Source organism: Anolis carolinensis, chromosome 5, assembly GCF_035594765.1.
Source record: "Anolis carolinensis isolate JA03-04 chromosome 5, rAnoCar3.1.pri, whole genome shotgun sequence".
Lineage (NCBI taxonomy): Eukaryota > Metazoa > Chordata > Lepidosauria > Squamata > Dactyloidae > Anolis > Anolis carolinensis.
The window spans coordinates 130,447,597-130,519,685 of NC_085845.1; the positions used below are offsets into that span (position 1 = coordinate 130,447,597).

Below are 72,089 nucleotides of genomic sequence, written 5' to 3' on the forward strand. Positions count from 1 at the left end.
TCCTGAAGTGTATGTCTTCTTTAAGAAGCCCTCGGTGGCGCAGTGTGTTAAAGCACTGAGTTGCTGAACTTGCAGACTAAAAGGTCACAGGTTTGAATCCAGGGAGCGGAGTGCCCGCTGTTAGCTCCAGCTTCTGCCAACCTAGCAGTTCGAAAACATGTAAATGTGAGTAGATCCGGCGGGAAGGCAACGGCGCTCCATGCAGTCATGCCAGCTACATGACCTTGGAGGTGTCTACGGACAACGCCGGCTCTTCGGCTTAGAAATGGAGATGAGCACCAACCCCCAGAGTCGGACAGGGGAAACCTTTACCTATGTCTCCTTTGGTTTGCTGTTTCTTAGCTCTTTGTACTTAAAGCAGTGGGACGGGCTGCAGACCACGTGACTGGTTGAATAACTGTTTGGAATGCAGTTCCAAAGTATGACAGTTAAAGAACACAGTTGAGGCTTGAGTCTGTCTACAGAAGCCAGTGTTAGGAGTTAGAAGACAGTTGAGGCTTGAGTCCCTTGGAAGTAGGCTGCACAGAGCAATATAGTTTTGAAGAGACTGTTAAAGACTATAAGTTAAAGATACAAACTGAAATGTTTTAAAGTTTAACCTGACAAGAAATGTACCTGTATATTTGAATACATGAAGTTGTTAGTGAAACAAATACGTTATTTTAAAGAAGTCTACTTGAATCTTTGTCTGCTGAGAGCATTCAGTAGAAAAAAAAATATTCATGGAGCCTTTGGGCCAGAAATCCCAGCCAGCTTATCAGTTGTTAGTAGGTGAAGTCCAAAACACCTGGAGGCCCAAAGGTTGGGAACCACTGCAATAAACTAAAGGAACATTTCTGCAAGTCTGCTACCCAATAGGTTTTGATCTTAACAAGTCATAATCCAATAATCCAATAAGCAGCAGGTTTCTATGCCACTGAGATCCACTTTATTTTGTGTCAAAAGCATTGCACAAATAATGCCACATGCACAATGGAGGACTTTCTTATAGCAACACCAGAGGCACTTCAAGTGGCCAGGTATTGGTCAAAGGACATTTAGTATAATGTCAAGTTTTTAACGTTATGTTTTTAAATACATTACAACTGCATCCTCGGTTTGCTTCTGACATGATCAATAAATAAATAAAAGCATTGCATAAATAAAAAAGCATAAAACTGATAAAATAAAGGGAGCATAAGCAGCTAAATCATGTTAGACCAAAAAAATGGGCAACAGCGACCGCATTGTCTATAACAAGATGAGGCTCATAAGCATACAGTGGGTGGCTTTCACGGTGTTCAAACTTATTTCTCTCGCAATTGGCAGCAACTTCCCGTCTCACATTGGAGGAGGGAATGCCTGCTAGTTTATAGTCTATCACTGAGATCCGCTGAAGGGTCCTCCTTTTTCTGCCAGTTCCACGTTTAACCACGTGGAGCTTATTCACAGTTCAAGGGCATTTCCTTTTAAAAAAAATAAACTCAGAAGTTTTAATGCACTGGGAGTCTAATTTTTTGTAAATCTATGGCTCAGCGGCAGGGAATTCATTATCCCCCCTCCCCTTTCTCTACACGTGGGCTTCCTATTGGCTCAGAGCGTGGCGAGCTCCGATTGGACCACGTCCGAGCCTCCGAACGCGAGGCGCTTTCGGGATTGGCTGCGGCGCGCGCATGAGGATTCTGAATGGCCCCGGCGCGGAGCCGGCGTCCTGTCGCTGGGATTACCCGGCCGGAGGGCCGAGTGAGCCAGCCGCGGAGCCATGACCCTCGCCGTGCTTTACCTCGCCGCCTTCGCGCTGCCTGGGCTGGCCGTCGCCTCCGAGCAGCGGCTCCGACAGGCCTGCGAGACCTGCCGCGGCATCAGCGAGCGCTTTGGCAAGGTGAGGAGGGGGCGACCGGAGGAGGGTGGTCATCACTTTAGACATTTTGGACTTCAACTCCCAGAATTCCTGGAAGTTGTCTCAGCTGGCTGGGACTTCTGGGAATTGAAGTCCAGAAACCTGGTCGAGGAGCTAAAAGATGCCATCAGCCTATATGTTGGTTAGTTGATTTCCACCACAAAGACTCCTGGTTTGATGGATCTGAACAACACCTAACACAGAGACCCTTAAATATTCAACTTAAAATAATGAAGGGGGTTGGACTTAAACAACCCACCCCTTTTGAGCCCAGAGCTGAGGGGGGTGGAAGCAACACAGTGGGTTGGTTGTGGCTAGGTGAAGTGGCCCTCTGTCATGTGACAGGAAAGGGAAGGGGAGTGAAGCGGATTGGCTGTTGCTAGGTGACATGCGTATGTGTATACAGAATGGGGAAGGTCTGGTTCAACAGCAATAGTGTGAAAGATCTTGGAGTCCTCGTGGACAACAAGTTAAGCATGAGCCAACAATGTCATACGGCAGCTAAAGAAGCCAATGGGATTTTGGCCTGCATAAATAGGAGTCTTGGGCCCCTGATGGCACAGTGTGTTAAAGCACTGAGCTGCTGAACTTGTGGACCAAAAGGTCCCAGGTTCAAATCCCGGGAGCGGAATGAGCACCCGCTGTTAGCCCCAGCTCCTGCCAACCTAGCAGTTCGAAAACATGCAAATGTGAGTAGATCAATAGGTACTGCTCCGGCGGGAAGGTAACGGCGCTCCATGCAGTCATGCCGGCCACATGAACTTGGAAGTGTCTATGGACAACGCCGGCTCTTCGTCTTAGAAATGGAGATGAGCATCAACCCCCAGAGTCAGTCACGACTGGACTTAACCTTTACCTTTTACCTAAATAGGAGTCTAATGTCTAGATCCAGGGAAGTCATGCTACCCCTCTATTCTGCCTTGGTCAGACCACACCTGGAATACTGTGTCCAATTCTGGGCACCGCAATTGAAGGGGGATGTTGACAAGCTGGAACGTATTGAGAATTACTGCACCCACTCTCTGGAGAAATAACCTTTTGGAAATAAAGGGAAAGGAAAAATGATACCACATTAGTTTGGCAAATATGAATCTCTTATGAACATGTGGAGACCACCTTTTGAAAACCCCTAGTCTATAAAAAGCATGAACTTGTTAGAAGTCAGCTCTTTGAACAAGTGATATTCACAAGCATTCAGGTAACTCAGCTGTTTAACTAAAGAACATGTTTTTGGACTGCCAAGGATAAAGACATGCCACTACAAACATATATTTGGTTAGCAGAGGATGGTTGTTTCTTTGAAGTTGAAGTTGCAATTGTAATTGCAGTTGCCCAAAACATATACACTTCCTGAAAACCTTTTAGTTCAAAATATGCACTCAGAGATAAAAAAAACAAAGTCTTTGAAAAATAACATATCTTGTTTACCCATAAACATCTTGTATTAATTCACCATACAGCACATTTCCTATCAAAGTTCAGTTACGGATAGGATGTAGCTTCTCTCTGTGTTGAATACACAGGGTATCATTCTTAATCAGTAGTCCATAGTCTTTAAGTATAGTTGTACTTACTAAAGTCCATAAGCATACTTCTCTATTGAAGAATCTAATAGCAACATGCATCCACCTCCACTGAAGTGTAAAGCGAACTCCTTTGTGAAAGTCCAAAATCACAAGTCTATAACTTCTCATACATCCAAGCACATAGAATACAGGTTAGCAAAGAGAGCAAGCCCTATGAGGAGCGACTTAAAGAGCTGGGCATGTTTAGCCTGTAGAAAAGAAGGCTGAGAGGAGACATGATGGCCATGTATAAATATGTGAGGGGGAGTCATAGGGAGAAGAGAGCAGGTTTGTTTTCTGCTGCCCTGGAGACTGGGACGCAATGGAGCAACGGCTTCAAACTACAGGAAAGGAGATTCCACCTGAACATTAGGAAGAACTTTCTCACTGTGAGAGCTGTTCAGCAGTGGAACTCTCTGCCCCAAAGTGTGGTGGAGGCTCCTCCTTTGGAGGCTTTTAAACAGAGACTGATGGCCATCAGTCAGGGGTACATTGAATGCGAATTTCCTGCTTCTTGGCAGGGGGTTGAACTGGATGGTCCACAAGGTCTCTTCCAATTCTATGAAAGGAATAAAAGAAAAAGAATGGAAAGGAAGGAAGTGAAAATGTCAGAGAGAAAGAAAAAGGGAAGGAAGGAGAGAAAGAAAAAGGGAAAGGAAGAAGAGGAAAAAAGTGGGAATGGTATTAGTGGAGGGGAGGAAGGCTCAGGAAATAAAGAAAGAAAGAAAAGGGAAGAAGGTTTATGAGGAAGAAAAGAGAGGGAGAAGGTGGATGAGGGAAATGAAGGAATGAAAAGAAAGAGGCTACCCACTGTTGCCAGAGCATTGTGTGGAGATATTGTAAGGCAGGCCTTCTCAGAGCTGGAGAAGGGAGGAAGCAGGGAGCAGCCTCCCCTCTGACACCCAAGCAATGGCAGGTATATGCACTAGTAATAATAATGAATTGTATTGGTTTTCTTTCCTCTTCTCATGGCTTGAGATGGGGTATGATTTATTTAAAGTACACAACCAGAGCACAATAATATTACTATTCATATGTTAAAATACATAGAATAGAATTAAAACTACTGCCAGGTAGTCAGAGATGTTAGTCAAGCCATTCTGGAGTTTAATCTGAACTTCAGTTGAACTCTCCAAGGTGCTGAACTCTTCCCTTAAAATAGCAGTCAGCATGTTGGGGAAAGCTTTGGAAACGCTGTTTAAAGCCTGGAATAAAAATAACAACAATAACGACAACTTTATTCTTATACCCTGCCACCTTCTCTTCAAAGGGACTCGGGGCAGTTTACATACGGAGCAGAATGCCCACAAAATACTAATACAGTAGAGTCTCACTTATCCAAGCCCCGCTTATCCAAGCTTCTGGATAATCCAAGCCATTTTTGTAGTCAATGTTTTCAATATATTGTGATATTTTGGTGCTAAATTTGTAAATACAGTAATTACAACATAACATTACTGCGTATTGAACTACTTTTTCTGTCAAATTTGTTGTATAACATGAAGTTTTGGTGCTTAATTTGTAAAATCATAACCTAATTTGATGTTTAATAGGCTTTTGCTTAATCCCTCCTTATTATCCAAGATATTTGCTTATCCAAGCTTCTGCCAGCCTGTTTAGCTTGGATAAGTGAGACTCTACTGTACAAATACCACTATCAGTCAAAGCAAAAACAAAGTTAAAATAAGAATATAATAAAATATAACAATCCAGGTAAAACACAATTAAATAAAACATCAGAATATAAAACAGCAGCATAAAGCTCAATCAAAATAATATTCAACAAAACCAATTGCCAGTGGTACAATGGGCGTGACCAGGCTGTAAAAGGGCCATACATGAGATAGTGCAAATAGCATATCATAGGGCCGGGCATTGGATGAAGTCAGAGAACCAAATATTATTAGGGAACCTAGAGACTGAGCATTTATAACTAGGCGTTCTCAAATGCAAGCTGAAACACCCAGGTTTTCAAATCCCTGCAAAAGGAGGACATTGTGGGGACTTGCTAAATATCCCCTAGGAGGGAGTTCCAAAGTCAGGGGGCCACCACCGAGAAGGCCCTCTCCCTCGTCTCCACCAACCATATGTGTGCATACTTTAAAACTGGTTTTAAGAAACCAGAATCCCTGGCAACTAGCCATACTATCTGGGGTTTCTGGGAATTGAAGTCCCAAACACCTGGGCAACCAGCATTTGGGATCCACTCCTCTGAAGGCACTTGATCTCGTTTGAAATTAAGCAGGGGCAACCCTGGTTAGTATAGGTTGAGCACCCTTTATCCAGAAATTGAAAATCCTTCAAAAATGAAACTTCATCAGGGTGACTGAGCTAGTGACCCCTTTCTTTGTTTTCTGATGGCTCAAACTTTGTTTCATGCACAAAATTATATATATGAAACATAAATGTATTTTGTGTTCTGCAGGGTCTAACAGATACTGCAAAAAAGAACTTTGGAGGTGGCAATACAGCTTGGGAAGAAAAGACACTATCTAAATATGAGTCCAGGTATGGTATGTGTTTTCTCTCTCATTTCCTCACTGTCAGGGAGGTGATATTTTGGTCTAGCTGATTGTGTTATTTAATTAAAACTGAACAAAGCTGTATAGTTGGCCCTCTATATCCATGCATTCTGTCTCAGAGGATTTCACAGTTTGCAAGAGAAATAGAAGCATAAGTCAGGAGTCCATGAAATTTGATGCTTGCAATTTTCTTATTCAAGGAAGAACACAATAAATGTCTGCCCCAGCTTTGAAGCACATACTGTAGTTTTAAAATTTTGATAAAGTTCAGTGGGACAGGACTTAGAATATAGAATTCAAATCTTGAAAAAGTTAAGTAAACCCACTATTTTAAAGCGAGCACTTCGCTTTTCTGGAAGACAGATGGGAATGAGAAAGACTTCTGACATCTTAAGAATATACAAACAAACACATATGCCGAGTTTGCTTCCAAAAGGTACCAAATCCATCTGAACAAATTTTACAGGACTTCAAAAATAACATCCAGAAGATATGCATACATCTATATATATAAAAGAGTGATGGCATCACGGCAATTCACAAAACAACAAAAGTACAGGCCCCCCAACCTCAAAATTTGACAACACAACCCATCATCCACGCCTCAAGGTTGATACAACAAAAAGAAAAGAAAAATAAAGTCCTAATTAGAGGGAGAGCAATAATTTTTTTATCCAATTGCTGCCAGTTTAGAGGGCTAATCTCTGCCCACTTGGTTGCCTAGCAACCAAGGGACAGCCAGGTTTCAGTTAGGGGACAGGCAGATTTAGGCCTCACTTAGGCTTCTTCCACAGATTATCTAATTTGCACTGGATTATATGGCAGTGTAGACCCAAGGCCTTTCCACACAGCTATATAACCCATTTATAATCTTATATTATCTGCTTTGCACTGGATTATCTTGACTCCACACTACCATATAATCCACTTCAGTGTACATTTTATACAGCTGTGAAGAAGGGGCCTCAGATAATCCAGTTCTAAGCAGATAATATAAGATTAGAAATATACAGTAGAGTCTCACTTATCCAACGTAAACAGGCCGGCAGGATAAGTGAATATGTTGGATAATAAGAAAGGATTCAGGAAAAGCCAATTAAACATCAAATTAGGTAATCGTTATACAAATTAAGCACCAAAACATCATATTATACAACAAATTTGACAGAAAAAGTAGTTCCATGCGCAGTAATGCTATGTAGTATTTACAGTAGAGTCTCACTTATCCAACACTCGCTTATCCAACGTTCTGGATTATCCAACACATTTTTGTAGTCAATGCTTTCAATATATCGTGATATTTTGGTGCTAAATTCATAAATACAGTAATTACTATATAGCATTACTGTGTACTGAACTACGTTTTCTGACAAATTTGTTGTCTAACATGATGTTTTGGTGCTTAATTTGTAAAATCATAACTTAATTTGATGTTTAATAGGGTTATCCTTAATTCCTCATTATCCAACATATTCGCTTATCCAACGTTCTGCCGGCCCGTTTATGTTGGATAAGTGAGACTCTACTGTACTGTATTTACAAATTTACCACTAAAATATCACAATGAATTTAAAACACTGACTACAAAAGCATTGATTATGAAAAGGCAGACTGCGCTGGATAATCCAGAACATTGTATAAGCGAATGTTGGATAAGTGAGATTCTTCTTTAATATGAAATAATTACTGGGATAGAATAATGCAGAACAATATAATCTCTAAAACCAGGACAGTAAATAAACAGGGGAATTCCACACAGGAAACAATCAGGGCCAGCTAACACCTCCCAACAAAGTATTCCCATCATCAAAGTCTGGCAAATCCTGTTTTCTCAGGGCCACAGACAGTAGAAGCACATAAAATATCGCAAACAACATCACTCTGAAAACAAGAGAATTCCAGACAGGAAACAATCAGGGCCAGCTAACACCTCCCAACAAAAAATTCCCTCAGGGAGGAAACAGCCAGGCTTTAAAGCTGCAAGACATTACATCCTAATCATTTTTCCTAATTGCAGCATTCATACTTGCCTCCAACAAACAAAAAAAACCAATCAGAAATATTGTATATTCACAACCTTTAGGAAATAATATCCCCTGATGGCGCAGCGTGTTAAAGCGCTGAGCTGCTGAACTTCTGGACCGAAAGGCCACAGGTTTGAATTGGGGGAGCGGAGAGAGCCCCCACTGTTAGCTCCAGCTTCTGCCAACCCAGAAGTTCGAAAACATGCAAATGTGAGTGCATCAATAGGTACTGCTCCGGCGGGAAGGTAACGCCGCTCCATGTAGTCATCCCACATGACCTTGGAGGAGTCTACGGACAACGCCGGCTCTTCGGCTTAGAAATGGAGATGAGCACCAACCTCCAGAGTAAGACGACTGGACTTAATGTCAGGGGAAAACCTTTACCCTTGACCTTAACTACCACCAATTCCTCAATACTTTATTTCCCATACCACCAGACTTCGCCACAGCAACGCGTGGCCGGGCACAGCTAGTTTGCTATAAAGTCCTGTTCCAAAGTGATTTGATACATTTTGATCTGTGCATAATATTCTACTTGTAGCTAAATATAGGTGCTGCCACCTATATTTATTTTTCTGTTTATTTTCAATATGGTATATTTTGGAAATGAACTCCATTTATGTGGCATTAGTTTCTATGAACTCAAGCATACTACAAGATGTGATAGGTTGCACTTGGAAGTATATTCCAAGTTAAACTCATGAATATTCAGGTTACTTCAAGCTGCAGTGAGACACCTATTCCCTCTTCAAATTTAAACACACAAAACCTATTGATTTTCTAGATGTCTGAGCTTTCAGTTCTCAGAAGTGAAAGCCAGCATGGACAGTAGTCCAAAATATTTGGATGGCCATCAGCTCCAAAATCCTGGATTTAAAAATCAGACTTCATGTTGGTAGCTTATGTGATAGCAGTACCTGATAATAACTGTTATTTATTTTTTATTTGTAAAGAAGGCATCGTTTATTTTGTTGAGCTATAACTTGATTCTATTTCATCTTTTTCATGTAGTGAAATTCGTCTTGTAGAAATCATTGAGAACCTGTGTGATGGTAGTAATTTTGAATGCAACAACATGGTAGAGGAACATGAAGAGCATATAGAGACCTGGTGGTTCAAATGGTGAGCAAAAGAATGTGATAATACTATTTATTGTAGTGATTTCAATAATGGAATAGAGAGTTTTAAGGCAAAGGCAGAGTACAGTTTTAATTAAAAAGATAATTTAAAACATTCCATGTATAAAACAATTTCCTGACATATTGTTAGTTTTGTAAGGCACTGCTAATCTGACAGGCTTTAATCACAAAATTGTGAGTAATATAGACAAGATGAGGATTTTAAAAAATTACTGCTTGTCTCGAAAGTAGGGATGCCATAGGCTTTAACATTTATCCATTTTTAACTTGATTTTTTCCTCATTTATGATCTGCGAGACTGCTTGGATGCATGTGCTTGAGAACAGTAAACACGCATTAATAAGTATATCCATTTGAAAATGTGCAAACCAAAATATGCATGGATTTTTGTGAAGAGAATCAGACTAAATCTTGTAATCGGTATGTGAAATAAGGAAAGGAAGAAAATAGGAGTCAAGGAAGTGGGAGTCGGAGAAGTACAGAAAATTGAGACGGTTTCTAACAACCTTCTGCTTAGTTGAAGCCAATACCAGAGGAAAACCCTGCAGGAATATTGCTGTTCCAAATTATTTGTTTTCCCAAAAATATTTTATTTATTTATTTATTTACAGTATTTATATTCCGCCCTTCTCACCTCGAAGGGGACTCAGACGGATCACATTATATACATATAGGGCAAACATTCAATGCCCATATACACATAGAATCGAGACAGACAGAGACAGACGCAGAGGCAATTTAACCATCTCCCGAGGGGATGTTCGATTCTGGCCACAGGTGGGAGCAGCTGCTTCACCATCCACTGTGACGGCACTTCCTCATTCCAACGTCATAAATTAGTTAAATTTGCCTCCCCACTTTATAAGTGGTACCTTATTTCCTACTTGATAGATGCAACTATCTTTCAGGTTGCTAGGTCAGCAGAGAGCAGGGGCTATTTTTTATTTTTTAATTGATGGGTACTCACCCCGCCACGGGCTAGCCTCGAACTCATGACCTCATGTTCAGAGTGATTTATTGCATCAGGCTGCTCACCAGCCCGCGCCACAGCCCAGCTCCTCTAGAAGTACAAAGTATTAACCTGAAATGTCATGAATTAATTAAGATAAACACACAAAACAGTGTATTGAAACACCAAGTTAATTTACTAGTTGGAACATTTTTGCCATTCTTTGTTGTAGCTTTAAGAAAAAAATAAGGATGCTTGAAAATCCTATGAGTGGACATTTTCTTTTCTAGTGAACCTTACTTTAGTCCTGATGTATGTGGCTGTTAAAGGTACTGGCATGGGTATAATACATTCTGTAATGACCAAGACTATTTTGTAAGATTCATGATAATTTTTCACACTAAAGCTAAAGAAGGTGGATTATCAAAATAACAGCTCTGTCCACTCCACTTAGGATCAGATAGGCAAATTGGTTTCCCCTCATATAAATATTTAGCTGTACTCTTGCCACACCAGCTTTCCAGTTTAAATATACCTGAAAATTTTTCTTCTTATTCCGTTGTTTTTATGACACACACACTAAGTAATTTTGAATACAAACTAACTTATGTAGAGGTGTCAGGCAAGTAATCTATTTTCTATTATTACTTTTGAAGTTTGAAAGGTCAAAAAGGGATGAAAAATAGGTCAGCCCAAAGCGTATGTGTCTGAATCAGGAGCAGGGTTGTCTGTACTTACACACTGGATTTGAGGCCTATTGAGAACTTGGATGAGCAGTTGCCAGGAATTGCCAGATAGGACTAAGAGTGAATCTGCTCTGAAACCCTGAAAAATTGCTTCCGGTTAGAGTTAATAGTACCAATGTGTGGCAGCTTTTAATGTTCTTATTTCATATTCCAGAATACGGAGTTCAGCTTTCGTCATTGTGATATACCTTCCTGTTTGTATTTTAAAAATTTGATAAGAGATTTCCAATTATCTCTTACTTGGGAAAATAGGCAGTTTTATAAATGATATGGGGTACCTGCTTCTAAACCAGGCATGGGCAAACTTTGGCCCTCCAGTTGTGGACTACAACTCCCACAACACCCGGGGGGAGGCGAAGTTTGCCCATGCCTGTTCTAAACACAAAGGAAGTAGTAATGCAACTGCTTGTTATTCTTTGATATTAGTACTAGGCTTGTGCAATTTGGCTGGAAGGCAATCCATTTTGAGTATCCCAATTTTGTTGGGCATCCAGATCCGTTTTTGGGAGCCTCCCGAAAATTGGTTAATGGAAATAACTTTTCGCTAGGCAGCCGAAAGATCTGGAAAGATCTGTCCCATTGGCGGCAGTGGGGAACCTACAAGGCTCCCCTTTCCATTCCTTGGAGCTGATCCTTTCTTCCTTTCAAGGGAGTCTGGGTTTCAGCAACGGGGTTAAGGAAGCATGCTCCATGTGCTCCCAAATAGAAGGCAAGAAACCGTGCCCGGAAGCCATGTGGGCCGTTTCGGGTGAAAAAAACATGGCGGCTCAGCCTTTGCTGTTACACATGGTCAAACAAGCGGAATTGGCTGAAGGGAACCGGCCAACCTGAGTCTGTGCACAAACCTAATTAGTACCAATCATTGGTCTTTTTTTTACAATGTCAACAAGGGGGTTGTGAGGAAGTGTGCTAGAAAGGAAAAAATTTCATGAGCCAGTGTTGGAACATGGTAAGATAAAGCAATAAACTATTTAAAGGTTATGGAGTTTAACTGGGGAATTCTCACTGACAATTTGAATCAATATTCTCTAGAATTTCTACCGGGTTTTTTTCCCTTTTCAGGCAAAAATGTAATATTTAATATAACCCTGCAGACATAAGCAGTCACAGGGTCTATCTACAATGTAAAATTAATGTAGTGTGACACCGCTTAATTCAGACTGCATTACCTCAATGCTATGGAATCCTGGAATTTGTAGTTTGGTGAGGCAGCACCATTTTTTGGCAGAAAAAGCTGAAAACCTTATAAAACTGCAACTCCCAGGTTTCTATATCATTGGATTAAAGCAGTTTGAACCAAGCAATATCACATTGCATTAATTCTACAGTGTAGCTGCACCCCATACAGTAATCTTGTGTTTTGCTCATGAAATGTATTATTTTCTCCTGTTTATAGGAAGAAGAAGCACCCTGATTTGTTCAAGTGGCTTTGTATAGAAACCATTGAAGTCTGCTGTCCTGCTGGAACACATGGACCAGACTGTATTGGTAACTGAACAAAGTTTTTGAAAGAAGTATATATTCATACTAATATTACACATAACTTCTAATTCATATCTTTATTCAATAAAGACATAATTCTGCTTAAAAATAAAACATTTGCATCTAGAGCTGAGCTGGATTTAAAGGGAATTTGATAGATGATGCATTGAAAGACTTGTCTCAAATGGGTTTTTTTTCCAAGTACAATAATCACATTCAGTAAATCAGCAATATTGGTATAATCATTGGCCAGCGTTCAAGTAGGTACATAGAGATAGAGATATATTTAGTTCCAGTAGTAATGATTTCAGTGGAATATTCCAAAAATAGGTATGGGCTTCAGTAAAAGGAAATCAGGAATACATGAGCAGCAAGGGTTTCCAAGAAGACTAACAATGTAGCCATTTTAGAGATATAGAAATTTTGTCCTAAAAACAGCTGGAAAGAGTTATGGATTCAAAAAGGCTTTGCTGGGTTGTGGCCAGATGATTTACACTAATGGTGGGAATCGTGCAGACCTTGAGATGTTATTGGACTACCACTCCCATCACTCTTAGACCTCATAATACATGGTCAGGAATGCTGGAAGTTACAGTTCAACACCCTATGGAAGGACACACAAGTCCCATTCCTAGTTTATGGTGGATTTTGAATATAGCAAACATCTAAGTCGTTACAAATGGGAAGCGATAACTCTAAAAATGCTTCCCACACCTAAAACAATACAATAATGGTCAAAGATTCTCTAAAATGCTCCCTTCCAGCAGAAACATTATACATTGCACTGAAGTCTCTATGGTAACTACTACTTGTTGGATTACTCTTTAAATGCAGAAACTGATATTGTCATTATCCCCAAAGTGGCATATTAATAGTAACATTATTCCTTTGCACACTTCACTTCCAAGTTGTGCTTTTGGATTGTATTTGCGCAAACAATTAAAGCTGTGTTTTACATTGTTTAAGCTTGTCGTGGGGGATCCGAAAGACCTTGCCATGGAAATGGGCGCTGCGACGGAGATGGTACAAGAAGCGGAGATGGATCGTGCAGCTGTAAAAATGAATACACAGGAGAATTTTGTTTGGACTGCTCCGATGGCTACTACAACTCTTACAGAAATGATACACATTCTATTTGTACAGGTATAACTATGTGCTTGAAGTGTCACAAGGCACCTGAAGACACTCTGAATCAAATTTCTCCAAATACTTTTTTCTGGTACAGCTTTATGCATTTTTAATTGAAATTGATTGTAATGCGGCATCTGCCACTGGAAGAGAAAATGTCAGAGATCCCATTAGACCTGTGTCTCACGCATCTTATCAGACTGCACATTATGATTTCCATAACCTACTGTTACAGATATAACTCAGCCCAATTCTTTACTGACACTTGGTTCCCGCATTACAAAACCTAGCTTTCCATCCTCCCTAGAGCCCTCAAACCTACCCCAAAACTCTGAAGAGTTTTGCAGTTCTCTCATTCAGCTTTAGAGGTGATAAGTTACAGCGAGAAGGGAAAGTCAGCATTGGATCCAGCCCTCTCTAATTTGTATCCATCCAATTATTTTCTGACCTACGAAAATATCTGTGTCTGTTTTGTTGATTGCACTGAAGTGCGCAGAATTTTATTTACCTACAATCCCGGTAGTCTTTTCACGCTACACATCCATGATTGTTTCACTATTTTGATAGTGAAATGCTTTGCATAAATTTCAAAATCTATTTTAAATATTAAATTGAAAAGCATGCCATTTTGTAAAGCTGTGTAACAAAACTATTGACCTAATTATTTGCACTAGTAACTTTTTTAAAATAGGTTTATTTATGTAATACACATACTTGGTTTTTTGAAACCTACCTCATTCTGAAATGCAGGTCTCATAGCTAAATGGAAACTAGCTAAGCTTTAATGTGAAATTCTTGCTACAGATGATATAAATTTGAGCAGCAAGAGAATTGAATGTGTTTGTTATAATGCAATTCTGGAGCAGGCTTTTCTTACAGCTTTACGTATTTCTATCAATCTTTATTTGTTATAAACCAAGCCAGGAAACAGAGGAGGGAATATTAAATTTGGATTGACAATAAAGATTAAAACATCAATTTGCTCACCAAGTATATAGCAGCTGTGACATGCAGTAATTTTAGATAATATATTCACCAAAAACCTCTCAGGAAGAAAATAAACACATGTTTAAAAAATACAAAGTAAAAATGTCACTGAGCAAATAAAATTTCATCCCAGGAAATAAAGTGTAGAAAAATATATTGTTTAAAAAACTTAGTGAAACACAAAGCCTCAGTTAATGCTGAAAGAAAACGGAATCTTCTGGACATAATATTGCAGACCATTGACCTAAAACTTAGTGGTGGGGTTAGTTGGTGGAGCAGGAGAAAGGATGAAAAACCTGGAGAAAAAAGGAACATGGTCTTCTCAAGGTCTGTGTGTCTAATGTTGGGGTTGAAAGTGCATACTATGACCTAAAAACCAACAATAATACCATCCTTGTACCTGAGGGTTCAGGTACTAAAGATAAGTTAGAAGAGTACATCTTTCCCCTTTACACTCTGATGAATCTTTCTCCTCTTTCACACACACAAAGTATACATCAACATAAAGACCTATCAATCCCTAGGTCAAGCTAAATATAGCACTGTACAACACAGAAGAGAGAAATGTCCTTGCAGTGGGTGGGATAGAAAAGTGTTTTTATTTTTCTTCCTCACAATTATTTATTTATTTCCAATATTTCTACCCCGCCCTTCTCCCCGAGGGGACTCAGGGCGGCTCGAGGGGACTCACATTTTCCTGCAAGACTAATTTCTAATTTGAGACTTGAGCATGAATATTCCTATAAAGAAGTGAACTCCCTTTGTTCTGTTGTAGTAAATTTCTTTTGAAAAAAATCATACAAAAACGTTTGCCATATTTTGCTTTGTTTTAACAGCTTGCCACGATTCATGTAAAACATGCACGGGCGCAACTAATACAGATTGCAAAGAGTGTAAAGAAGGCTGGATTAGAAATGAAGATGCCTGTGTAGGTGAGTGAGTCAAGCTGTTGCAAAACTAGTAACACTGCTTCAGTTGGAATTAGGTCCTTAGAAGACTAAAGTGCATTAATTGTATATACTCTCTGTTGTTGAGTGTTTTCAAGTCACTTGTGGCAACCTTAAAGAAAACTTGCTGTCAGAGTTTTCTTGGCAAGATTTGTTGAGATGGAACTTTCAATTCCGAGAGAGCGACTTTCCCAAATACACCCAATGAGTTTCCATGGTTGACTAGCCCAGCTCTACAACCAGTACAGCTTGCTTGGGCTGGGGTGGGAGCTTGGGGTGAACAATTTAAACCATCAACAAGGATTGTGCATGTCCAGTGCTTGTGAAATGCTGGCTGACTGAGCAGAGGAAAAAAAGACTGAAAATTAGGGTATGGCAGAACACAGAATCTTGCAAAAGGGCATGGCTTGCTTGCACTCAGTCCTACAAGACATTGTTAGAAGTTCCATTTCTTCTTCTGTATCACTACCTTCACACAGTAGAATTGTTTTGCCACTATAATGAGAAAAGACAGATGTAGGTTTTCATGGCAAAGTAGAAATTTAATCCCTGGTCTCCTAGTCTAAAACCCAAATCATTATATCTGTGTTTTATATCAGTGCTCAAGCTGTAATCTGAAATTCACATACAGGAAAATCTCAGTGAAGAAAATGGACGTTTTTCCTTCTGTAACAGATAATTGTGTACCAGAGCTAGAAATAACAAGGATAGGTTTCTAGGAAAAAATAAAATCAATACAATTTAACAAGGCCCCCTCTCCACCCCCAATTTAACAATACAGGCAGTCCCCGGGTTGAAAATGTTTAAGCATTTAGATGCATACATAAAAATAAAAACGTTAAGCATCTGTCCAAGTTGCATTTAAAGTAGAACTCCATGCACATTTTATTATTTTAGTTTTGGTTAGTATGGAGTGAGTAGAGCCACTGTTTTCTTTTTTACTGCTGTCTGTATCCTCATTAGAAGAATTTCATCTCACTTCTTGCCCTTGAGATAACAAGTAAGGAAAGTTAATCTACCCTTAGGAAGGGAAATTCACTCATAGCAGAGTTCTCATAGGAAAAAGGTATCTCCACTTTAGCTGTATCACCAAAGCTAATTTGTTGTCCTCTTTTCACTCTCCATGTTCCTGGATAAGGGATATTGGAGGCAGCTGCTGTTTACTTTGCCTGTTGTAGCCAAACACACATAGCTTCAGTAGGATTACTGGAATAAAATCCTGCTTCTTGTCAACTAAAGCCTTTTTTATTTACTCTTTTATAGCAGACATGCTGCTGCAACCTGACACTGAAAATATGTGTTTCTCCAACCCTATAGCCGTATATTCCTATAGCCAGTTCTGCCAAAATAAAACTTCAGATAAGATAAAAGGCAAGAAGAAAAAGGTTGGGGTTGGGCAGATGTAAAAAGCATTTGAAACGAGAAGCTTCACTGTCAATGACTTGGGCTTCTTCTGCACTGCCATATAAAATTCAGATTATCTGCTTTGAACTGGATTATATGGCAGTGTAGAAGAGCCCTTAGTTGACTGAGATGTGCCTGCAAATGCACAACTGTGGATAGGATCATGATAAGACGTTTTACTGTTGCTATATTTCCCTGTTCTTTAAAGTTGGAGAACTTTCTAAAATGTTCCTGTGGCAGATGTGGGAATAGGAAATCAAGAGTCCTTCCTTCTATCAGATTTTTTCTTCCAATATTTCATTTCTAGACCTTACTGACATTGAATTTATGTTTACCTTTTCAGATGTGGATGAATGTGCTGTAGAGGACTCTCCTTGCAAGACTGACCAATATTGTTTAAACACGGATGGCTCATACTCATGCAAAGGTTTCTTTTCAATATATATATGTAATTTAAACAACTTGGGAGAATGTTTAATTTTTCTGTTGGCTAAAACAAATATTATCGCTGGTGTGTGAAAGGAGCTGACTTGCTTAACAAAAGTGCTTCCTGTTTAATTTCAAAAAATATTAGATAACATACAGGATATACCTGCTTCTCTGTTTTCCTGTTCTCATCGTTGTAAAAAAATGGAATATAACAAAAATATACAGTTAACAAGAAGAAAGAGAATTTTATTGCTGGAAAAGATGTGGAGCTAATGTTAGAAAAAGGCAGGCAAGTAGTAAATATTGACTGCACTGAGAAATGAAGAACAAAATAGAATAGGTTCCCAGCAAAGTCAGAAAAGGATCCCAAGTTCAGAGCAAAAGATATAAGTAGGTGAGAACTGAGGTTAGGGAAACAGGAGAATTTAAATGTGTCACATTTCTTATTATCTAAAGTTGTCTTATTAAATTACCAGACAGATTGGTGTTAATTTAGCACAGGGCTTCTTAAACTTTTTCTACTCGTGACCCCTTTTCTACTGAGAGATTTTTACATGACCCAAGATATATATAAAACAGGTTTAAAAATTAGACATTTACTGAAACCTAATCAGCATTTGCAGGCCTTGCTAAACAGATTATTTTCTCTTTTTATGGAGTACAGCTGAAGCATTTTCTGAAGAGTCCACTGTAAATGCGGCACATTGCTAACAGATTTGCGTAAATGGGTGGCATTCAGAAACTTTTCACTGTTTCCAATTTTTTTGTGTCCCCAATTTGAGCTAAGGGGACTCCATTTGGAGTTGGGACCCACAGTTTAAGAAGCACACTTTCATCCTGTAGTCTTCAGGCATTCAGCCACTTGCACAAGGCCAAATCTACTTGTCTGCAAGTGCAAATATGATTTGCAATAAGAAAATGACACCCTTGGATACTGACCTAAAATACAGAACTGCAGAGATTTGTGTATGAGCTATCCACAGTTCTGAATGTATTTTAGATAGGATTCAGCACTCATTTGACATGTATAATAAAAGGTGGAGTGGAGTTACTGACCCATTGACAAGGGAGTTTCTAGCCGCTTCTGGGTGTTTGAAAACAGCACCTGTGGCAATGCTTTATCTGCTGTTATTAATAACACTTACTGCTGCAACTTAATCTTTATTTGCATAGAAATATCTGTGAGTATCAGCATTTTACTTTAAGCAATCTTTAAGCGAATCTCTTCAGGCAAGTCTATCACGCTGATTTTTCAATTATGTACTGGCTGTCTTCATATGTATCGGTTGTATATTGCTGTTTAAACTGACATTTTAACTAAGTTATGTGTTTTTAACTGATTGTATTTTAATATCTTGTTCCTTGCCTCAATCCATGGGGAGAAATGGTTGAAAACTAAATATGATGTTTTGCGCATATATATATAAAATCAGCTAGCTTTGGATAGCATAGGGAAGGATAAACACCCTGTGGTTTTTGTTTAGCTGTCTGTGCCATTGTTCAAAAGATTTCAGCTCTCTTTCTGTCCCTGTGATAATTGGATTTTGAAACATTTTGCTTTTTGTGAGAACAAGGATTTGAGATAAATCTTCAGTGGAGACCCCTTTTCTCCATGGTAACTCTTTCAGGAGTGAATTTCCTTTCTGAGGGATAAATTTCTCTTAGATGTTGGTAACTTGGGATCTGCCTGTGTTTTGAAAATGATAGGCTGTCCTTTCCATTTTTAGCATGTGATCCAAGCTGTTTGGAGTGCACAGGAGAGGGGTCCAGCAGATGTAAAAGCTGCACATCCGGCTATGAAATGAAGGATGAAAAATGCACAGGTTAGGTATTAGATTTATGAAGTCAAATACAGATTTTTTTCTCAGTATCAAATGTTCTTTTGTTTTCTGGAACTAATTCTCAGTCTTTTCGCAAGGGTGTCTCAGCATTTAGTTTCAAGGATATTAATAGAATCTGTTTTTGTCCATTATGTTGAATTTGCAGATGTGGATGAGTGTGTGCTCTCTGAAAAATTGTGTGCAAGAGAAAACGAAGACTGTATCAACACACCAGGTGGTTACAAATGTGCCTGCGCAGAGGGCTTTCAAGACAGTGACGGTGTCTGCATCCCAACTGTAAAACATGGTGAGTCTCTTTCATAGCCACTTTTATGATGGTTGGAAAATAATTGATTAATACTCAATTAGCATAGTATACAGAGGTTCAGTATTTTTGTACTTTAAAAAAATCCTTCCCAACGTTGGTCTTCATGCTAATTCTTACCTTTAACGTATTTGCTTCTTGGGTTTTTTTGTGTGTGTATATGTCAAGAGCTTTGCTTCTGGTGTGAGAGAATTGACCGTCTGCAAGGATATTGCCCAGGCAACGCCCAGATGTTTGATGTTTTACCATCTTGTGGGAGGCTTCTCTCATGTACCCACATGGGGAGCTAGAGCTTCTTGTTGGACCTATGTGGTGTTTTAAGTCAGTGTGGTCCAACCTGTGGCCCACAAGCCGCATGCAGCCCACCAATTCATTTTTGTTGGCCCTTGCCCTTCTTACTGGAAACATATTTTAATTATCTTATTCAATGTTAATATTTTAATTATGTAATTCAATATTAATTATGTAATTTGTTTTCTTTCTGGAATGTTTCTGGCCCTCACATTCCTATACTAAAGTTTGATTGGTCCTCGGATAACTAAAGGTTGGACCACACTGTTTTAAGTAACTTACTTAGGCTGAATCTACACTGCCCAATATTCCTGGATCTGATCCCATATTATCTATTTATCCCAGATTATCTGGCAGTGTAGATGCATATAATCCAGTACAAATCAGATAATCTGGGATCAGATCCTGGGATATAGGGCAGTGTGGATACAGCCTTTGACATGAAGCTTGATGGATAACCTTAAGCAAGTCACTTTTTCAGTTTAAATTACTTTATAGGCTTATTGCTGAGCATAAGTGACAGTGGGCTATTGGTATCTGTTGGGGTTTGCTTCCAGGACACCTGTGGATAACAAAATCCATAGCTAATCAAGTCCCATTACATACAATGACATAGTGTGTCCCTTATATAAAATGGCAAAAAAAGGTTTGCTTTGGGGATATTTTTTATAAAAAATTCAAACCGTGGATCGTTGATTTTCTGTATACAGAATCCATGAATACAGAGGGCCAAGTTTCTATGTTTTTGTTATTCTTCCTGCGCCAAGCTCCTTGAAAGGATGGGATAAAATGTAAACTAAAATTAGTTTCAATTTTTTTCTTTTTTTACCTTGTAAAATATAATGTGAAAATCATTTGTGGTTGTTCTCTATACCCCCCCCCCAATATAGCCAACCCTCCATATCCACAGATTCCACCATCCATAGCTTGAAAGTAATCCTTCCCTCCATTGAAAATGCAAACCTTGAATTTGCCACTTTATATAAGGGAATTTGTTTTACTAAGCCTTTGCACACAATTAGATTTGAGTATCCACACACTTTAGTATCTCCACCAGGGCCCTGGATCCAAAGTCCAGCAAATACTGAGGGTCCACTCAGTCCACTTATTATCCCCAAGGCTAAAACTATGGTGTTAATATATTTGATAAAAGTTATATGGCAGCCTTCACCAGTCTGCCCCTTCCAGCTTGCTTGGGTTATAGCTCCATTATTCCTGACAGCATAGTCATGTTTAGTCTAATTCAAAAGTACCTGTTTGGGGGAAGCTCCTCTATAGTTTTAATGAAAATGGGATTGTCGTAATTTTTTGTGGGTTTTTTTAATGGCCAGGATCCAAACATTACATGATGTACTACGTGTACAAAGACATTTTTGCTCTCCTTCCCAGAGGACCTTTGCTTCCCCCTGAAAACTTTTTGCATGAAAACATGTGCATCTCTGGATCCTAGATGATATTAATAATGTAACTATGTACGTAGATGTTACATTAAGATGTGTTGTATTTTTTTTTTTTACAGAAGAGGAGACACCAGTCAATGTTTCTTCACGTAATGCACATGAGGACTTATGATCTACATTCCCAGACAAGAGAGACTGATCTCAAACGCCTAAATTATTGAACTGAACAACCACTACCTGAAATAATATGTAAATGGTATTAAATGAGGGCATGTTGCCGATATATTTCTCCTTGGAGGTGGACAATGAGTTGCCCTTACAGCTGCATTCCTTTTAAAAATGTAAACACTGCTACTTTTTATATTGCTGTTAAATTGTCCTAGTGCAAGTGACTAGAGGGAGAGAACAATCACAAGCATCTAGCACTCATAATTCCTCGTGAAACAATGGAAAAAATTAATCACCAGATCAAATATTCATAGACATGGATGATTTTTCTACGACTAAAACTTGGCTTTTCAATACTGGCAAAAAGGGTTCCTTTGAGGAGGGAAGGGAGTGATTGGAAAACACTTGTGTAACCTGAATGTCAAGTGTGGCATTCAATAAAGATTTATTTTGACTGCTCTGTGTTTTGTCTGTTTTGTGGCTGATTGGTTTGACTTTCATTGAATGGATGGCGGCTGAGGGTCTTTCTTTACCTCTGCTGTGAGTGTTTTAAGTTTTCGGCCCCTTGAGATAAGAAATCTAAGCCTGCCGTTCATTATAGTTTGCTGATTCAGCTTAGTAGTATTAGACTCTTAGCAGCTATGATATACTTTCATCCTGATGGATGTTACAGTACTTGAAGCCATGCTATAGCCATGAATATCCTGTCATCTAAGCCTGAGAACTGTATTATGTCGTTTTTGTAGAATGTGGTGCAGTTCAGAAGCTACATTGTAAAACCTACCATTAACTCACTAAGAGCAAGAACATATTCAGCAGAAAACTAGCAAAGGTTGGTGTAAGTGAGTGAGAGAGAAAATGAGCTGCCACTTCACCACTTACTTATTCTGCCAATGCAGCACTCTTAAGCCAATTATTTATAGTAAAGATAAGGTTTCTAATAGGTATTTAAGCTTTATTGGTTGAATACCAAAGGACTGCCAATTTTTGTTTTTAATGTATTCAACTACACAGTCGTTTTAAATAAAACTCCCTTGCTCTTGAGTGTTGCTGTCTTATCACTTCTCTCAAGTAAGGATACATATTCCACCACTTTTTCCACCACATAAATCTCTACTATGAAGACTTCCACAAATCTCGCTATTAACACCAATAGGGAGGTTTTTCTCTTATCCCCATATTTATATTTTAAAATATTTTCATATCCTTGAACAGAATCTGGTCAATGGCGCACAGAGTGTGGTTAACCCAAAATCTTACCAAACCATCCGAAAATTCCTACATGCTAAATTTACCAGACTTAACTTATTATGAAGCCGCTTGCATGAGCTGGCTCAAAGACTGGATATAATTCAAGAATAATTCAAGGGGCCGGGCTGTGGCGCAGCTGTCGAGCAGCTGCCTTAAATCACTCTGACCATGAGGTCATGAGTTCGAGGCCAGCCCGTGGCAGGGTGAGCACCCGTCAATTAAAAATAAAAAATAGCCCCTGCTCATTGCTGACCTAGCAACCCGAAAGATAGTTGCATCTATCAAGTAGGAGATAAGGTACCACTTATAAAGTGGGGAGGCAAGATTAACTAATTTACGACCTGGAATGAGGAAGTGCCGTCAGTGTGGATGATGAAGCAGCTGCTCCCCCCTGTGGCCAGAATCGAACATCCCCTCAGAAGAAGGTTAACTTGCCTCTGCGTGTGTCTCTCAGTCTCTGTTTGATGTGTTTATGGGCATTGAATGTTTGCCCTATGTGTGTTATAATGTGATCTGCCCTGAGTCCCCTTCGGGGTGAGAAGGGCGGAATATAAATACTGTAAATAAATAAATAATAAATAAGAATGCCAATTTACTTAACCTAGAAGGATATGGATTACGATTTGGGTGGCATGCCTACCTATGGTATGAAGGAGAGAGGCTAAATAAAGCTTTTAATGAACATATAATTAGAGGAAGCCTAATAGATATTTGGAATAGGTACAAGTTAGCTATGGAACTGAAAACACCTTTGTGGTTGAGACCATTAGAAACTATTGTGAGACTCTCCTTGAAGGATGATGTAAGAACTTACAGGGAATTAACAGAACTAATGGCCAATGGGCATTGAGAGGAAAAGATGAACTGGGTATCAAAGACTGGTTTCGTTATCACCAATTATGTGAAAAATTTAAAAAGACTGAAAAGGAGGGATTTGCTTTGAAAAAAATCAGAACTGGAAACTACTAGACAAAGAAAAAAAGGGTTTAATAGCCAGACTTTATAAATATATTCTAGGTTACAACCTGGAAGACAATCAAGTAAAAACCTCCATGATTTCATGGGCAAATGATCTAGAAAGAAACAGACTTTATAACTGGGAGAACCTGTGGAAAAAAGGCTTCAAATTTACAGTAGCGGCCTCAATAAGAGACAATTTATATACAATGTTTTATGGATGTTATACAACCCCAGCTCTCCTAGCCAAAATAGACAAATCACAATCAAGATGTTGGAGGTGTAAAATACAGAAAGGGACCTTTTTTCATGTATGGTGGTCTTGTGAATTGGTGCAGGTCTATTGGGAAAAAAATCATGAAACAAAATGATCCACAACAAAGTAAAAAAAAAAAAATCCAGGAATGTGCCTATTAGGGTTATTTGGTGATGAACTAGTGCAGCCGGAAAGAGAAATCTTCCTGTACAGTTTTGCAGCTGCATGCATAACAATTGCCAGTGACTGGAAAGGTGAAAAAACTTTAAGCATTAAAAATTGGAAGGATAAATTGAGGGATTATGCACAGATGGCCAAGATTTCTAGCAATCTGAAACATGAAAGTTATGAAGTTTTTGAAAGAAATTGGAAGCTTTAGCATATCTGACAGGGGAATCTAAGAAATAAAAACAAGGGGAAATTATTGATCCAGAAGCACAGAGGATTAAACAAAATTATGCATAAACTACATTGTTCAGTTTCGGGAGTCAAGGTAGTGGGTCACACTGGGGGTGGGTTGAGGGGTAATTGTATTGTGGGTGGCGGGTTGTCTGTGTATGTGTATGTGTATATGTTTGTAATGCGTATTGTGGGTGTTTTATAATTTTAAAAATAAAAATATATATTTTTAAAAAATCCTACATGCTCCAAGGAGCTGTGTTATAAAACAAGTTGTAGAAATCAGGGTGTGATGCTCATGTAAAATTATTCTCTTAATGATTTTCCCAATATTAAATAATAATTATGGACAGGTTTTGAAAAGGAGCAAGTCATCTGAGTGTGTCTTCCCTGCACTATGTCAACAGAATGCCCTGGTGCACACTTTTCTATTGGATTATTAGAGAAGGAAATTATTCCTGTTTTTCTTGACAGTATTTGGTACTTTATGGTGTTAATACCTCCATAGAGACAGATATTCCAAAGGTGCCAGATCTTGTCTGATCATGGAACCTAAGCAGAATCAGCCCAGCTAAGCATGGATGGAAGAACGCCAACAAATATTTGGGTTTGTATGCAGTATTTCAGAAGAAGGAACTGGCAAAACCATATCTGAGCATTCCTTGTCTAAGAAATTCATGGTGTCATATTTTTTTCCATAGGCGGTTTCAGTGCACATTCATGCACACATATAACCCCCACTATTACATGTTCTCGTTTGGCAAAGCCACTTTAGTAATAAGCTGGAGAAAATGTTATTGAAGACTTTCATGGCCCGAATCACTTGGTTGCAGTGAGTTTTCCAGGCTCTATGGTCATGTTTCAGAAGCATTCTCTCCTGATGTTTCTCCCACTTCTATCCTCGGAGATTGTGAATATTAACACTTGCCTCCAACAGACAAGACTTCTTTCTCCCACCCTGGACTTTCCACAGATATATAAACCTCCAATATACTTCACAACCTCTGAGGATGCCTGGCATAGATGTGGGCGAAACATCAGGAGAGAATGCTTCTGGAATATGTCCATACAGCCCGGAAAACTCACAGCAACCCAAGCTGGAGAAAACTAAGTTCCCCTTTCCTTTTGTTTTAACAGACTGTGGGTGCAAACACCAGAAGCGGTTTCATATTCAGCCACAAGAGGATGCTCTTGATAAGAGAATAACTTTTGGGGAAAATATTGAATTACAAAAGCAAATCTGGCAATGGAAGCCACTACTGCCAAAACCAAGGAGAAACAAATAGTACTGTATTAGCTTTTATTAGTGATGGAGAAATCTGTTAGAAAATACTCTTCAGTTGTTGGGCCTTTTCATTACAAGATGCTATTTGGGAGTTGATTACCTTGAGAACTAAACATTACTATTACATGTGCTTCCTGTATTTTCCTGCCAATTAATGGGGGTATAGTAGGGTACATCATGACAGTTGCAGTTTTACAAGGTCTTTGTTTAGCCTGGTATCTTATCAAACTACAGCTCCCATAATTCCATAGCACACCGGAAGTGACTCAGGTTGCTCCTGACACACACACACACAAATTCTACAATGTAGAGAGACACTTGTAGAAGCCAAGTTAAGATGTAACTCTATGTCCCTATGTATCTAAAAATGGATTACCAGTATAGGTCTATGCCTAGACCTAATATTTAGTTCCCACATGTCTGACGATATCTTGCTTGTGTAAGCTTTTTTTCCCCTTGACAGTAACTGTTTATTTATTTATTTATTTATTTACAGTATTTATATTCCGCCCTTCTCACCCCGAAGGGGACTCAGGGCAGAGCACATTATACACACATAGGGCAAACATTCAATGCCCATAAACACATCAAACAGAGACCGAGACAGACAGACGCAGAGGCAATTTAACCTTCTCCTGAGGGGATGTTCGATTCTGGCCACAGGGGGGAGCAGCTGCTTCATCATCCACTCTGACGGCACTTCCTCATTCCAAGTCGTAAATTAGTTAAACTTGCCTCCCCACTTTTATAAGTGGTACTTTATTTCCTACTTGATAGATGCAACTATCTTTCGGGTTGCTAGGTCAGCAACGAGCAGGGGCTATTTTTTATTTTTAATTGACAGGTGCTCACCCCGCCACGGTCTGGCCTCGAACTCATGACCTCAGGGTCAGCGTGATTTATTGTAGCAGGCTGCTGAACAGCCTGCGCCACAGCCCGGCCCCTTTTCAACAAACTGGCCCCTGTTTTAACTGTTTCAACAAACTTCTCTATAAACATATTCTGCAATTAGAAATGCAAATACTACCCAGGCTAGGTTTGTGCTGAGACTAATAGAGTGGGAGATAAAGTGACTTAATTTAGTTTCATTCTAGCATTGTAGCATTTTTCTTGTAATCTTTTTGTAATCCTATTCTGTAACTGGGAGAGAGGGGAAGGAATTACCTAAAATGGTCATTTCTGCATTAAGGCCATTATGTTCCTTCCCCAAAGATCAATAGATTTTGAAAATAAATTCCTGGACACTCCCACTTTTTTAGAGAATTGATGTGGACTGCAATGACTCCTTGAAAGTTAAAATTGGTCCCTGGACTTCTGGAACTTGCTCATCCTTGTCTTATACTGAACAATAACTGGAAAAGCAGAGCATTCTGTTTCTACAATAAACCTAATTCTTCACAACTGTGCCCCTGAAAGAAAAACCAAGAAATATTGGGGTGCATCTACACTGCAGAATTAATGCAGTTTGACATCACTTTAACTACCATTGCTCAATGTTATTGTTGCACCCCTAGACTGCAGAGACACCACAAAACCAAACTGGAGCCCCAGACTATAAGCAATGAAAGTTGTTGTCAGACCCCTGGCAGCTGGGCACCAAGAACCATACACGGAGGCCAATCTCTATCTAATATCTTTATTAAGGAAATATATAAAAGCAATAAAAACAAGTGAAGATTATAGTTCAGAAGCAGACCTTTCAAATGAGGTCAAATATAGTCCAAAAATGTATTGTCCAATAAATGATTTTAGAGTTCAAAGTTCTTTATCCAATACCGAAACACACACTATTGCCAAGCAATAGTGTGGGGAAATGTCAGAGTCTTAGAAGTCCAAGGAAGCTTGACAACAAGGCTGGAAATAGACTTGGTTCTTCGACAAGGTCCGTGACTAGAAACAAGGCAAACAGTGAGTCTTGGAACAAGCTCCGTGGATAACAGCAAAGCAAGGCAGTACTTGAATTCTTGATCCGGGAAGCAAGGAACTGGGGTTACGAAGTCCACACACGATCTCACTCCTGAAGCAGCTCTGTTGACTCCGCAAAGAATCTCCCGCGTCAAACACCTATATTGGTTCTCGTTTTCCCGCCAACAATCTCTTTCCCTAGAGAACGAGAAGCGAAACCCAACTCTGTCCAGATGCAAGACTCCTTAGAATTTCCCAAGGGAAGCAGGCCTAATCAGCCTGTTGTTTGGCAGCGATCCGTAAACTCCTGCGATTTGCTTCTCTGACTCCTCTGTCACTAGAGTAAGATTCCCTCCTGGGAAACGGAGGCGAGGAATGCCCAAGGTCTGTTTTACTGAATTCTTGAGGACAAACATCAACATCCGGCAGGTGAAAGGACTCCGGTTCTTGTTGAACTGGCAAAAACCCCATGTTTTCATCTTCATCTGCCACGATAGCACTAGGAACAGGACTACAAGGCCCATGAGGCATCACAGTTGTTTATTTAAGAATATATGTAAGCAATAGCAAATCAAAGTTCAAAGTCAATGAAACAAGGTTTTAGTCCACCAGGTACAAGATACTTGAGAATCTTGAAGCAAGGGTCCATGAAAATCAAACACAAGAATAAACTTCAACAAGGTATCAAAATTAGTCCAAGGAACAGTATCAAAACAGGAACAAAGAACAGGATCTTTGACTAGAACAAGGAATCCAATGCTTTCAGGAACAATGACTTGATGATCCAAAATCCCTAGGAGCAAGAACAAGAACTGGAACAAAACTCAAGATACAAGGCTACAGGAAAGTCCACAGTAACATAAAACAAGATTCCATGAAGCATGAAACAAGAGTCCATGAAACAGGAACAACACTCTCGTTGAGCAAAGTTACCACCTCAGAAATCTCTCTCAGAAGCAGCTCATCTTAAAGCTAGAATCAAGGCCTCTTTCCATGGGAAGTTTGCTCAAAACCCTTTCTCATTAGCAACTGTCTACTCCTTCTCAAAACCTCCCTTTCTTGTCTCTGTTGACATATTGCTCTCTTTCTGTCAACCTTATTACTCTTATCACAACTGGAATGCCCATCTACCAAGGGATAACTCGACCTTGACTCTCCCAAGGAATGGGGTTCAAGCTGCCTACTTGAAACCATTGTATGCCTGCTCCCAGAATCCTCAGGAACAGCAAACTCATCTAACTCTGGCTGTCCAGTAGGCTTGCTCAAATAATTCGTTTTCCCCGTTTACCGTTATTGATTCGTTTTTTTCCATTGTTTTGAAGCAATATCGAACCTTGGTTGTCCACACGTCTGGATATCGCAGTTTCGAATCGCGAGAGGCCGTTTTTTCTTATTTCTTCGTTTTTTTCGAAAAGAAAAAAAAGCTTTTGCAAAGCACCCAAACTCCTTTCCTTTTGCCCCTCAGCCAATGGGAGGCTCAGCCAATGGGAGGGGGCGAGGGGGAAGGAGGCCGAGGAGGAGGAGGAAGACGGAGGGGGGAAATGGCCGCCGCCGCCGCCTCGCCTCAGCTCAGTGCATTAATTAATTGGGCCTTAATGAGCCCCCTTCCAAGCCAAACCCACCAGAGAAACACCCTCAATGCAAACCTTGCAACGTCCTTCTCTCCTTCTTGGACACAAAGGCAAAGGGAGGAGGCACTTCGGGTTCCCAAGCGACCTGAAAAGAGCCATAGAGAAAGGGAGAGCCAGTGCGCATGCTCCACCCTCCAAGGCACACAAGGGGGAGTTCGCATGGGAGCCGGAAGTGTTGGGGCCTCCGTCCCTCCCTTGCTTTTCCTCTTTGGTCTCCCTATCTTGAACACAGAACACGCATGAAAAAAAACACACCATAATTTCACAATATATAGTTTAAATAACAACAGGAAGAGGAAGGAAGAGGCCCGGGATGCGAGGGGGTGTGGGCCAGGCCCGTCCTCGGCTGCTCCCAGGGGCCCAGATTCGCACCCTCCCTCCCCCCAATACAGGTCTCCATTCCATACTACGCTACATGAACTTGAATGGATACTGTGGTTGTGTTGTCGAAAGCTTTCATGGCCGGGATCACACTGTTGTGGTATGTATTCCGGGCTCTATGGCCATGTGCCAGAAGCATTCTCTCCTGACGTTTCACCCACATCTGTGGCAGACATAGAGGTTTTGACGTCTGTGCGAAGCTAGGCAAGTGGGGTTTATATATCTGTGGAAGGTCCAGGGTGGGAGAAAGAACTCTTGTCTGTGGGAGGCAAGTGTGAATGTTGCAATTGGTCACCTTGATTAGCATTGAATAGCCTTGCAGCTTCAAAGCCTGGCTGCTTCCTACCTGGGGGAATCCTTTGTTGGGAGGTATTAGCTGGCCCTGATTGTTTCCTGTCTGGAATTCCCATTTTCTGGGTGTTTCTGGGAAGGTAATGGCACTCCATGTAGTCATGCCGGCCACATGACCTTGGAGGTGTCTATGGACAACACTGGCTCTTGGGCTTAGAAATGGAGATGAGCACCAACCCCCAGAGTCAGACATGACTGAACTTAACGTCAAGGGATACCTTTACCTTTACCTACACACACACACACACACACACACACACACAAGCAGGGACTATATATATATATATACACAATATATATCACACACACACCAATTTAACAAAGTTTCAGCCACAAAAACAAAGTTTCTGAAGTAGAACAATGACTTTCACAGTAAAGACAACCCAATTTAACAGGAAATAAGACTTTCAAACCAGGAACAGATTACTGCAATTATTAAAAAAAGGTTTATTATAAAAGCTATGAAAATTTGCCAAAAATCAGAGGATAAGGGAAACGTTCCACATTTTGGTGAGCTATCAGTGTTAAATGTGTTCTACCACTGTACCAAGTTTGAAGAAGATCACTCAAAAAATGAGGGCGGGAGAGCCCCCTAAGTCCCCCCCCCTTCGGGCTGTTTTTGGGCCACCGCGCATGCGCGTCCGCCATTAACGAATTAATTTAGAAAATAACGAATTTTCATTAATTTCGAAAAATTTTGGGGGCCAAATTCGTTATTAGCAACAAAAACGAAAAAACTGCCCCCTCTAGTATTGAAACGAGTTTAGAATCAAATTTTTCATGGATCGATCAAGCCTACTGTCCAGGAACAGCAGCCTTATCTGGCTGCATGGGAATCCTAGGCCCCAACCCAGATTCATCTGACAGATCAGGTGCAGGTAGAATCACAGGCTGAACAGGCCCAACCCAAGGCTCACCTGACAGCTCAGGTGCAGGCTGGGCTACAACAGTTATGGGACCCTTTTAGAATAAAAGACTGAAAACCTTGTAAAACTACAGCTCCCATGATTCCATAGCATTAATCCATGGCAGTGCCTGTAATGGAAATGTTGCAACATGTGTGTATCTATATCTTTCCCAACTTCCCAATGTCTTGGAATGAATCTCTCACCATCATTGGAGTTGTATCCTAGAACATCTGAAGGGCATCAGGAGAAGAAAAGCCAGTCTGTGTCTTCTTGACCAGGGCTATCTCTATCATTGGATAGAATGAAGAATGGCTAGCACTGAATGCTATGCACCTTGACTTGATATGGGCAGTGCCTTTCACTACTTTGTATGATGAAAGGAAACATCTTGGATATGTCCTGTTCTTTACAATCAAGTCAACAAAGGCGTATCTAGAACAGTGGTTCTCAACCTGTGGGCCGTGGCCCAGCAGTGGGCCATGAGAATGAAAATCTGGTCCACAAACCTCCTTCCTCTTTATTTATTTATTTTATTTATTTTATTTCTGCTTCTTTCCACAGAACTGACCATTGCATTTGGGTAGACCACATCAGCTCTAGATTATTAATATGGTTTTCTGTGGGCAAGCAGATGGTGACTATTGGATGGCATATGTTCTGTATCAGAAATTAGAGCTGATGTGGTCTTTCCAATGTAATTTTCTTAATCAGCACCCCAAATAACCAAACCGAATCTAAAATTGACCAAAAACTGATTTGTAACCCTTTTGGTACTAATGTTGAAGAGTGGTCCCTGGTCAAAGTGGGCCCTGGTCAAAAAAAGGTTGGGAACCACTGATCTACAGTATGTATGCTCATTTATTTGGTTTTATTATAACTGTAAGTTTTCTCAATTTTAAAAAAAAATTAGGTGCCTAACAACTGGAAAAATTGTACGTGCTTTGTTGCCTTCTTGAAAGTTGTGAGTCTTGGGCTACATAGCTAAGTCTCTAAAACCAGTCAACTATAAATAAGACCTTAATCTATTGGGAAATTTTTTAAGGATGTAGGAATTATTAGTAATGTCTCTTGCAGTCCCTTCAGCTTTGGAGAGCGGTATGACTTCAACATCCTAGTATGGACAAATGGAGAAAAAAACAGATTTTGTTGATTCTTGTAATAATTGCCTGGGCAGCTTTTATAGAAAATCACACCAAAACAAAATTTTTATAATAGGGTAAAACCTAATTCTAAAACAAACTGATGTTCAAACATAATTTTCAGTCCCTCATAGAAAGTCCTAATAAAACGCCAAATGTACTAGCTCTAATTTTAATGAACACTTTTAATGAAATTTTAGTTTATTAGCTGGAGATGGAGGGAGGTTATTTAATAGGCCTTAGTGGCTAGGGTGAGAGTTCCTTCTGTCTGAGCAATTTAAATCTCATATCAGACTTCTCTCGTTCAAAAGAAAAAGCATTGCCATGAGGGATGCCCAATGATATGAATCAAGTTCACCACTATTAAATATGTGCCCTCCAAAGGGGAAAAGTACACACGCATCAGGATGCAAAAAGAGCAAAGAATGAGCATATATTTTTTTACAAACGGATCTGCATTGCGGTTTCTTCCAGTGAGAGAAGAGCAAATCAAATATTTCCTATCCTCCTCCACCCTCCCAAATGGCAATATTATTGTCAAGCTGAGTTAAATGTTAAGATAAGCACTAAAAGAAAAACGTCCAGTGGTGGTTATCTATTTGAAGAATGGTGAGATCCAACAAATCAGGAGAGGGGCAAACTCCATTCCCCAATTCCGCAGCATTTCTCATTTTACCCTAGAATTGGTTCCAGAAACCCGAGAAGCTCACAGAAATGATTTTCAGGAGCTGCAGGGGGTTAAAGATAGAACTCGCATGGTGCTGGACTAAGACATAAGTTGGGTGTTCAAATTCATGGAAATCCAATGGGTGACCTTAGGCAACTCACACTCTGAACCACAGAGGACTGTGCCCACCTCCAAACAAATCTTGCCAAGAAAACCTCATGATAGGGTCCTCTTAGGGCCGCTATAACTAGGAAGTGACTTGAAGGCACACAACAAAACGAGGTTGGAGAAAGGGGGAAGACAGGTCCTTTATGTGATTTTGGAATATTGGATTTACCCATAATGAGATCTAAAAACTTGTTCAGCATCATCCCTGCCTTAGATTTTTTTTCTTTTACTGTGAAATTTTGACACTCAGCTTTAGTCCTAGCAATGAATTTCCGAGCACAACCTGATGAAGGCGATTCCATGCAAAATCAATCTACTTCTATCCGCTGACATTTTGTCCTGTTTTTTCAAGTTCGTTGAAATGTACAGGTTTATAGTGACTCTAAGGCAGACCTATCATGAGATTTACTTGGCCAGTTTTTTTTTCCAGGAGTGGTTTGCTTCTCAGATTGAGAAAGAAAATATGACTTTTCAAGATCCTTCAGTGGGTTTCCACCACTGAGCAGAAATTCAAATTCTGATCTCCTGGAATCCGACTTTCAAAACCACTACATCACACAAGTGCTCTGCTACTGATCCTACAGTAACTTTAATTGTGATGTGAAGACAGTAGACCAATATTTCAAAACACACACACATGTACAAGCTAATTCTGTAAATTGCACACTAAGGTTTCCCAGATGACAATATTCCAAATCTATTATTACACTTTGCTATTCTCTGAAGGCCTGATCCCAGTACCAGGTTTTTACTTTCCTTCTAAATGTTAGGAGGGAGGGGACTGATCTAATGTCACTGGGAAGGGAGTTCTACAGCCGAGGGGCCACCACTGAGAAGGCCCGTCTCTCATCCCCACCAGTCGCACTTACTAAATGGGCAGAATTGAGAGCAGGGCCTCCCCAGATGATCTTAATCTTCGAGATGGTTCATAAGGGAAGATATATTCAGACAGGTAAGCTTTAAACTTTACCATTTATTTATGCTTCTGAAATATTAACTGTGAATTTTAACTTATTCCTCTTCCTTGTCATGTTTTAGTATTTTATGCTGTTGAATCCAGTGAAAGAAGAAGAGTGGAATGCTAATCATACCAAAAGGCTTTTTCAGATTATTCATGAAACACTGGTAGCTGTTCTCAAGGGATAGGAGAGTCAAATGATGCTTTTTACAATGGTGCATGATAGAGTACAGAATGGAGAAAATATCAGAAGTCAGCCGGACTACCTTATATGCAAATGAATGCCCCTTTTGCTCCCAAAAGGATTTGTTTCACTGAAGCTAACTTTGTCAGCAGACCTGAAGAAGTTAATGCTTAAAAAAACAGTTGGTTCGTTATTCATTCCGGGGTCCAACATTACAGTCATTATTTGGTAAAATAGAAGCCCTCAGTGGTGCAGTGGGTTAAACCTTTGTGCCGGCAGAACTGATGACTAGAAGTTGCTGACCAGAAGGTTGACGGTTCAAATCCAACTCAGGGAGAGCATGGATGAGCTCCCTCTATCAGCTCCAGCTCCATGCGGGGACATGAGAGAAGTCTCCTACAAGGATGGTAAAAACATCAAAACATCTGGGCGTTCCCTGGGCAATGTCTTTCCAGATGGCCAATTCTCTCACACCAGAAGCGACTTGCAGTTTCTCAAGTCGCTCCTGACACACAAAAATACCCCTGGTAAAATAATTATGCTCTCTGATTCCTCCAAAGTAACTGAAACACTCACTTTTAATTATTTTTAAAAGTAAATTTGATGGCTTCTGATACTAATTCCATGTGCCTCTCATCCACCTCCTCGTTGCTTCAAACCCCACAATACAGCATGAGACAAAGTACATGAAGCATGCCATTTTTCACCTTAGTAACTATGAAAGTAATGTAAGAGCTATTAATAAGCTGCAAAAAGGTATGATGCTGTTTTGAGAAAAGCAGAAAATTCTGGGATTTCATGCTTCTTTAGAGTTCTCTCTTTGTTTAGTCTAGTGGTTTCCAACATTTTTTTTTTTTTTAACCAGGGCCCACTTTGATCAGAGCCCACTTTGACTAGGGACCACTCTCCAACATTAGTACCAAAAGGGTTACGAATCAGGTTTTGTTCAACTTTAGATTCAGTTTGGTTATTTGGGGTGCTGATTCAGAAAATTGCATTGGATAGACTGCATCAGCTCTAGTTTCTGATACAGAATATATGCCATCCACTAGTTGCCATCTGCTTGCTCACAGAAAACCATATTTAATCATCTAGAACTGATGTGGTCTATTCAATGCAATGGTTAACTTTATGGAAAGGAGCGGAAATAAAATAATAAAGAGGAAGAAGGTTCGTGGACCAGATTTTCATTCTCACGGTCCACTGCTGAGCCGTGGCTCACAGGTTGAGAACCACCATTTCAGTCAGAGAAGGTGATAATTAATTTCTTTTATATGAATTAGTACTAAATGTTACTTTGATCAAGAAAGGAGCCATCCCGTTCTCTGAGCAGGCCAGTGAAAAGAATTTTTGAATGTCTGGGCAGGAAAATGGCAGAATGGATCTCCTCATAATGACCCCTGACTCACCCATGGGTCAAATCAAAATTAATAATTTTGGCCCCAAAACCTGCCCATGACTTATATATGAGGTTAACATATATGCAAGTATATACAGCAAGAAAAGACACTAACAAAAAGCATAGTACAGTTTCCATCATCCCTCACCATCAGCTATGCTGTCTAAGGAAAATGGGAGCTACAATCCAGCAACATTTGTTGCAAGGCTATTTTCTCTTTGCTTTTATAAACATTCTCTGGGTTTAAGAATCAGGAGTTTATTTTCCTTGGCCTTAATCATGAAGTTATTTGATCAAGTTGGCCAAACCGGGAATCCCTTTAATCTTCCAATAACATGTTTCCCTCTGTGTTTTTCAGTCTGTGAATGCTTGTACTTCTTGAAAGATCAAACCAGCTCCCAACTCCAATCTATGATCGTTCAAATATAACTAACAGTTGCAACAGGTAGTAAAGAACTTTGTAACATCTACCATGTGAATTAAATTTTATGGGGGAATACTGTAGGGCAAGTAGTCCATATCTAATAATAATAATAATAATAATAATAATAATAATAATAATAATAATAATAATAATAATAATAGCAGCATGTGGGATGGCAAATCTTTCTCTTGTTCATGATGTTGTGACACAATAGACTTGCCATTAAATGGAAATACAGCGTGACATGCCATGACAAAACTACAAGTACATTTCAGGACACATTACGGTGGGGTCAGATGTATTTGATGTTCTCCCTTTGATCTTGGGGACAATCAATGCACTTTAAGCTCAGGTCCTGGCTACACATCTCGGGTAAACAAAACCTATTCCTAGACCTTTTGATCTGCTGAAATGACTAATTCATGCACAATTCTGCACCACATTGGCACTCAGAATAAAAATGCTCTTCTGGTTTTATTTCTTTGGGATTTTTTTTGGGAGGGGGGGGGGAGGTGGCATTATTTGGCATTTGCTGCCAATAAGTAAATCAGGAACTTGTCTTGAGTTGGAGCTGAAAGTCATGACCAAGTGTCTTAAAAGCTTTGTAGGGATTTCTATACAAATGTTTCTGTACAAAAGTTACATGAATAACTAAAGGAAAATAGGAAAGATGTTGACCAAACTCTCAACAGGACAAAGGTGCATAATATTATTTGGAAATCATCCTTTTTTTGGATATAAATAAAGACCTTTTGGGGGATGGGGAGGACAGACTATAACTCCCAGAATCCCTGAACCACATTGGCCAAGAGTTATAACCATGTTGACAGTAGGATTTAGGGATTAATAGTTAAGGGGAGGCACTTTGCAGGCTCTGGCAATATCAAATAATAGAATTTGGAGTGCAGCATGAAAGTAACAGCCACTAAAACTGAGTTGTAGTTAATCAAAAAAAAATCCAATCCAGAAGCCTCAGCCAGTACAGGATTTGGGAAGATGAAGTTCCAAATACGCAGAAGGTCACATGTTGAGAGCCACTCTAACCTGACGGAGGACAGCGTCTGAGGCCAACTAAAGATTATACTTATGGATTATACTTGTAGTCCACACTCCCCTTACGTCTTGAATCAAGTCCCCACGGGGAGATGGTGGCGGGGCATAAATAAAGTTTTATTATTATTATATTATATTACTGCAATGTGCTTTTTATGGGGTTGCCTTTGAAGACTTTTCAAAAGCTTCAAGTAGTCCAATGGACATCAGCCAGGTTGCTCACTGGAGCGGTGTGCAGGGAGCATACAATGGCCCTGTTACGTCAGCTCCATTGGCTGCCAGTCCGCTACCAAGCAGAATTCAAAGTGCTGGCTTTGGTCTATAAATCCCCAAACGGTACCGGTCCAGGTTACCTGTCCAAATGCATCTCCCTTTATGATATAACTAGAATACTAAGATATGTGGAGGAGGTCCTGCTCTCAGTCCCACCACCTTCGCAGGTGCAATTGGTGGGGACGAGAGACAGGGCCTTCTCTGTGATGGCACATTGACTATGGAACTTCATCCCAGTGAGATCAGATCTGCCTCATCTCTCCAGACCTTTAGGAAACAACTTAAGACTGATTGTTCAAGCAGGCATTCAATGAATGACAGAAATCTAGAAATATGGAAGTAGCTAAAGATACTCCCAAATCGATACAAGATCTAAAGGTTTTATGTTGGGACTGTGATTCCACAACAGTCATAGTTTTACAGTTTTAATAGTTTTAAATCTATTGTTATATGTTGTTGATATGATACGTGATGTTTTATAAATGCAAGGCATTGAATTTTGCCATTGATTATGTTGTGATGGAGCCTCCGGTGGCACAGTGTGTTAAGGCGCTGAGCTGCTGAACTTGCAGCCCGAAAGGTCCCAGGTTCAAATCCGGGGCGTGGAGTGAGTGCCCGCTGTTAGCTCCAGCTTCTGCCAACCTAGCAGTTCGAAAACATGCAAATGTGAGTAGATCAATATGTATCGCTCCGGCGGGAAGGTAACGGCGTTCCATGTAGTCATGCTGGCCACATGACCTTGGAGGTGTCTACAGACAACGCCGGCTCTTCGGCTTAGAAATGGAGATGAGCACCAACCCCCAGAGTCGGACACGACTGGACTTAATGTCAGGGGAAACCTTTACCTTTACCTATGTTGTGAACTGTTTCAAGTACCCCCATGGGTAGGAAAAGTGGAAGAGTCCTAGATTGGCATGTGACATCTGTAAAATGGGATGAGGGGATATGACCCTCTCCCAATAGCCCTAGAAACCAAAATGAGGCTGGATCCACACTGCCCTATAATCCAGTTTCAGAATGTCAATTAATTGCATTGATATAGGGCAGCGTAGACAGATATAATCAACATTCTAAAAGTGAAACATAGGACAGTGTAAATCCAGCCTGAGGCTGTCATACTTTGGCCATGTTGTTGTTGTTTATTCATTCAATCGCTTCCGACTCATGGAAGTGGACCAGCCCACGCCAGACCTTCCTGTTGGCCATCAGTACCCCCAGCTCCTTCAAGGTTTTCTCACCCCAGTATTCTTGCCATGAAAACTAAATGGATCAGTACAACTTTTGCCATTTCATGAGAAAACATAACTTACTAGAAAAGACAATAATGCTTGGTAAGGTAGAAGACAGTAGGAAAAGAGGAAAACCATGTTCGAGATGGATAGACTCAATCAAAAAAGCCATGGTCCTGGTTTTGCAAGACCTGATAGGATGATTTGGAGGTCTTTCATTAATAAAAAAAAGTAAAGGTAAAGGTTTCCCCTGACGTTAAGTCCAATCGTAACCGACTCTGGGGGTTGGTGCTCATCTCTAAGCCGAAGAGCCGGCATTGTCCGTAGACACCTCCAAGGTCATGTGGCCAGCATGACTGCATGGAGCGCCGTTACCTTCCCGCCGGAGCAGTACCTATTGATCTACTCACACTTGCATGTTTTCAAACTGCTAGGTTGGCAGGAGCTGGGGCTAACAGCGGGGGCTCATTCCGCTCCTGGGATTTGAACCTGGGACCGTTTGGTCCGCAAGTTCAGCAGCTCAGCACTTTAACATACAGTGCCACCAGGGGCCCATTGATTTATGGTGAACTTTCATTGATAGTTCACCATAAATCAAAACTGACCTGAAGGCAGCTAGCAACAACACCTCCTGCAATGTTTTTTGGATTTCAACTCCCGTCAGTTGTCACCTACCTAAGGAAAGTTGGGATTTGCAGTCCAACACCTTCTGGAGGACCACACATTGCCCCTTTCCTGACATAAAATATTCAGCAGTTAAATAGTACACCTGCTTGAATTTTCCTTTCTCTTTCCTTTCCCTTCCCTTTTCAGTTGCAAACTGGCATTACATCACAGAGTGAGGAGACTCATAAAGACAGATTAGTGTTTGTCCCTATTACAAGCAGGTTTTAAGAGGGCAAACAATTGAATATTGTCTGCAAGTCATGCCTGTTTGTAACCTGCTCTTCATAGCCCTTATCTGGATGGAGTGTTATTACAGTAACCGCTGGCCCCTTGGTTAATGTCTCTCTCTGCATTCTTTGAGTGTTTCTTACAAGTTCAAAGCAGTTTTGGAATTCCAAGGAGAGGAGTTATTCATAGCACACTTCTGTCATCATTCACAAGGGATTACTTAAAATAAACTCAGCAGCCAGACTTCTACAACTCATCGCTAGAGCAATTTGGGTTCTTTTGAAGGATGGCAGATTCACGATGGCTGTTCTAGTCTTTAGCTGGGAAATGACCTATGGATCATGGCTCATGTGTGTAGGCAGGATGTAGTGTGGCACTAATATCGTCAGGGCTGGGCAAAGGCAGTCATTTGGGGAGATGTGCTGATTTCCACAATATTTTGGAGGGCTAGCTATACCTCCCAAATGAGGTATATTTAACCTTTGGAAACCTTAAGAAGCAAAAAACAACAACAACACACACCCATATCAAAGGATCATGGGGCAATTGCCCTATGTTTGAAGCCATCCTTGGGCTGATTTGGGGGCCACATGCATTTTGTGTATGGAATTTAGCCCAACCCTTGTTTATATCCAGGACTGGCATAGTCTATCCTTGCTATCATTATGGGAAAAAGAAAACATCAGCAAAAACTAGGTCTTTAAAAAGACCTTATGATTTTCAACCTTGCCTTTTATTTTGATAGTGAATAGTTTGACTTCACAGTAATGGCGCTCCATGCAGTGATGCCAGCCACATGACCTTGGAGGTGTCTACAGACAATGCCGGCTCTTCTGCTTAGAAATGGAGATGAGCACCAACCCCCAGGGTCAGACATGACTAGAATTAATGTCAGGAGAAAACCTTTACCTTTACCTAGTTTGACCTATCTCATGAAGCCATTGTGATGAGAACATTTATCTTCTCTAGTTTGATTTGATAAAGAACCTGTTGTTATGTTTTTTTTTTTACAATGCAAATGTAATGGCTTGAATGGCCATATTCCTAATGTGAGTCATGGGGACCTTTTACCAATGATAGTATCATGGCTCCAATTTAAATGACATGTAATACTGGGATTTGTAGTTTTCTAAAGGGAGAGGAAAACATCGGGATATTTTCTTCTCAACAGCATTGAACAACATATTATGGTACTGTTAAGCTTTGTTGTATAATTGTGGGCAACTTGGAGCCCCTGGTGGTACAACAGTTTATACTGCTGAGCTGCTGAACTTGCTGACTGAATGGTCGGCAGTTCTAATCCGGGGTGCAGGGTGAGCTCCTGCTGTTAGCCCCAGCTTCTTCCAACCTTCTTCTTCATTTGTTTAGTCATTTTCGACTCTTCATGACCTCATGGACCAGTCTACGCCAGAGGTCCCTGTCGGCCGTCGCCTCCCCCAGTTCCTTCAAGTTCAAGCTAGTCACTTCAAGGATGCCGTCCATCCATCTTGCCCATGGTCGACCTCTCTTTCGTTCAAAAACATGCAAATGTGAGTAGATCAATAGGTACTGCTCTGGCAGGAATGAAACAGTGCTCCATACAGTCATGCTGGTCACATGACCTTGGAGGTGTCTATGGACAACACTGGCTCTTCGATTTAGAAATGGAAATTAGCACCAACTTGATGTCAGGGGAAAAACTTTACCTTTACCTATATTACAATAATTTTAACATATAGAATGCAGAATTTTTAAAGAGAATGTACATAAAATAATTTTAATATAAAATAACATTCAAAAACAGAAGCAATAGAACTGTTGGATGGCACATCACAAGGATAAAATTTAACAAGAAAGTGAAAATAATTCTACCAGAGGTTTTTAGAAACCCTGTGTAGCAGCAGAAAACAAGCTTGCTCCCTCCTCCCTATGACTTACCCTCACATATTTATACATGGCCCGAACCCAGAACTGGGAGGACGATCCCAGTAATCATCGGGAGAGGGATATATGAGAATGATAGCATGCTGGTCTCTAAAAAGAGACAAAGTCAGTGACAGATTCGGCCTTCATCTGTCCTACGTGATATTCCCAGTGTGATAACAGTGGTCCTAGGTCAAGTGCCAGAGTGAGGTCGAGTCCATTGGAAACTCGTTCTCTTTCCAACTTGCGTTCCATCCCTAGGCATACGCCGAGAAGGTGCTACCAACGCCCCTCCTGTCCCTGCTACTATTCAATGCTAGGTCTATTGTCAACAAAACTGCTACCCTTTCTGACTTTATTCTTGATCAAGCAGCGGACCTGGTTTGTATTACAGAGACCTGGATCCATGAGGGTGATAACATTCCCTCACATGAACTGACACCTCCAGGCTTCCAGATATTTCAACAGCCACGGAGTGGTGGTCGGGGTGGAGGGGTAGCAATACTCTCCCGTGATTATTTTAACATCAAAGCTATTCCAACTCCAAAGATAGCCGGTATCGAGTGTGTTGGTGTGGTCCTGGCTAGCAGGGAATCCCTAGCCATTCTTGTAGTTTACCGCACGCCTGGGTCTCCGGGAGAGAGTCTGCTGAATTTATTAGATCTTGTGGCGGACTGGGTCCTGAAGTTCCCCAGACTTATTGTTCTGGGTGACTTTAATGTACATGTCGAGGCACTGCCATCTTCATCTGTGACTAAGGACCTAGTACCAACCTTTGAAGCTCTGGGGCTCTCACTACTCAAGATCCGCCCTACTCATTGGGCCGGCCACACTCTGGACCTGATTTTTAATATCGGAGTACGAACATCTCTATCCGTGGTAATTGATGTTCCCTGGTCTGATCACGCTGTCCTGAAGGCCTGGATTGAGATTCCATCTCCTCCTCCCCATCCTGCCACACCAATCTTTGCTCGGTCTACGAGACTCATGGAACCTGCTAGGTTCTTGAATGCCCTTAAGGGCCTGGGAACTGTGTGCGTCACTCTCAATGAGCTAGTCAACACCTGGAATGTCAATTTGTTGGCTGCCTTGGATGAGATTGCCCCCAGACGCCTCCTTCGCCCTCACCGGAATCGCTCCCCCTGGTACACTAATGAGCTACGGACGATGAAGCAAGCACGAAAGCGGCTGGAACATCGGTGGCGACGGAAACCCGACGAGGTGTCACTGTCCGCTTTCAAGGCTTTTCGCAGGTCCTATGAATCAGCCGTCAAGGATGCTAAAAAATCTTACAATTCCTCCTTAATAGCCTCTGCTAGATCGCGCCCAGCTCAAGTGTTCAAAATCGTTCATGCTTTGACCAGTCCGGCTCCCTTAGTCCAAAACCCAGTCACCACAGCTCTTACAGCAGAGGCATTCCAGAAGTTTTTCACTGATAAAATCACCGTGCTTCAGCAGGAACTGCCCCCTACAGTTGATACCTTAAGTGAGCTTGAGACTTTGTGGCCGCTTGGTGGGACTATCTTTGACCGATTTACTCCGCTTGACAAGGAAGATGTCACTAGAATCCTAGCTGTTGCAAAACCAACCACCTGTTCCCTTGATCCGTGTCCCTCCTGGCTGGTGAAGAGCTGCCTGGAAGGTCTACTTGATCCGTTGAGTAATATAATCAATGGCTCTCTTGAACAGGGGGTCTTCCCGGACAACCTAAAAGAGGCAAGGGTTCGTTCCTTGCTAAAGAAGCCTAGCTTGGATCCCATGACCCTTGCCAACTATCATCCTGTCTCTAACCTCCCATTCTTAGGTAAGATGATAGAGCGGGCTGTACTGGGACAATTGCAACAATTTTTTGATGATACAGCCGGCCTGGACCCTTTCCAGTCAGGCTTCCGCCCTGGCCATGGGACAGATTCAGTCCTGGTTGCCATTACAGATGAACTTCGTCACCAGTCTGATAGCGGCGGATCAGCGCTACTGGTACTTCTCGACCTTACTGCAGCGTTTGACACCGTTGACTATGATCTAATGATTCACTGTCTCGCCATGTCCGGAGTTCGCGGTCAGGCCCTCAATTGGTTCAACTCATTTCTGCAAAACCGGAGCCAATGCGTGGAGTATATGGATCAAGTCTCTGACAGATCTCCCCTCCTATGTGGGGTACCCCAAGGTGCAATTCTCTCCCCTCTTCTCTTCAACATCTACGTTAGACCCCTTGCTAGTTTGGTTCGGAGTTTCGGCCTAGACTGCTATCACTATGCGGATGACACCCAACTCCTTCTGCGCTTGGAGCCTGGAGCAACGTCAATACCAGACAATTTCACCTTATGTCTGGAGGCTCTGTCGAACTGGCTACGTGCTAGTAGACTGAAGGTGAACCCGGCGAAGATTGAGATTCTCTGGCATGGCTGCTCGACTGGTCTAACCCACTTGCTACCCACCTTCGATGGTGCTGCCCTATCTCCTTCGCCTACCGTTAAGAGCCTGGGTGTCGTTTTAGATTCGCAGCTGACAATGGAAGCTCAAGTCGCTGCTGCCAGCAAACAGGCCTTTTTCCACCTACGACAAGCGAGGCAACTGGCACCCTATATATCTGATGAGGCGCTGGCAACAGTCATCCATGCCACGGTCACGTCTAGGCTGGACTATTGCAACGCCCTGTATGTTGGCCTTCCGATGTCCACGACCCGAAAGCTCCGTATTGTTCAGAATGCGGCAGCCAGGCTACTCACAAGAACACCCATGAAATGCCACATAGCACCAGTGCTGCAGCATCTGCATTGGCTTCCAAGTGATTACCGTGGTCTATATAAGATGCTAGTTCTGACCTTTAAAACTCTTTACGGCCAGGGCCCATCGTACCTTAGGGACCGTCTCTCCTGCTCCCATCATCGGAGGTCGCAACGACCATCCCAATGAGACTTACTTTATGTACCGGGTCTTAGAGAAGTGCACTTGGAAAGGACCAGACGCAGAGCTTTTTCTATTTCTGCCCCTGCCTTATGGAATGCCTTGCCGCCCTATATGAGAGTCATGCGTGAGTTAGGGCCTTTTACCCTAGCACTCAAGACCTGGCTCTTTACTAGATCTTTTAATCTATGTTAATTTTATCAATATTTGTATGTATGTATTTTTATCCTTTACAATTTTATCTTGTAAATCGCCTAGAGCATTGTGGATGGAGGGCGATTAATAAGTAATTAAATGATGATGATGATGATGATGATGATGTCTCCTCTCATCCTTCCCTTCTGCAGGCTAAACACGCCCAGTTCTTTAAGCTGCTCCTCATAGGGCTTGTTCTCCAGACTCTAGTCACACTCCTCTGGACACATTCCAGCTTGCCAACATCTCTCTTAAATTGGGGTGCTCAGAACTGGACAAAGTATTCCAAGTGTGGTCTGACCAAGTAATTTGGGTTTCTTATGCTAGATTTGCTCTAACACCCATTCACTTGACTTTTTAGCTATCCATGCTATCTGTAGAATCCTTTTCCAACACTACATTTCAAAGGAGTTGATTTTCTTTCCATTAGTTTTCTTCACTGTCCAGTTTTCACAACCGTGCATAGAAATCATACCAACTAGTGGCAGACATATGGAAGATGCTTGTTCATTTGTTTCTCTCATTCTTGCTCCATGAGTCCTCTGGTACAGTAGAGCCTCACTTATCCAACATAAACGGGCCGGCAGAACGTAGGATAAGCGAAAATGTTGGATAACAAGGAGGGATTAAGGAAAAGCCTATTAAACATCAAATTAGGTTATGATTTTACAAATTAATCACCCAAACATCATGGTATACAATAAATTTGACAGAAATACAAAATAATCTATGTAGTACTTACTGTATTTACGAATTTAGCACCAAAATATCACAATTTATTGAAAACAGCGACTACAAAAATGTGTTGGATAATCTAGAACGTTGGATAAGAGAGTGTTGGATAAGTGAGACTCTACTGTATCTATAATAATAAAAGACATTGTATCTGTCTGGCTAAATCATCCACAGTAACAGGACTCAGGAACCTACACACCTGAAACTTGGAATACATAATATGGAGTGTATATGCCACCTATTTGTTTTAAAAAGGAATTTTGATTTAAATGTGTATTTGTGCTTGAAACATGACCTACCAGCATCTCTCACTAGGAGGCAGATCTCCATAACCAATGCATAGTTTTGCATTCAATTTATTTTTAATATGAGGGTAGGCACAAAGATTGCTGCAGACTCAGACTGCAGCCAGGAAATCAGAAGATGTTTGCTTTTTGAGAGGAGAGCAATGACCACTCTCGACAAAATAGTGAAGAATAGAGACATCACATTGCCAACGAAGGTCTGTATAGTTAAAGCAATGATATTCCCTGTAGTAACGTATGGTTGTGAGAGCTGGACCATAAGGAAGTCTGAGTGAAGGAAGATAGACGCTATTGAACTGTGGTGTTGGAGGAAAATTCTGAAAGTGCCTTGGACCGCAAGAAGATGAAACCAGCCCATACTCCAGGAAATAATGCCTGACTGCTCACGGGAGAGAAGGATATTAGAGGCAAAGTAGAAGTACTTTGGCCACAAAAAGGGGAGACAGGAAAGCTTGGAGAAGAGAATGATGCTGGGGAAAATGGAAGGAAAAAGGAAGAGAGGCCGACCAAGGGCAAGATGGATGGACGGTATCCTTGAAGTTACTGGCATGAACTTGAAGGAACTGGGGGTGGTGACGGCTGACAGGGAGTTCTGGCGTGGACTGGTCCATGAGGTCACAAAGAGTCAGAAATGACTGAACAAATAAACAACAACAAGAAGTCTAAGATACAGAATTTAGATTCCCCTTCTCCTTCCTTCCTAACCACATGGAGAGGGTAGATTCCTTCCCTAGTAAAGCTATACCATGGCATTGGGTATGCCTATGGGTTTTAGCAGCTGTGGCTTCACTCAGATCCGATAAGCAGAATGCGGCCACTTCTAACAGATGTGTGTGTTTTTGCTTGAAGACTTCAGTGTTTCAAACCAAGAGTTTTTCTAACCCATGCAAAGCCAGCTACTTTCTCTAGTCTAATATAAATTATTGGAATACAAGGTTGGCAAATACCATAGTATTAATTATACAGCTATCTCTGGGAAAAAAATAAGCATCAACCAAACAAATGGCTACATTTATTACCTTGTAATTAAGTTGAACATTTTTACTGAACATTTGTATAAGGATCTGTCATTAAGCCATTAGATAAATCAAAGGGTTCTGAGAGAAGCGTAGATGAAACTTTTACTCTGAAAGAGAGTCCCTAGACTTAGCAAGGCTAAAATGGGTTGTTAATTCGTTTCTGCAGATAAATAACTAAGGTTTGAAGGCAGTGTGTGTAAACACGCTCTTTCTCCTGCTATAGAAATTAAAATTTTAGTAGGTGATAATTAAAGTTGCATGGCATTTCAAAATCTCTCCAGCTTCCAGGGCATATAACCAGAGCTGGCCCTAGGTATTTTTCAAGTGTAGTCGAACAGAATTTTGGCACCCCCCCCCAAACAAATCACTGAAAAATAAAAGCGTTGGATAAGTGAAAATGTTGGATAATAAGGAGGGATTAAGGAAAAGCCTATTAAACATCAAATTTCATTAAGATTTTACAAATTAAGCACCAAAACATCATGTTTGACAACAAATCAACAGAAAAAGCAGTCTCGACTGCACCCCCGTATGTTTTGTGCCCAAAGCGACCGCTTAATTTGCCTCTTTGGACCGACTCTGCATATAACTAAGGTAGGGCTACCTGAGGGGCATTCTAGATTTGTATGAATTCATGACTGCTGCATTGCTATAAACACCTCAGGAGAGCATTTGCTCAAAATTAACTCTATTTTTTTTACTGTAATGTATTCTCCCTTGGAATTTGTTGTATTCTTCTGCATACTTTCTTCACTAAGAACCTTCTGGACTCCTTTACTTCTTCTTTTTCTATAGTATCTCTTCTTTCTTGTTCTCTCTCTCTTTCTTCCCACAATTTATTTTCCCTACTTCCATGACCCATAGCAAAGAATTTGGCAGCCTGTGTCTCAATAACTGCATGCAGTCGCCCCAAGGCCATTTTTTCACTTTCCCCTAATTTCTCCTCAAACCACAGAAACACAAAAAATAACAACTCAGAAAGTAATGCAGGACAATAGAAGGGTTGATACTATCCTTTCCTCATATATTTATTTCACAGTGAATACCTGAAGAACTTTACTTCGAAATGAATCACAATCAACCCATGGACCTTATGTGTTGAAGATCTTCATGGAGGCAAATAGATTGTACAATAAATGGTGGAACAGGGAGAGTTGCATTCTATTGGGGAAATTTTTCTGGTATACAATATTTGATTGCATAATAGTTGCACTTTTCCCCTTTTTTCTTCAAAAAAAAAAGGGTACAACTATTACACGGTGGTGACTATTATGTGGTGAAAAGATGCCATGCACCTGCAACCCTTGGAGCTACAGTGGTGTCGAATGAGTGAGGCGTGTTGGTGAGTGAGTCTTTGGTGCTGTAGCTCCAAAGGTAAGCACTAGGTATGTCCAAAAAATCATTTTGAATCTTATATCAGATTTAGATCAGATTGTTCTCGCTTTTTGAGATACATTCCGAGACGTTGTCTCATGGCACAACTGGCAATGTAATTTGAACCATCGTTGGCCCATTCTCTAATTGTCTCTTAATGTTTCGTTAATTTTTTTCCCCCAAATTTTTTAAATATATTTTTTAAAATATTTTTTTAAATTTTTTTTTTGTTTCTGCAACCTACCTTGAATGGGAGCTTAGTGCAGCCTAACATGGCTGCCGCTCCCTGGTCAATCAGAAGCTTCCACAATGGACGCAAAGGTGGGGGCTAGGGTCCTCTGCATCCACGTGGAAGATTGTCATAAAAGCCTGTTGTGTAGCCCGGGCGAGCCATTCTGGGCTGGGTTTTATGTGGAGACGGTGGTGGTCTGTAAATGGAGAGCAAGCAAGCCTCGTGTCTTGAGGGAAAGAGAGGGTGAAGGGTCTGGCTGTTCCCACAGGTTTGGAGAAAGGGTTAGGGTTTTGTTGCTGGTTCCTTCTCTTGTGAGTGTGTTAATTTTGGGTAGCACTCAGCTATTTAGAGCTGTGAATTCCAGGGTTATTTTTCCATATTATTAAAAAAATTATCTAGCTTTCAATTTCATTAAGAATAGTTCTTGCTGGATCAAAGCATACCTTTGCAGAATCAGTAGTCTATTTCATTAAGAAGGCATTGCCTTTCAGGCTTGTGGGATCACATAGCCAGAGACACCATTGATTTCCAGAGTTCTTGCTTACAAATATAGCAAGGGAATTTATATTTTCAAAGTTTTTGGCACTCCTTGCCAGGGCATTGCTTGGTGTGGTCACTGGTCAATTTCTAATTGAAGGCAAGGCATTGCCTTTCAGGCTTGTGGGATCACATAGCCAGAGACACCATTGATTTCCAGAGTTCTTGCTTACAAATATAGCAAGGGAATTTATAGTTTTTAAAGTATCTTTGCACTCTTTTCCAGGGCATTGCTTGGCGTGGTCAGTGGTCCAGTGTATTATAAAAAGTTATGAACATTAGCCAAAAATCATAGGAGACAGGAAACACTCTGCAATTTGTTGAGCAAAGAGTGTTGAATGTGTTCCCCCACTGTACCAAATTTGATGAGGATAGCTCAAGAAATGAGGGCAGGAGAGCCCTGTAAAAGTCCCCCCCGAGTTCCTTTTTTTTTGGCAATTGCGCATGCACCATTTTAGAAAGATTTAGAATCATTACGAATTTTCGGAAATATCTGAAATTTTTGGGTGAAAAATTTGGAAATACTTTCTATATCAAAGCGCCAGCACTCCCCACTTTAGAAACGAGAATTGAAACATTTTTTTCATCGATCGGACATGCCTAGTAAGCACCCTTCATTTCCTCACCCAGGCAGGTGCATAGTCACAAAGAGTGTGACTATCATGCGAGGAACATCAAATATATCAAAATCAGGACACCCCCCCCCCCCAAAAAAGAGGGGTGCAACTATTATGCGAATGCAACTATTATGTGATGAAATACTGTATATACATATTTGTACGAGGGTTATCTGGAAAGTAAGGTTACAAGGCACGTAGCTCTTGTAGGGAATTTTCATGGGGGAAGTAGGTATCACTGTCCTGTAACGGGAAGCCAGCGGAAGCGAACGAGCAGTGCCAGTCATCAGTAGCTTATCGACTGGTATTGTGGTGAAGGTTAGAGTTGAAAGCCCTCATTCTGTTTCCCACCAATGGGTACCATATCCATTCTCCTTCAGCCAAAAAGGCAAGAAAAATCATGGCATCAATGTTTTGGGACAGAAAAGGGGTTCTGCTTGTTGATTTTTGGAAAGAGGTGAAACAATCAATGCTGCAAGATGTTGTGAGACCATGAAGAAACTTCACAGAGCCATCCAAAACAAACATTATGGGATGCTGACGGCGGGAGTCTGTCTCCTTCATGACAATGTATGTCCGCCAGGCCTGTAGCGAGGGGGGGGGGGGTTAGGGGTTCAACCCCCCCCCCCCCCCGAAATTTTTCAGGTTATAAAAAAACCTGGTTTACTCATGAATTTTAACTGGTTAACCAAGTCCCCATGCTAAGTCTATGAGACACAAAACATTAAGAGTCCCTCCAGGCACTATTTCAAGCAGATATTTACAGGTTTGTAGCGGGGAGGGGTGTGTGCTAGGGGTTAACCCCCCCCCCCCCGAAATTTTCAAAACCCCTCCCGAAATTTTTTTCTAGCTACGGCCCTGATGTCCGCAGATCCCTTGTGCAGTACAAGAGTTGTTGATCTCATTTGGTTGGGATGTTTTAAGCCACCTCTCTCACAGCCCTGATCTCGCACCCAGTGACTATAATCTGTTCACTAAATTGAAGGAACACCTGGGTGGAATAAACTTTTCCAACAATGCCGAGGTAAATATCAAAGTGATGAACTGGCTGAAAAAGGCAGTGGGAGACTTCTATGACACAGGCATCAAAACACTCGTCCTACAGATGACAAAATATATTGAACTGAATGGTGATAATGTGGAAAAATAATGTAGTACCTCCTATGCTATAATCCATGTAAGTTTTATCAAAATATATTCTTTCTTTGTATTTCAAAAAAAAAATCTTGTAACCTTACTTTCCGGATATCCCTCGTAGTTTATTTTATCTCTGAGCAAAAATCTCTTTTTTTGTAGTACAGTAGAGTCTTGCTTATCCAACCTTTGCTTATCCAACATTTTGTATTATCCAACGCAGTCTGCCTCCTGCGCAGATCCACAGCTAATTTTCTAGGCAGCAATTCTATCTTTATTTGTAGTCAATTTTAGTAGTCAGTGTTTTTGTAGTCAATGTTTTCAATACATTGCAATGTTTTGGTGCTAAATTTGTAAATACAGTAATTACTAAATAACATTACCATGTATTGAACTGCATTTTCTGTCGATTTGTTATAAAACATGATGTTTTTGGTACTTAATTTGTAAAATCCTAATGTGATTTGACATTGAATAGGCTTTTCCTTAATCCCTTCTTATTATTCCACATTTTCTCTTATCCAACATTCTGCCGGCCCATTTATGTTGAATAAGCGAGACTCTACTGTAGTTGAACAGGTTCATTCTCTCTCTCTTGCCTTGAGAATGTGAGAAATAAAACATCCTATGGATCCTGGGATGTTGCAGGATTTCTGCCTTACTAAGCGTAGCTGAAATGAGATGGTGAAAAGGTTACTTTCTGGACTACAACTACCAGATCCTTGCTCCAAGCAGCACAGCTGTGGTAATATTGACTGGGGAATTCTAGATGTGGTCTATAAAGGGAATTCTATTAAGGGCTGGATAATAAAACCACCAAAGAAATCAGAATAACACAAAATAAAAAGGGAAGACATTTGATGATCAAAAGAAAAAGTGAAAGAGAAATAACTGTGTGTTATTTATTGCACTCAGTGTGCTTGAAAGTATACAGTCTTTTCTTCAAAGACTTTATACTCTCAAAATACAAGGTGTAATAAAACAACACAGATTTGCAGCAATATGCTCTTATATTTCTTTTTATGCTGAAACAGATTGGATGAAGGCCAATGAACTGTTTTAGCAGGTGTCCATTTCAATGGTGGAGGGAGCATTAAAGCATATTGCTACAAATTTGTGGGAAGACAGGTTTCCCAAAGAAGGAATTGTATTTCCCAAACCACACTGGATCTATATTCTCCCCTGTTTACCCAGCCTCCACTTTCCTTCTTTTCCTATATTATTTCCCCTGATGCATATTTCAGATTGTGGTGGGAACTCGTTCTCTATTTTCCCCCCTGTAAAACACAGTTTACTGCATGTTGAGGGTGGGATATAAATAATTACATCAAATCATGCCCCAGAAGATTATAACACACAAATACTATGGAAGTTGAAGCAATTCAACACTGCTTTCCATACACTTTAAACATAAAAAATAAATCTAAGATGCAGCACTTTAATTTGGCCTTGATTGTTCGCAATATATCAGTTGCTTTGAATGTTTATTAAGGGGAGGAAAAACTTTCAGATAAAGGGTTGACACTTCTCCAAATGAAGTGCCAAATTTTGCTATTGAAATGTTCTTTACATTACTGAAATAAGCTATTTTAAACTGTGCTCTTGAAAATTGTGTTAGTGTTATCTCTAAAAAGTGTTTGGATTTGGTGAATTAGACACACATACAAGGCTGAAATTTAAAACAAGGAAGGCAGATGCTTAAAAAAAATCAGTACCCAGCTGCCACTTGGTCCAGAAGGGTGTGAAATGCAGCTGAATGTGCCATCTGAAAGACATGCAAGCCAAAAATCACAACAGACTGCGAGCATCTGCACTGTGAAAGCTGCAAAGAAAATTGTATGTGGTATATGTCTCTGTGTAGGGAATGGGTTAAACATTTATTTAGAGGGCAGGGCAGGGTAGGGAAATTCAGATAGGCATGTGTGATGTCAGAAACAAAGTACGAGGGCTGTCCAGAAAGTAGATTACGTTTTAGAATTAAAAATGAACAAAGTATAGGAGAAAACATTTACCATATGCAGTTGAAAGCCAGACCCAAATACCACTTCACAACATAGTCCCCATTGAAATCTAGGCACTTCTCATAGCGATAAAAAAGTTTGGAAAGTTCTTCTCCACCAAACTTTGCCATTTGGTTTGCGTCCTCAACCAGGCGGGCATCCCTTCCCGCAGCTATCCATGTGCATGCGCTCAACTTTCCCCCACGCTCGTCCTGGATCGCTCTTCTAAGGTTTGGCAAGAAGCACACCTTTCCTGTCCCAAAAAACGGTCGCCATAACCTTCCTTGCAAGCATTTGCAAAACAAAAGAGCGATCCAGGATGAGCGTGGGGCAAAGTTGAGCGCTGCAGGAAGTGACATTTGCCTGGTTGAGGACGCAAGCCAAGCGGCAAAGTTTGGTGGGGAAGGACTTTCCAAACTCTTTTATCACTATGAGAAGTGCCTAGATTTCAATGGGGACTATGTTGAGAAGTGGCATTTGGGTCTGGCTTTCAACTGCATATGGTAAATATTTTCAAATATTAATTCCAAAACGTAATGTACTTTCTGAATAGCCCTCGTACATTTGAAAAATAGGTATCTACTGTACAAGACGATGACTGTATCTTTGGACAAACAAAACCCAAAGTCAAATTTGTAACTTTGTCATTGATGGTATTGTGCTTGTCTGCACTTGTAAAAAAAAACCTGGACTCACTCTAAATAGAAGTCTGGCTATCCCCATGATGTATAGCAAGCTCTGGTAAGTATAATGTGGGTTTTTTTTTGTTTTTTGTTTTGCTTTAGGTAAAGTTAGGGAATGCTCTGGAGTTTACTGGAATCTCGGCAGTATCATGCAACTTCAGAGCAGTCGGGATAGTAGGATTAGATTTGATTCAGGCAGATCCTCTACCTCGATTGGATTTGGCAACATCATCCTTTCTTTGCATCAGGAACTTGGATGGAGTTCTTTGCCTACCCAGGAGTGACAATGGTGGCAACATAGAGGAAGTTAGATGTGGGCTGCCCTGGAAGAGGAGATATGCTTAGAGATCAAATCTGCTTTAGGGAATATACTGAAAGCTGAGAAGTTGCTCTTGCCAGATAGAGTCCAATCTCCTATGTTAAAGTATAGTTCAGTTGCAAGTGCAGAAAACCTCAGTACAAGGAACGGAAAGAGGTCCCATCATGTCATTTGGTCCAGTTCTTGTTCAGCCAATGGCCTCAGTCCTATTCAGCCCCAATTTAGAGCAAGCTCACTAAAACAATGGAACTTACCTAAATTTTGACATATTAAGTTACCATTGAGTACTTTCTAGTTGAGAATAACAACTGCATTATACCTAAGCAATTAGATGTTGTTGGAATGCAACTCTCAATATTCTACATTCCTATATTCCTGGGTAGAGCGGCTGGGACTAGTAGTCCACCAGCATCTGGAAGGCAATATTATTGCAATGTCTGATTTGAAGTAATACTTGGTGCTTTAAAATTTTGATATTTCATACAGAACAGCATTTAGTATTTTAAATATTATGCCTCAATATAAAGATGAGTTCTATACAAATTGAACCCAAGAATTTAATATACAGCACACACTTGGTGTCTGCTGAGAGTTGGTTCAGGATACTAAAACATGTGGATGCAGAAGTCCCATCAGATATAAGGTTTGTTTTGTGAGATATATATATATATATATATATATATATATATATATATATATAGAGAGAGAGAGAGAGAGAGAGAGAGAGAGAGAGAGAATGGGAGGTAGGGAGGGAGAGATAAGACTCTTGCTTATCCAACCTTCGCTTATCCAACATTCTGGATTATCCAACACAGTCTGCTTCCTGCCCGGATCCAAAGGACAGAATTTTTTATGGATTTAACTTCCAACAATGTTGTTACTGCAAGTTCATTTTATGCAATTCTATCTTTATTTGTAATCAATGTTTTTATAGTCAAAGTTTTCAATACATTGCAATGTTTTGGCGCTAAATTTGTAAATACAGCAATTACTACATAACGTTACCGTGTATTGAACTGCTTTTTCTGTCAATTTGTTGTAAAACATGATGTTTTGGTGCTTAATTTGTAAAACCATAATGTAATTTGACGTTTAATAGGCTTTGCCTTAATCCCTCCTTATTATCCAATATTTTCACTTATCCAATGTTTATGTTGGATAAATGAGACTTTACTGTGTGTGTGTGTGTGTGTGTGTGTGTGTGTGTGTGTGTGTGTATAGGATGGTTGAATCCATGGTACAGAATCCGTGGATACAGGATCCATGGATACAGGACCCATGGAGGGATGACTGTATGTGTATATAGTATTCTGATTCCTTGTGTTATGCTAAACATTCTCTAGAGTTGAACTCTTTGTTCATTTTATTGTTGTTGTCTTTTGAATCTCTGGTATGTATTAAAGGATTCTCTTTGAAAAATTAATGTGATGCAATAGTTGTCATTTTGGCCTACCATAAAGGTCAGGGGATAAATTTTAAGCTACAGAAAATAAATGGAAAAAACAGCACTTTATTAATGATGGCAGCATGAAAATACGGCAGTGTTTTGAGTCACTGGATTTGAATTGTATGGGATTTTCAATTATTCATATTTTGTTTAAACTACATTTATCTCAGATATATTTCATTTGCATCACATCTTTTTTCTTTTCATGAGAGGAGAATTCAAAAGATTAGGTTTCTACTGACGGGATGGTAAATGGACAGGCCTGGTTCAGATAAAAGAAACCTGATAGCACGAAAAAAAGAAACTTGGATGTTTACTTGGAAAAGTCATTAACTAACTCGAGGAAAGCATCTTCACTGTTTCTTTTATATGAGCCTTTGTCAGCTGTTTGGATTCAAAGAGCCCATGTAACATTTCCTATTGATCTTCTTCACATCTTAGCTTCTTAGTGGTCGTTTTTGGAACGTTGCCATCAGCTTTTAAGCTTTAAATACCTTGAGATGAGAGGGGTAATTTCAGAGCAGTATGAAATGACCTAATACGATAAACATTTGCGTACGCACATGCTTATGTGTGCTCTATAAATATTTAAAATGTCAGCTTGACACAACACACAGGCAGATGCATACACAGAGAATTTGTCATGCTGTCACAAAATTATAAACTTGGAAGGTTTCTTGAGTCTAATCCTATCTATAAAACTTCCCCAGGAGAAAACTGTCCAGGCCTCTCTCAAGCATGACTAGGAATGCATTTCATATATGGCACAGCACTGTTGGAAGTGTCCTCAGTATGCTAAGTTTTTCCTTTCTCTTCTGTAATATGTAGGATCTCTTTCTCTGTAGCATTATCAGAGCATTTGTCCATAAACTCACTTTTGAAGTCTTTGCATCACCTGATATGTGACCCTGTTCCACTGGAAATGTCAAGGATTGTAACTGGAGACTTCTACATGCAAAATATTCTATCCACTCTAGAGTAATGCCCCTTTCTGTATTTATTTTGAAGTTGTCCCTTCTCCTGCTCACATGAGCTTGTCAGTGACTTGAACCCAGTCTATTTGTATGTGAAGTGAGAAGTATGGCCCTTGAGAACAAGTCAGATAGCCTCACATGCATACCGTGTTTCCCCAAAAATAAGACAGTGTCTTATATTAATTTATGCTCCCAAAGATGTGCTAGGTCTTATTTTCAGGGGATGTCTTATTTTTCCATGAAGAAGAATTCACATTTATTGTTGAACAAAAAAATGAATATTGATTATATACTGTACAGTAGTTATCATCACAAACCAGCATAACCAGAAAAACTGAATCCTATCAAGAATTTCTTGTTACTACCATTATTTCCATGTACAACTGGTATGTACATTTACCAATCCTGTATGCTCTGGTGTTCTGTTCGGCGGGCATGCTTCCAAACAAAAACTGCTAGGTCTTACTTTCGGGGGAGGCCTTATATTTAGCCATTCAGCAAAACTTCTACTAGGTCTTATTTTTCGGGGATGTCTTATTTTCGGGGAAACAGGATAGTTCCCCATCTATGTCCAGCATCATTTGGCTATTTCAGTGGGAGTTCAAATGAACATAATGCAGTAGCATCATACTATCATATTAACATCTTTATTAACGACTTAGATGAAGGGTTAGAAGGCACGATCATCAAGTTTGCAAATGACACCAAACTGGGAGGGATAGCCAACACTCCAGAAGACAGGAGCAGAATTCAAAACGATCTTGACAGACTGGAGAGATGGGCCGAAACTAACAAAATGAAGTTCAACAGGGATAAATGCAAGATACTTCATTTCGGCAGAAAAAATGGAATGCAAAGATACAGAATGGGGGACGATGCCTGGCTAGACAGCAGTACATGTAAAAAAGATCTTGGAGTCCTTGTGGACAACAAGTTAAACATGAGCCAGCAATGTGATGCGGCTGCTAAGAAAGGCAATGGGATTCTGGCCTGCATCAATAGGGGTATAGCGTCTAGATCCAGGGAAGTCATGCTACCCCTCTATTCTGCCTTGGTCAGACCACACCTGGAATACTGTGTCCAGTTCTGGGCACCACAGTTGAAGGGAGATGTTGACAAGCTAGAATGTGTCCAGAGGAGGCAACTAAAATGATCAAAGGTCTGGAGAACAAGCCCTATGAGGAGAGGCTTAAAGAACTGGGCATGTTTAGCCTGCAGAAGAGAAGGCTGAGAGGAGACATGATAGCCATGTACAAATATGTGAGGGGAAGTCATAGGGAGGAGGGAGCAAGCTTGTTTTCTGCTGCCCTGCAGACTAGGACGCGGAAGAAAGCTTCAAACTGCAGGAAAGGAGATTCCACCTGAACATCAGGAAGAACTTCCTCACTGTGAGGGCTGTTCGATAGTGGAACTCTCTCCCCCAGACTGTGGTGGAGGCTCCTTCTTCGGAGGCTTTTAAGCAGAGGCTGGATGGCCAACTGTCGGAGGTGCTTTGAATGCGATTTCCTGCTTCTTGGCAGGGGGTTGGACTGGATGGCCCATGAGGTCTCTTCCAACTCTACTATATGATTCTATGATTCTACTATAGCAGTGGTTCTCAACCTGAGGTCCCCAGATGTTTTTGGCCATCAACTCCTAGAAATCCTAATCCAAGCACCCACCATAACATAAAAGGAATTAAAAACATGGCTCTTCCAATGAGCTTTTGAATAACCTAGTACCCATGAGCAAAAATTTACTTAAATGAATGCATCGTAACTCGCACTTTATTCCAACGTCTCCTAGATTCAACAGGATGTCCTACCTCACTCCAATGTTTGAGAATGCTTAGCATTTTGTCCTCTTCGCCCCCAAAACGCACCATAAAATATATCATTGCACTTTCGCTTCAGTTACCCTCCGATTTTACTCCATTCTCCAAACTGGCGGTCTTTCCATCTCCTTATGTCATGTTTTAAACTAGTTTTTACTGTTATTCAATTGGATTTGTATTGATGTCAGATTTTATTGTGTTTTTACTCATTAGAAGATGCTACTTTATTTGTTTTACTTTGTTTTTTTGTCTTTGGGCTTTGCCCCCTATTAGCCACCCCGAGTCTCTTTGGGGAGATGGAGGCGGGATAGAAAAATAAAGTTATTATTATTTTATTATGACACAGCAAACAAGATAGATATGCTGGATTTCGTATCACAAAATCACAAGTCGAACACTTCCCAAGTGTCTAGGACTGTGTGATGTATTTTCGGATGATGCGTGCAGATCCCAGTAGGGTGGCCTTTTGCAGTTGGAAGATCGTAATTTTGTCAATGTCTATTGTTTCCAAATGCCGGCTGAGATCTTTTGGCACAGCACCCAGTGTGCCCATCACCACCGGGACCACCTGCACTGGTTTCAGCCAGAGTCTTTGAAGTTCAATCTTGAGGTCCTGATAGCGGCTGAGTTTTTCCTGTTGTTTATCGTCAATGCGATTGTCACCTGGGATGGCAACATCAATGATCCTAACCTTTTTCTTTTCCACAACTGTGATGTCTGGTGTGTGGTGTTCCAGAACTTTGTGTTGTGTTCCAGAACTTTATTATTATTATTATTATTATTATTATTATTATTATTATTATTATTGTTATTATTATTATCTGGCAAACTGGCTAGGATTTCTGGGAGTGGTAGGCCAAAAACATCTGGTGACCCCAGGTTGAGAACCACTGTACTATAGGATAACGGATCTTACACGCTACAGAGGAGACAATACAACTCAGTTTAAGGATATTGTTTTAAAGGGCAATTCTGTGTTAAATTGGATATGTAGTTCTGCTGTTCTCTCTCTCCAAAAAAGACTAAAAAGAGTGTTAACAATAGTTGATTAGTTCGCAAGATTCTTTGTAGGTAAATTCACTCGTTCCATTAATGGTTCAGAGAGCCATTTTGTACCGTTTTATTGAATGAGTTTCAGCTATTGAATGCATTTCATGCCTGATGACGTGTCCAAATCTGGAACACCACCTGCATACTTGACCTCCTGGCCTTCATTGCTTATTATATTTAATAGCTGGGTCCAAAAGGCTGTAAATTTCTCCTTGAGGAACTGTGTGATAACAGCCTCTTAAAGGAAGAAGGAGAGGTTAATTAGACTAGCTCTGAAAAAAATTAATTTGATCCCTGAAGATGTGAACTGCAAGGCTAGTAGCTAATGTTCTTTCTTTGGTGAAGTGTCAAAGCTGGTGGTTGCTGGCCAGCTCCAGCCACAGTTGCATAGTACTAGTATAATTCAACTCTATGCATGCACTTCTGCCAAGACAGAACCAGATGGCTCCAGTCATATTGATTTATTAGGGCCTCTCAGCAGCTTTCAATACCATTAGCCATGGTATCCTTACTACTATTGTTTGAGTTACAGGTACAGCTGCAGGTATATATAGTGCAGGTGCTGCATTTGAAAGGTTCTTCTTCTACGTGGGTGGCCAATTCCAGAAGGAGTGCTGGGAGATTATTGCTCTCTTCCTGGCAGTTCTGATATGGAAATTTGTAGAGCGCTATATTATTTCCAAAGCCATTTAAATGTCTGCAAGGAACTACTAGGACAAGTCATTTAGAAATTGGGACTGAGTCTATCAAAGTCTGTCTCTCCTTTTCATCAAATCCAGGCAAAACAGCAGATTCTAAATTGCTTGTTGGATGCAACAATGGATTGGATGAATGCCATTAGATATATGCAGTTTAGATAGAATGGTGAAGTGCTTATTAGACTTGTGCAATTTGGCCAAAAGGCATGTCACTTCAGGGTCCATTTTCACCTAACCCAGGGGTCCCCAAACTAAGGGCCGGGGGCCAGATGTGGCCCATCAAAGCTATTTATCCGGCCCCCACGGCACAAGGGCAGAAGGGGGTTGGGCTAAATGACCCAAGGGATCTCTTCTTCTCTTACAACCATTATTATTATTATTATTATTATTATTATTATTATTATTATTATTATTATTATTATTAAATATTGAGGCTGGGTGGCCATCTGTCAGGGATGCTTTGCTTGTGCTTTTGGTGCACAAAGGCAGAAGGAGTTGGATTAAATGGCCCAAGGGGTCTCTTCCAACCCTCTTTATTATTATTATTATTATTATTATTATTATTATTATTATTATTATTATTAACATTGAGGCTGGGTGGCCATCTGTCAGGGGTGCTTTGCTTGTGCTTTCGGTGCACAAGGGCAGAAGGGGATTGGACTAAATGGCCCAAGGGGTCTCTTCCAACCCTCTTTGTTATTGTTGTTGTTGTTGTTGTTGTTGTTGTTGTTATGAATTATTATTGCTTGGTGGCCAACTATAGTCCGGCCCTCCAACAGTCCGAAGGATCGTGAACCTGCCTCCTGTTTAAAAAGTTTGGGGACCCCTGACTTAACCCATCATTCTGTTTACCAGAAAGTAACTTGAATTGGGATGAGTGTTACTGTTTTCATTCGGCAAAGATTTGGCCCATTGGCTACAATTGGAAACTTCAAAGGCTCAATCCTCAGTCATTTTAAGACCTATTTGCATGAAACCTACCTCACTTTTAGACCCCATTTACAACTGCAGGCCTGCCAAGTTTCAGAACAATTTCCCAATCTACTGATTTTTTAAAGAATTATTTTATGTTTTAACCATAACATTTTTAAAAATAAGACAAACCTCAAGAGAGGGTTCTGGGAACTGTAGTCGCCATTTGTGTCAATTCTCAGCCAAATCAGAGCATGGACACAGCCAGGCCTTTATTGGCTGAGAAAGAAACAGAGAGAGAAACTTCAACTCCCATCATGCTCCGAGAGTAACTCAGAGACTTTTCCATGCCTGTCCCATGCAAGTGCTGCTGGGAAAGTGAGTTCCCAACAGGGCCCTCTTTGGAAGAGGAGCCTAGGGAACCTTTCCAAAAGAAATTGGAAGTGCTGGTTTTGACCTACAAAGGCCTAAATGGTTCTGGTCCATCTTACCTGTCTGAACGTATCTCCCCATATGAGCCTTCTAAAACTCTTAGATCATCGGGGGAGGCCCTGCTCTCGGTCCCACCAGCCTCGCAAGTAAGGCTGGTGGGAACGAGGGACAGGGCCTTCTCGGTGGTGGCTCCTCGGCTGTGGAACACCCTCCCCAGCAACATACGGCAGATACCAACTCTCCTAGGCTTCAGGAAAGCCTTAAAGACATGGTTGTGCACGCAATCTTTTAATGAATGAGAACATGGACTTTACATGACCTGTACAAAGATTTATTGAGGATTCTGGATGAATGGATTTTAATCTTGGACATGCTTAAAATTTTATATAATGTGATTTTATTTTGCAATGGTACCTGTTTTATATGAATTGTTGTTTTGTAGATTGTTTTTAGGCATTGAATTTTTGCCTATTTATTGTAAACCGCTTTGAGTCCCCTCGGGGAGAAAGGCGGGGTAAAAGTGATGTAAATAAATAAAAATAAATAAATAAATAAATTGACCCTTCACTGCCAGGGAGGGAGAAAGAAATGCTGCAGGTAATCCCATCTTCTTCAGGAGCCCGATAACAGACTTCTGGCTCAGGTAGATTGCAAACTTAACTCCATCCTCACAGTAGCTGATAAATCTGACTCTCTTGATCCGTTTTGCACAGCTTTTTGGTTCCCTCCTCCTTATTATGAATTTTGGGGATTACATGAAACAGACCACCAAATATTACAAATCACTCCCAGTCAAACTGATCCAGGCCCAAGCTTAGCATTTATTGGGTGACATGTCCATTTGGATGAATTTTGTGCCCTTCCCTTTCAGTAATCTGACTCACAGTCTGAGGATGCCCTTAGATCCGGCATTGTCTTTTGAAATGTAAATGACCATAGTGGCATGGAGCACCTTTGATCAACTTATTACCTCTTCACACTTACACTTTTTTGGTGGTGGCAATGTCATTTTTAGACTTCAATCAGGGAGCTTGATGGCTCCCATCACACCCTGGAGAATTACTTCTGGGGTGGCTCCATGGCTAAACTACTGCCACCGTAAAAAAAAATGGCAGCAGCAGACAACGGTTGGCTCCTCATATTCCCATTAGGAAAGATTGACTGAGCCGAAGAAAACAGGCTTCCTCCCATGTGATGAGGTGGAGAAAGCTGCAATGGAGTGGGGCACAGGGCAACAGGTTGCCACACCCCCTGTGCGAGTGCCGCCAGGACACGACAGTACCCACCAATATTGGTGGCACGTGTGATGAGGTGGTTAGGCTGAAATACCAAGTGTAACACTATTTGAATAGTGACAATCTGATTACAATCATTCACATTCTGATTATACAGCCCAAGGAAAAAATATTTCTTGATATCTTGGGTTTTAGGTCTGTTCCTGGGGATATTTGGGTGCTGATTCAGAAAATTACATTAGATAGGAGACATCAGCTCTAGATCCCTAGATATGTTTCTCTAAGGGTGAGCAGATGATGACTGGTAGATGGCATATGTTCTGTATCTCAAAAAATTGAGCTAATAGGGGAGATGGTTGCATTTCATCAAATTTAACTATTCTAAAGATTTCAGTCCTGCCAAATTTCAAGTGAAAGTTTGGGGTGAAAAAATATACTTTACCCCTTCTTTTTCTGTGTGTCTCTCTGTGTATTGAATTATTGTGCAAACAAAGTTTAGGGTGGAAAAATATTATGAAACTTTCAAACTGAAGGGATTTGCAGGTGTTTTTTTTTGTTTTTTGCCTTTCAATTCAATTTGTCCTAGAGATGCCCTAAAGCAAGGAAATTGGGACATTTCAGAAGGATCAGTGCAAGTGGAAGGGAGCTATAATGAACAAAAATACGTTTAAGATTTGTTCTCTGCTCAACTAGAACCAACATCACATAATTTATAAATATGAATAGCTTTATAATTAATACATTTAGAAACAATAAATGTATAAAGAATGTATACTTTATACCTAATAATTTCATTGATTTCTATTTTATTACTCAGTAAGCATGGATGATGGAAATGGACCAGAAGCAGCATTTTGCCAAGCATGCACTCAATGTTTCACTATCTCATGTCACACAGAAGCCAGCTAAACACCTTTCATATTTCAACTCTTGGGAAATGTAGAGGGAATCTTATTTCACTAATGCCTCCCTTCATAAATCCTAAAAGGGGCATGTTTCCCCTTTTAGTAAAGAGCACTGAATGTTGGATTATTCCTGCAATATTATTATCTGTGCTTCTGCCAGAGCACTGGGGTTAAAATAAAATGTTCACTATAATTAGAAGAAAAGTTCTGTCTATCTTAAAATTATCGTATATACTTGAGTATAAGCCAATCCAAAAATAAGCCGAGGCACCTACTTTTACCACTGATAAGCCGAGGGTGGTAAATTTCAGAAATAAAAATAGATACCAATAAAATTACATTAATTGAGGCATCAGTAGGTTAAATGTTTTTGAATACTTACATAAAGCTCAAATTTAAGATAAGACTGTCCAACTCTGATCAAATCATTATTCTCATCTTCTTCAATGTAAATGTGCTTATGTATCCTTTTGATAACAATAAGAGTAAAATAATACATGTAATAATAATAATAAATACAGGAAAATAATACATGTAATAATAAATATAGTAAAATAATAAATGCAATAATAATAATAATAATAATAATAATATCAGAATGAAATAATAAATGCATTAATAATAATAAAATAGAGTAAAATAAATGTAATAGTAGCAACAATAATAGAGAAAAATAATAAATGTAATAATACCAATAATAATAGAGAAAAATAATAAATGTACCATATATTATCGAGTATAAGCTGACCCAAATATAAGCCAACCAGAACCCGAGAGGGGCTTTTTCAGTCTTAAAAAAGGGCTGAAAAACTAGGCTTATACTCGAGTATATACAGTATATCTGAGTCCCCTGTTGGGTGAGAAGGGCGGGATATAAATATTGTAATAAAATAAATAAATAAATAAATAAATAAATAAATAAATAAATAAATCTTCCTTTTCCCCGTTTTCTTGCCCTCGTCCCTGGTGTTTTCTTTATATGGGGAGCTAAGGGATAAATGTGTCCAAATTTGAAAATGCATGGTTTGTGTCTCTCCTTCTGTCCAAGCAGAAATTTTCATAGGTGTATAGATTTGGCTGGATCAATTTCAGAGGCGTTTTACCCAGAATATGTTTTAATCAGGCTAATTCAGCTCAGTATCTAAGGATTCATCTAAATCTGAAGCACCTTCCTGCTACACACAATGAATAGGTTATTCCAGCAAGGGCAAATATATTGGGATATTGAGATGCTATAATATTTCTTGCTGTAGTACCCAGGGTTTTCTTTTTCCTAAAAAAGAAGTAAAAAGAAAAACCAAATAAGATTTCTGTCATCACAGACTATTTTGGCAATTCCCACTTGAGTGGCTTTTTAAAAAAATATGAGGCATAGCAGGAAAAAGTATCTTTCTCTCTTTTCTCTTTTGATTTTTTAGAGTTATACCAGTGCAATAATAACATGATAACATTGAAGTATAATGATAAAATAATATTTCAAAAACTACAAAGAAGAAAATTTGGAATTCAAACCATTGCACTATCTGAATGCATCATGCTCACATCTATGTACCTTCTCCCACACAAGGTCATACAGTGATATTGTAATTAAAATACCAGAAAACGTGATAAAAGCAGCAACTATAATGAAAACAATAAAAACAATAGTGCATGCTTGTAACATGTGCAGATGAAATCACATGATTGTAATTGGATAATAATGACAGTTTGGACTGGAGCACATGGACATTAGAATGTTCAAAATGTAAATTAGCCTAAAGGTTTAGCTTTGTGAATATATAGTACATGTATGCTGGGCTTACAAAAATGCCTTTTGGTTTTATCTAATCACATAAGTGTGTGTGTGTATATATATATATATATACCTATAAAGGTAAAGGTAAAGGTTTCCCCTGACGTTAAGTCCAGTCATGTCTGACTCTGGGGGTTGGTGCTCATCTCCATTTCTAAGCCGAAGAGCCGGCGTTGTCCATAGACACCTCCAAGGTCATGTAGCCGGCATGACTGCATGGAGCGCCGTTACCTTCCTGCCAGAGCGGTACCTATTGATCTACTCACATTGGCATGTTTTTGAACTGCTAGGTTGGCGTATATATCTATATCTATATCTATATGGTGCATTCTGGTGTCACCCCCTATGATGGTATGTTTTGCTCCTCCCACAATCCCCAAGTGAGCCACTGGAAATGAAACAGCAAGCAAAACCTTTCAAGATGCAAGGAGGTATATTGTGAGACCTCTCATTTTTTAGGACTGATATGGAAAAACACATTTAGTAGAGGTGTGCAATTGGGCTAAAAGGCATGACATTTCAGGGTCCATTTTTGGCTAACCCCTCATTCTGTTTACTGGGAAGTTACTCAAATTGGGAGGGCTGTTGCCATTTTCATTTGGCAAAGATTCGGCCCATTGTCTACAATGGGAAACTTTAAAGGCTCAATCCTCAGTCATTTTAAGACCTATCTGCATGAAACTTACCTCAGTTTTAGACACCAGTTACAGCTGCAGGCCTGCCAAGTTTCAAAACAATTCACCAATCAACTATTTTTTAAAGAATTATCTTAAGTTTTTATCATAACATTTTTAAAAATAAGCAAACTGTAAGAGAGAGTTCTGGGGATTGTAGTCGCCAGTTGTATTCATTCTCACCCAATCAGAGCATGAACATAACCAGGCTTTTTATTGGCTGAGAAACAGAGAGAGAAAAAAACTTCAGCTCCCATCATGCTTTGAGAGGAACTCAGAGACTTTTCAATGTCTGCCCCATACAAGTGCTGCTGGAAAAGCGAGTTCCCAGCAGGGCCCTCTCTGGAGGAGAGCCTAGGAAACTTTCCAAAATGAAATGGATGGACTGTGGCTGCTGCCTGGGAGGGAGAAAAAGATGCTGCAATAATCCCATCTTCTCCAGGAGCCCCGCAGCAAACCTTTGCCTCAGGTATATTGCAGACTTAATTCTATCCTCTCCAATAGCTGATAAAATCTGACTCTCTTAATCTGTTTTGTTCAGCTTTTTGGTTCCCTCCTCCCCTTTTTGTTTTTGGAGAGTATACGAAACGGACCACCGAATATTACAAATCGTTTTAGTTCAAACTGAATCAGGCCCAAACCTACCATTTAGGCCAATGACGGGCAAGCTTTTATGCTTGGTGTGTCAAAATTCACCAAAAAACCTAGCATGACTTGGGTGGTGTGTCACTTCGAGAAAAAAACCATAATTTTGCAGTATGTATAGTTTAAATAACAAAAATATAATTGTAATATATAACTGTATTTACTAAATCAAAAACTATTTACTACCATTATTTCCATGTACAAAAATCTATGGTACCTCTTGCAGTTTCCACGCTGATTTCTCTCTATTCTAGTTTTAATGTAGTCATGAATAATGAATAATAATATAATAGTAATAATATGATAATATATTACAATCATAATAGAATGATATAATAATTATATATACAGTAGAGTCTCACTTATCCAAGCTAAACGGGCCGGCAGAAGCTTGGATAAGCGAATATCTTGGATCATAAGGAGGGATTAAGGAAAAGACTATTAAACATAAAATTAGGTTATGATTTTACAAATTAAGCACCAAAACATCATGTTATACAACAAATTTGACAGAAAAAGTAGTTCAATATGCAGTAATGCTACGTAGCAATTACTGTATTTATGAATTTAGCACCAAAATATCACGATATATTGAAAACATTGACTACAAAAATGGCTTGGATAATCCAGAGGCTTGGATAAGCGAAGCTTGGATTAGTGAGACTCTACTGTATACACACACACACACACACACACATATATAAATGTAATGTCCATAATTCCCATGGACTTAAAAAACAAAACCACTGGACCAAATCGCATCAAATTTGGCCACAAAAGACATAGTCATCCAATCAATCTGCATACGGCAGCGTGTCAGCAAAAATGGCTAGGTGTGTCAGTGCTGACACGCATGTCATAGGTTGGCCATCACTGATTTAGGCATTGCAAAAAATCAGTAACTGATTCTCTGTTAGCCACAGGATGGCAGCATTGCTCTTACATTCTTCCACCTGACCAATAATCTTCAAAAGAATCTTGTCTCAGCTTTGTGCTAAAACTTTTCCCCCACTGAGCCTGCAAAAAGAGAGGGGGTGGATAGGGGAGGAGAAGGCATTGACTTGCCAAAACTACTCAGTGCAGGTCACCAAATACCCTTGGGTTTTAGCAAGCTTTAGTAGAAGTTAGTGTGACATCTGCAGAGCAGACCCCAGATGAATCGCATGTCTTGTCTGGCTCTGAGTTTATTGTCATACTGATTGACTCAGTCGTGTTTCATGCTGCTCATGAGAATGAACAGCATCTGGGGAAAACAAACTGGGGTGACTGGAAACAGATGAAAAAGATGGCTTTTTTGTTAGCTAGAGAAAACTAAATTAAGCAGACAACTTAATGGCATGCAGTATAATAACTAAAGAGGCACGTGACTCGCTAATATCTGACTGGCCTAATATAACACAGATTTATGGCAGAGATATACAGCTAATAAGAGCCCATTAGATATATAACTCTGTGATATTATACTGTGGTGTTTGGTTCAAGTAAATTGTGGAATTAAAATAGAAAGGCTGCCTGCAAAAGCTATTTGATCTTTTAATCATTGTACTGAAAAGCTTTGCAGTACATTAAATCCTGAAGGCATTTTTGGTTGCAATTGTATCATACCCAGTCATCAGCCATGGAATTGGGACCAATGGGAGTTGCAATCTAGCTCCCCCTTCCCTTATGAGGCCATCAACAAAAAAACAGATGCAGTGGCAGTCACCACTGTCACCTTTTCTTTATGCATAAATTCGGCTGTATAACTTATTAATTTTGTCCAGTTTGCTGCATTTTAAGCCAGTTTACTCCTTCTTGACTTTGATTCAAGAAAGCTGACCATTCTGTGGCTGGTGGACAAGCTGGTGGACAATAAAACAAATCATTGTTTTATTGCTGTTTGTGTCGGGCAAGGCCCCATGTAAGCCGCTCCGAGTCCCTCCGGGGAGATGGGGCGAGGTATAAAAATAAAGTTATTATTATATTATTATTATGTTGGACAGCTGAGAGGATCTCAGAAACATCTGGCCATGACTCTGTAGCTAGACACAAAATGCATACATCATCTCCTGAGACTTCTGGAAGACTACAGTGGATCACAGCAGAATCATTCTGTATGTGGCTATAAAGATGCAGACACTTTTCTAGTTCTACCAGCTACACAATGTCTGGGGATGGAGTGCTTATACCAACCTGTATAGTGATAAAAAACAAACAAACCAAAGACATACCGTATATACCCGAATATAAGTCAAACATAGGTTGAGGAACCCAATTTTACCACAAAAAACTGGGAAAACTTATTGACTCGAGTAGAAGACGATATTGATATTGAAGCTATTGATAAAAAAATTTAAAATAGATATCAATAAAATTACATTGAGGCATCAATAGGTTAAATGTTTTTGAATATTTACATAAAACTGTAATTGAATATATTAATTAAACTTTACCAAGATAAGACCGTCTAATTCTGATTACTATATACTTGAGTATAAGCCAATCCAATATAAGCCGGCCAGGAACATCACTCGAATATAAACCGAGGGCTGAAAAACTCAGCTTATACTCAAGTATATATGGCAGATGTACTGAGTCTTCCTTATCTGAAATGCTTGAGATGCTTGCAATATCATGACTAGAATGCTAGTCATGGTGGTACACTATGGTGAAAAAAGTGGGATTATATGAGATCCATAGCATACTTATTTCTGCCATCATATGTCTGGGATCCAGAGATCTAAAGAGTTGCTTCACTCTTATGAATTTGCCTTTGGTTTAAGACCATTTTAGATTCTGCTATCTGGTCTTATATCAGAGTGTTTTGGTGAGAACCAGTGCCAGGACATATTTGGAAATGTCTTTGCGACTGTTGAATTGCTTATCTCTGGCGAATCTTGGAAGCCTTCTCTATCTTTTAAGTACATTGCAGAAAAGATTTTTTTAAAGTTAGGAAGATAACAATTTTAATCTCTTTTTGTTGGGCTGTATTTATTAATGTTCTTAGCTATGTGGTCTTTATTTGTATTGCATTGTTTTATCATTATGCATATATCTGTTTTTATATGTTCGTAAACTGTCTGTGGAAAAAAAATCATTTTAAAGGATGAGTATAACAAAGCTTTAACATAAAGAAATAGGATCTACCCCTGCAAAAATCTACTGCAATGCAGAGTGGTTGCATCAATAGACGCAGGCATAGTTCTTTGTTGGTAGAAAGAGTTTGAAACCAATGGGTTGCTTTAATACTCATTTTGTTCACTTTTTAAAAACTCTCCAGCATACAGTGAAGCAAAAACTTACAATGCCAAGAAAAATGGATTAAATTTGGAATCCTAAAACTGCTCTGAATTCATGAGCTGTCACAGCAACATCCAAGAACCTGCCACTGCTACCATCACTCTCGTTCTTCGTGTCAACCTCTGCTTTCTCAGAGTCACTTCACTAATTCCCATTTGTGCAGCTCATCAAAACTTTATCCTGGCTTTCAAAACCTGACATCAAATGATATGGTACAACTCTTATTCAACAAATGAATGTGTCTGTTGCTTTTGGGGAAACATGCTGTATTAAGTTGTCACAATTGTCTGAAAGGCCACAGATCTGCTGTGGCTTATATTTTTTAAAATGGAAACTGAACCCACACAGACTGGTGGTAGGGCTCTCAAATGAACACTGGGTATCTGCAAGAGTTATGGAGCTTGGAGTTCTTACTAGAGCAGTGGTTCCCAACCTTTTTTTGACCAGGACCCACTTTACCAAGGACCACTTTGACCTGTGTCCACCTGACCAGGGATCACTTGACCAGGCACGACTTTGACCACTGCCCACTTGACCAGGGACCACTTTGATCAGAACCCACTTTACCAGGGACCATTTGAATAGGGACCACTTGACTGGTGACCACTTTGACCAGGGAATATTCTGCAACATTAGTACCATAAGAGTTACGAATCAGTCAACATTAGATCCGGTTTGGTTATCTGGGGTGCTGATTCAGAAAACTGAATTTGGATAGACCACATTAGCTCTGTAGTTTCTGATACAGAACATTTGCCATCGAGTAGCCGCCCATCATCTGCTCGCCCACAAAAAGCCATATTTAATCATCTAGAGCTGATATGGTCTATCCCAGGGGTCCCCAAACTACAGCCTGGGGGCCACATGCGGCCCATCGAAGCCATTTATCCAGCCCCCATGGCAAAAAGGCTGAAGGGGTTGGGCTAAATGGCCCAAGGGTTCTCTTCCAACCCTCTATTATTATTATTATTATTATTATTATTATTATTATTATTATTATTATTAACATTGAGGGTGGGAGGCCATCTGTCAGGGGTGCTTTGCTTTTGCTTTTGGTCCACAAAGGCAGAAAGGGGTTGGGCTAAATTTATTATTATTATTATTATTATTATTATTATTATTATTATTATTATTGACACAATGACACAGTCTGACACAGCAAACAAGATAGATATGCTGGATTGTTGTTGTTGTTGTTGTTGTTGTTGTTGTTGTTGTTGTTGCTCGGTGACCACCTGGCCAACTATAGTCCGGCCCTCCAATGGTCTGAGGGATCATGAACTGGCCCCCAGTTTTAAAAGTTTGGGGACCCCTGGTCTATCCAATGCAATGGTCAGCTCTGTGGAATGAAGCGGAAATAAAATTAATAAAGTAAAATAAATAAATAAATAAAGAGGAAGGAGATTCGCAGGCCAGATTTTCATTCTCTCAGCCTATGGCTGGGCTGCGGCCCACAGGTTGAGAACCAATGCATTAGAGGCTCTCCTCTTGGAAGACTTCAGGAGAGCTTTACCAGCAAGGGTTGACTTGCTGTGGTGATAAGAAAGAGCTGTTTCCTATCAGTGGCATCAGTGGCATTGCTAAAAGTGTGTAGGTGCAGGCAAAAGTAGATGATATCAAAAGAAGAGGTGACAAAAAGCATAGGGATTGGGAAAGAGGTGGGTAAGTTGAGAAGTAAAATAGCTGAGTAATGCTGAATGGCCATTTTTGCTCCCTTGGCTTACTGGATTTTTTTTCTTTTCTTTTTTTTCTTAAATAATATTTTAAAATTTTTACTACACAAGGATAAGTTCATGGGTGATATCTTGGCTTACTGTGATGAAGAGCTCTGTCCTTCTTTTCTCTGTTGGATTTCTGTACAGTGATTCAACTTGCTCTTGACCTGTGCTTTACATGTGCTTAGATATCCTCCCCACATAGTCTATATCCCTCTTTCCCACTCATTTAAACAGTATTTCTTCACCTCCTGTCTTTCAACATTCCTTCTATTCTTTATTTATTTATTTGCAGCATTTTTACCCCACCTTTCTCACCCGAGGGGACTCAAGGCGGCTTACATAAATGGGCAAAAATTCAATGCCCAGAAAAATACACAATTTAAACAGATATTATCTATCCCTGTCTCTCCACTTTATCACACAGGTTTTTGCAAGTGTCATAGGATGCTTGCAGCACACTTCATCTACGGAGCCCCACGTTGCCCATTACACAACACTTTGGATGGAGCTCCATGAACTGTGGCACAAGCATCCTATGACGCTTCACTCAGAACACGGGAGGCTTCTCATGTTCCATAGGAAGCATCAGGGCCAGTATGGTGGGAAACCATGTGTGATGCTTCCACATTTGTGATGGGGAAGCGTTGTTGCAGGAAAGGTGGGGTGTGGGGTGACGAGATTGCCCTGATGCCCTGTGGATTTGCCATGGAGGCTGACAAATCTCCCTGCTACCTGTTAATGTGGGATTTGTGTATTGATAGTGTTTAAATGCAATTTGTGCCATACTTGTATTGCAACTGATTGTATCATCCAGAATGTACCATAATGTGAAAAGAGTTAATTGCCAAGAAGCTATGATGACCTTGATGTGTGGCTGGAACTAGGGAGTATCCAGACACAAGTGTTTGTGCATAACGATTGCATCAGTTCAGTTCAGTTCAGTTGAGTTCTGTCTGCCTAGAGTTCGAGTCAAGTTCTGTTGGAGAACAGAGCAGTCCTGAGTTCGCTTGTCGTCTGCAAGTCTGTTTGTGTTGATTATTGCTGCATACAGTAAAACTTTGTAAATAGTTTTATCAACATCTTTGAGTGTCTCTTTGTTCTGCGTTTCACTACTTCCATCCAACTACTGCTGTGCTGCAAATACTCGGACACATTGCCAATTACACAACACTTTAGATGGAGCTCCGTAGATGAACTGTGGCACAAGCATCCTATGACACTTCACCCAGAACACGGGAGGCTTCCCATGTTCCATAGGAAGCAGCAGGGCCAGCATGGTGAGAAACCATGTGTGATGGGGAAGCGTTGATGCAGGAAAGGTGGGGTGTGGGGTGATGAGATTGCCCTGATGCCCTGTGGATTTGCCATGGAGGCTGACAAATCTCCCTGCTACCTGTTAATGTGGGATTTGTGTATTGATAGTGTTTAAATGCAATTTGTGCCATGCTTGTATTGCAACTGATTGTATCATCCAGAATGTACCATAATGTGAAAAGAGTTAATTGCCAAGAAGCTATGATGACCTTGATGTGTGGCTGGAACTAGGGAGTATCCAGACACAAGTGTTTGTGCATAACGATTGCATCAGTTCAGTTCAGTTCAGTTGAGTTCTGTCTGCCTAGAGTTCGAGTCAAGTTCT

At 40.2% G+C, this 72,089-nt stretch overlaps 1 protein-coding gene across 1 annotated transcript; it reads left to right on the forward strand.

Moving 5' to 3' along the window:
- The first annotated feature begins 1,637 nt into the window (after positions 1 to 1,637).
- On the forward strand, positions 1,638 to 21,659 carry creld2 (cysteine rich with EGF like domains 2). Its single transcript, XM_008117119.3, has 10 exons — positions 1,638 to 1,861; positions 5,870 to 5,952; positions 9,002 to 9,112; positions 12,221 to 12,312; positions 13,273 to 13,449; positions 15,258 to 15,353; positions 17,116 to 17,199; positions 18,929 to 19,024; positions 19,188 to 19,328; positions 21,157 to 21,659. The coding sequence occupies exons 1-10, from the start codon at positions 1,742 to 1,744 to the stop codon at positions 21,207 to 21,209; spliced, it is 1,053 nt and encodes a 350-aa protein (XP_008115326.2). The 5' UTR covers positions 1,638 to 1,741; the 3' UTR covers positions 21,210 to 21,659.
- The last annotated feature ends 50,430 nt before the right edge of the window (positions 21,660 to 72,089 follow it).

Coding starts and splice junctions, on each gene's coding strand:
- creld2 (XM_008117119.3), top strand. CDS start 1,742: ATGACCCTCGCCGTGCTTTACCTCGCCGCCTTCGCGCTGCCTGGGCTG. Junction 9,113..12,220: donor GAGACCTGGTGGTTCAAATG/GTGAGCAAAAGA, acceptor TCCTGTTTATAG/GAAGAAGAAGCACCCTGATT. Junction 17,200..18,928: donor TGGCTCATACTCATGCAAAG/GTTTCTTTTCAA, acceptor TTCCATTTTTAG/CATGTGATCCAAGCTGTTTG.